At 40.1% G+C, this 72,089-nt stretch overlaps 1 protein-coding gene across 2 annotated transcripts; it reads right to left on the reverse strand.

The window, feature by feature from the left end:
* Positions 1–2,025: 2,025 nt before the first annotated feature.
* Positions 2,026–57,714, reverse strand: pcdh17 (protocadherin 17). 2 transcript variants are annotated; one of them, XM_034219238.1, is made up of 5 exons: positions 56,989–57,714; positions 53,435–56,234; positions 34,539–34,597; positions 33,959–34,128; positions 2,026–3,028 (listed from the first exon to the last, which is right to left on the reverse strand). In XM_034219238.1, the coding sequence occupies exons 2-5, from the start codon at positions 55,925–55,927 to the stop codon at positions 2,331–2,333; spliced, it is 3,420 nt and encodes a 1,139-aa protein (XP_034075129.1). In that variant the 5' UTR covers positions 55,928–56,234; positions 56,989–57,714; the 3' UTR covers positions 2,026–2,330. The 2 variants fall into 2 exon arrangements, with proteins under 2 accessions (XP_034075129.1, XP_034075120.1); XM_034219229.1 differs by having other exon boundaries at positions 33,959–34,131; positions 56,989–57,712.
* Positions 57,715–72,089: the final 14,375 nt, after the last annotated feature.

Below are 72,089 nucleotides of genomic sequence, written 5' to 3' on the forward strand. Positions count from 1 at the left end.
TACATAGATTTGGTGAAGGTGGTCATATTTTCCAAAACACATATAGTCTAATAGCCTACTGTTCTGCTTATTCTACTATCAGAGTATATTAGAAAAAGCACCTCCCTTATTTCAGAGAGTGGCCGAAATGTGCCAACATTTTCAAAAATAAATGTCTGTATCATTTTTTTAAGAAAGCCTGAATGTAAAGACACTTGGTTATATAAACCGTGTACCTAAACAGCTAAGACATCAAATCCAAAGTAACTTCAGATAGAATTTCAGATGTCGAGTTTCTCTGCAAAGTATGAGAATTCTAACATATATCGAGAAGGAGTACATACATAAACAACACAGACTGCTGAAAAAGAACCTCTTTTGGTCCTTTATAGAAAATGCACATTCTGGTTGACCAGGGCTTTATAAGCAGTCACAAGCTCCACAGATACAACAAGCTCTCCGCAGAGACAGTAAGGCAGTTTTATGATCACCAAGGAAACCACTCCACTTTCCATATGGCAGGTTTCTTTTTTGGAAAGAAAGTAAAAACATAATGAACACAAGATACGCATACTAGTTATTGTTAAAGAAAATAGCTGCCCTGTAAAAATTTGCTCAGTAAAAATATTTAAACTGTTATCTTGTGGTTGTTGCTTTTTGTTGTTGGTTTGAATTGTATTCTTTATCAGCTGGCTCATTAAGCTTTCAACAGTTATTCATTTTGATCCAATTGGACCGTCGGGTAAAAAGAGGCGACATCTCAAAAGCACTGAAGCCAGCCTGCAAAGACGCAGAATAGAGAGGAAACAAAACATCAACGAAAAACCCAAACTAAAGCAAACTCACAGAGTTCGACAGCTACTAAGGCAACGTTTGCCAAATACAATATAAGCCCATGTATATTGCAACACAACTATATATTAATTTAATAAAATACACAATATAGCTTTTGTACACATAACAATTTGGCTCAAATGCACAGAAATTGCAGGAAAATCAATAAAAATATGTTTTGATGTAAACACATCTAAATTGGGTACATTTACACATATAATGATATTATGTATAGTGATAATGTGAAGGGACATTTTCTTGTTTATTTTTATTTTTGGATATTTGTCTTCGAAACAATGGCAGTGTCCTTTGCAGTTCTTTGAGTTGATACCCCTCACTTGACCCTAACTCAAGGACACTTTTTGCTGAGATTCCTCATTTCCTTATTTTTCTTATAAAATGTATAAATATGTTGTTAATATTTGGACACTATACATGGATTCATACATTTAGTTATCTATATGATCATATAGATATCATCTTTTCACAGTTAAGGAAAAAATGTCCCTTTTTATACAACTTGTGATTGCCTTAAGGCATAGTCACACACATGATAAATCACTGTACACAAGGGACAGAAAGCTGATGATGTTCATGTATAAGACAATTACACAGATGGCCAGTTGTGTGTAAGCATTAGTGTGTATGTGTGTGTGTTTGTAGGGTCATCATCAGTGCATGTGTATGTGCATAGTGTGGTGTACATGTGTAAGATGTGTGTAAATTGGTGCATGCAACTACACCAGTGAGCAACATGAATGTTTAAATAGAGGCGTGAGACAGACACAGCTTACACATGTGGCTACAAATGACAGGTGAAACATGGTTACACTGTTAATAATTCTCCTTCAGCGTAGCAATTAAGCCCCTCGTCCCCAAGTCCTTAACTGACCCCTGTGATCACACACCTGATTAACCAATATCTTCATGTTCAAATACAGGATCCATCAGACACTAAACACCTATATTAAAGTCAAGAAAGATAAGGTTGTTTTGTGTATTTCGGCCTTTCACTGTCCCAAATGGATCAGAATTTCTTTCACTGTTTCCGCATCGATTGTCATGTCTGACCATAAATAGTCCTTTTTTTTCATTCCGTTTCTATGGCCAATATACATAACAGAAATCCACCTACACACACTTAGATATGTAGGATTTCACAAGAGACCATGAACAACACACATATGAGCTGGTGGGCACTTAGATAATAAGTCTCTGCAATTTGCTTAAGAATCCAAAACAAAAAGAGTTTATAAATTCATCAGAATTCAGATGTTACCCAGTTCCTTTTTGTTGATAGCGATCTTAGCCCCAAAACGGGTGCCAAATGAATAAATGTTCCCATTGTCTGTTAAGTGTCAGTATTTTCAACAACCAATACAGAGAAAAGAGCTCCTATGATAAGAGCCCATTAACCTTTTTGATTTGTTTTGGTGACAGTTTTGGCATGAGAGTTTTTGAAATAGCAGTATATTCCTCTCTCTACCTTCATACATATTTTGTTGCAGTCCTTTGTGTCACTTCCTGAGTGTGGCTGTGGCCTCACTTCCTCTGCAGTCCTGCAATAGTTTGTCGATGTCTCTGACCACCTGGTCAGCGTCCATTCTGTCACGGCTTGCGTCGGGCTCCACCTGCTCCAGCACACACTCCATTTCCCCTGTTGCCTCTTGGCTGATCCTAGAGCGGGCTTCTGCAAGCACCTTGGCCACTGGGTCCATGGGAGGCAATGGTGGGTAGACCCCCTGGTCTCTGCTTTGTTTGGTTGGTGACAGGTACTGACCATCAGGAGGCCCATAGTGGCCTGAGCAGGTGGCAGGGGGAGGGTTGCCTTCAGCTCCGTCAGCTGGGCTTTTGACTGAATTGCAGGGAGACATGGTTGAGCAGCTCTTGGTAGGACTACCAGAGGCTGAGGGTACCTCTTGGAGCAGTGGACTTAGGGCACGTTTTGCCTTCAAGTAGGGCTTAACGTTGGCCACTAGGATTGTGTGGTCACGCCTTTCTTTTCCAAATGTACAGAACGTCTTCTTGCCATTGGGGTTGACAGTCTCGTAGGTCTCTGCCTCAGGCACAGTCTCCATCCCTGCCGGCACGAACATATTGTTGCGGTAGTCGACTCCCTCGGCCTGGTTTCCTCCAGCGGGGAACTGGGGCATCCAGCAACGGTCCGAATGGCCCAGTACCCGGCACTCTTCTGTACAATTCACACAGTCCTCATCTGCAGACAGAAGAAAGGGAAGAGGATGGAAGAAGAACAAATTGATGTTTATGTTAGAAGTGTGCTTAGAAATCAAGAAAAACATTAGGGTAATATAATCATAGAACGATCATGAGACCAAACTTTACAAAGAGCCAAAGTTAAGAGGAATAGAGTCAAACCAAATATAATGAGGAAAGAGTCAGCTAAGGATGTCCTATTCCAAACACACATGTTTGCGTGCTCATGTGCACACACCTTTCCAAGGGACAGGGGGACACCTGCTAGCATTTTCCAAAGCTCTGATCAAGGGGATGGCAGAGCATATAGAAGGGTTGGGGAGGGAGCGAGAGAAAAACAACAACAGTTGAGGTTTGGCAAAGGCATAGTGCCGTTATCATAAATTCATGTCAGTGGGCTTTGAAGCCCTCCCTAGACAGAGAGGCTGTGCCAAATGGCTTGTGCTTCCTGCCTGTGTGTTTGTGCCTGTTTATTTGTGTGCTCCTTGTTGTTGTTATGTGCATGCACTGGAGTGTATAAGTGTGAGTGTGTTCTCTCCTCTTTCATCTCTATTCAGAGGGATGCACACTCTGGCTGATTATGGGAGTGTTCATGCCTGAGTCAAACAGATCCAGAACTTGGTTAAAAAAATAATAATAATAAAAGACGAGCCCATTTTTTTCCCCTCTTGGGCGTGAAGTGAAAAATAGAGAAAATAAATGGAGCATCTGTTGTCCCATAAATGGAATTTTTCCATTGGCCGGGTGTGATGAAACCAACAGAACACAAAGAAATGTGGTCTTAACAGTTGGGACGGTACAAATGAAAATGGTGTGACTAGTCACTTGTTTCATTGACACATTAGATATTGTTATGTACAGTGAGTAGTCAGTTACATGAACTAACTGGTGTACAGTTATTAAACACTGTGTATAATGTTTTGCAATGCTGTGGCCATGCAAACAGATGATTTGCAAATGATACTTGACACATTTCAGTATGCTGCCTTTACAAACTCCACAATCCTTATATAGGTTAAAGAAGAGTGGCCTTAACACATTACAGGTTTTTAAAACCCAAGACTGCAAAGTAAAATCTCCAGTAAAATCTGAATGTTGCTTGAACAGATTTCTAAAGAAATGCAACATCAATTTGCATATTGGTTTTGAGATATGTGCATCTCTGTTTGTGGAGCCAAACCAGAAGACTGCAGACAGAAACCACACTACCGATTTCTCTTTGCATTGCAACAATTGTTTGTTTGCTAAAATAAACTTTTTGGAACAAAACAAACTGCAATAGAACTGAGGCAGTTTTCTTTGTTATGAGGAATTAGGGAAGTCTATTATTTGGAGCTTCATTTTGGCATTGTTGATGTTTGTATAGCCCAATGGTCCATAGCACAAGTGGGAAATAACAATATGTGAGCTAAAACGTCGCCTTGAATTTAGCAATTAGATCCATTCCATTTCAGCAAGTCACGTTTCACCTCCCCTACTACATGTTGATGATTTACCTTGAATACCTATGATGAGTCTTTGTCCACATATATTGAATGTGGGTTTTTTATATGTGTAATGTGTCTTCCTGTAAGAAGTCTGAAACCAAAGTCAAGAGGTGGACTTCTATAGGATATGTTAATGCTAGCTTGAAAATATCCCATTAGGATTCATATGAAGGTAACGTCTAAGAGTCGTTAGGCTTAGTAATCCTTAGTGATCCACTGTCATTCTCCACTAAATGAGAAAAAACAACATCATGACTGTTTAGAGCTGTAAAGCCACCCCATCAACCCCATTATGTGATGCATGGATCTTTACAGTATGGTGAGTGCGCTGCCGTGAATATCATAAACCTCGGACTAATACAATCTTTCATTGATGCAAATGAGCAGGCAGAGTGGATGTGCTTGAGTGCATTTTGGTGGGCTGTCTTTGCTGTGTTGCGGGTCAGCAGCCCAGATTCCTAGGAGACTGCCACACTAAGCTGAAGCGATGAGCTTAACACTTCACAAATGTTTGAAGAAGCCACAGTGCTGGCAATGAGAGCCTGACATTTCCCATGTCGAGGCAGTCATCTGAAGAGGAAATAAGGTGAGCTGGAAAGCGGAGGCCAGACCACTTTGAGATGGACTCCATTTAAGTGGTGTGGGATGAAAGAATTCATCTGCACGAAGTGAGAAGCATTTGCGTGTGTGTGCCTGCGTTGGCACACAAGTGGCTCAAGATTTAAGAGAGAAAATACAAACAACATGTCAAAGCACAAAAAATCGATGATACGGACAAAAGCTTGTACATAAATAAAACAAACCTGAATACACTTTGCAACAGTAACATGCCGTTATTGTAATCCATCATCAAGCCACACAATATAGACCCTTTGTGTAACCAAGCTTAACAGCTCGACTACCACTGCCTTTCACAGACCTAGCTTGCATGCATTTCCAGACACACACAATTAACTTGGCCCCTACAATGTCTTCATGCTCTCAGAGGTGATTGTCCATTCACCGAGTGCATATTAAGCCATAAATAATCCATGCAGACATATTTCCCTCTATTTCGTTGGAGGAAACCTCTGATAGAATATTTATGTCTCAGCTGCACGTTCAACCTTGAGGCGTTCTCCTCATATCTATGGTTAACAATATGACATATGAGAGCAAGGGTGACATCCATCTCCCTTCCTCTCTCTCTTTCTCCCTCCCTCTATTTTTGTCATGGCTCTACCAGCTCTCTGGAAATGGCAATGGGAGCCTCCACCAAGGACACATTTGCATGTAGTGATTTGGCTACCAGGAGCGTGCTCGGTCTCCAGTTTCTTTCCCAGCTCTTTACATGGTCCAAGATAAATTACACTGATGGATACCCTCAGACGTGCAATCATTTGTCACAATTCAATTCACCTCTCAGTCAATGATTTGATATGATACAAAGATAAAGCACACAAATAATCAGCTTTATTATATGCAATAAATCACTTAATATAATAATAATAATAATGATATTATCATATCAACTAACTTTATTAGCTCCACTATCTGTAAAGGACTTACTCTCACCTACTCACTTTTACATTATCTTAGTATCCAGTTTGTGTATTTTTTTTCTTTGCAACATCATTGCTTTCATATCAGACTAAATTAGTATTCCTATTTGTTTACTTGGACCTCAATATATTAATCTGTGTTTACAACAGGCATACCATTTTTTTTTTTTTTTTTTTTTCATTGTTCGCAAATCTCATCTAACAGAGAAGGCTTGAAGAGGACACAACATCTTCTCTAGACTGGCACTGAACCAAACTTGAACAAAGGAGGACAAAAGGGGGTTACCGCATTGATATGCAGCAAGAATTATATGATTACTCGGTATAAAGCGTGCACAAATATCTATATCTAAGAGACAAGAGGAGAAACAAGATTCAGCTTAAGTTACACAGAAAGTGTCACTGAAACGCTCATCAATGCCCGGTCAGGATAGAGACACAGTCAATGTATGTATCTTTGCAGCTCTATTGTAGACACTTGACCTGAATCCCTGATTGAGATCAGATATTTATTACACCTCTATTGGAAACCAAAAAGTTTAATTAACTCCACACACTCTTTTGTACTTGTGATTTCTTTCCTAACCGCGAGCAGCCGGAGATATCTTAGTACCCTTGGCAGGGTTAATTGCCTTGCTTTAGGGCAAAAAAGCAAGACTGGGTAACAATGAGTTAAGATAGGACAGCTACGTAGCTGCCAGTTATCCTTAATGCTAAGAACACATGAAACACATATTAAAATAGCAACGCTGCTCTAAGAAATATGTGAGATTTGCAAAAGGACACAAAGTGTCAAAGGAATCTTTACTAAGTCAGAAAACCCTTTAATTTAGCAACATTGCAAAACAAGTGGAAGAACAACATGATCCGTCTACACTGTGTTATTTCAGGGTATATGCAGGAATCCTGAAGTCAAATGTAATACCTTTTAAGACCTTTTTTAAGACTCTTTCCATACATTTTAAGACCTCATCGCCACTTCCAGTTTTAACCGGTTACATTGGCGACACATTTGCTATATACAGTATTGATTGTCCAAATGTTTGCGTCCAAATGGTTGGAAGATAAGGAGGAACCTTATCTTCCAACCATTTGGACGCAAACTTGCATTTCCCCATAATGATGTTGTTTAACAACCAGCGGACACCCTGTATTTGTCAACATCAGATACTGCTGTGCCACGCAACAGCAACTGTGGTGCGATAGGCCAGTGAGAGCGAATAGAACGATTTGTTCATTACGATCTGAACCAATCAGGTGCCTTATATAAAATGCAGAAATCTGTCCCTTACATGTTTCTCTTGAAAGTGACTAGGACACTTTAAGAGGCACTTCTTGCAGAAAAAAATTGAATAATTTGAATGAATAAATTTAATAAAGCATTCCATTAAAAAACAGATTGGAGCATCTTACTTTTAGTGTGTAATGGCTGCCCACTGTTTTCAAAACAGAAGAAGGCGAGGATGAAAGAACATAAAACTGCATTTGTCGTGCTTTGAAATTGCATATGTATGTCCTGTTTAGAATCTGAAACCATGGCAGTAAATGTCTATATATTAGTTATTGTACAGCTATATCCTTTCTTTTTTTTGTTTTGTGTACAAATTCAGATTCACTAACTTTTCCTCTCTGATTTCTGTTAGTTGAATGGTCTGATCTTTAGAATCCAGATCACGGAGCACATGTTGTGTACATGAAGTTGATGGATTTATTATTGGTAATTTAAGTTTTCAAGCTACCTTTTTCCAATACTCCTTGAAAAGACCCATGCAAATGCACACAAACACACAATATCCACCATCACAACTCCACTAGATATGATGTGCAACCTATTGTCCACTGTAAAATGTCAAGTTGGAATGAGGTTGATATTAAAAAACTCCAATAACCCAAGGGGGTTGAAGAGGAGTGCCAAAGGAAATACAGTCAAGCCCAGGCTACCACTAGACAATGTGTGTTGCTGTGATTTAAGTATAGTTACCATATATAAGCAGCCACATTTGTATCAATGTTATATATCATGAGTTATTGGTACCATTATATAAAATAAAACAATCGATCAGCAAGAAGGACTTCTCTCAGATAATTAGAAACAAACTGGTCACCATTTCTGGATCCTGACTTGTTCTTTTCCTCCTCCTCGACTAACATTTTCAAACTTTAAGGGTTGAAGCTTTCAGTATGATGTGTGACGGATGTGCACCTAAACCTGCGAGTGTAACAATTTGCAGGTGTATCAGTGTGTATCATAAAGCAGAGTGTGATTTCCCTAAACAGCCTTTTCTCCCCCCAGACACCTGCCCCCCTGGCCCTACATGCCCATCCCTCCTTGCTTTATTACCCAGCCCTGTGATTAATGTCCCTCTGTCACACACTGTAGTTCCTGTGGTGGAAGGGAGAGAGAAACCAAGAGAGAGTTGTACTCACACCGAGGCTACTGCTAGAAAACCGCGAGCTGGACACAGAACTTGCTGCTTTACTAGTGAGTGTTCAGTAAGTCCAAAAAAACAAAAGATTGTGCAGGAACGTACAAACACATAATGATTTAGCATCCATTGCAGTGTTGGTAAATAATGTTACCATCATGCACACCTGGCTAGTCATTAGACAGACCTATGAGCTCCTAAAGTAGTCTACTGTAGGTGAATAGGTAGAATGATCTGAGATAATGTGTGTGTGCACTTGTGTGTCGATATTGTGTTGTGATTAATATCCCCAACCCACCCAAGGTGGACAGGAGGAAAGGCAGCTGACGAATTGCGCAGAGCATCTGTGACAGACCATGACTGCACCTGTTCACCTGAGGGAGCTCACAGTGTGTGTTTGTGTGTGCATGCGAGTGTGTTATTGTGTTTTTAATCTCCTCGCCTACTGCATTCTAGCCCAGCTGATACATGCAACCCCCCTCTCCCTGCATTCTCAGCCAATCAAGTTGACTAAATATTTGAACTACAGAGATGAGATAAGCTTTACTCTGACTGGGCCTAATGTTTAGTAAATATATGACTTCTCAGGTTGCCAGTCTGACAAAGAAACGTCTTGTCCGAGTGAAAAGGCTATTTTCTAAGAAATCAGTTTCAGAAATTGACTTATTTTAAGTTCTGGGAATTACTTCAAAATAACTGCTATTTAATCATGAAACTCTGCTCTCTTATTCTACTGGAAATTAGATGTTACCCTGACACAGACTAAAATAAATCCATGGAAATTAGATGTTACCCTGACACAGACTAAAATAAATCCACATGCTATATTGTGATCACTTCAGCTATAGAGCAAGCTTTTTTTATATACATTTATTTTTACGCAGCATTGCTGTTGTGAAAATGAGAACATTACTCCAGTGTGTTACTGAATCTGATATTGTTATGATTCTCGAGCAGAGCGCGGCTGGGAAGCAGGTTCTTCTCCACAGTTAGCAAGTCTCTTTTGTCAACATTATATCAAGAGGTGGCAATGAAATAGTATTTCCATGCTAATGCTGTTTGGGGTTTTCAACATAATTTGATCTGTAATCTTCATGTTATGCTGGCCTACTGCTCTGCTGGAAATCTATAAACAACAGTACATATTGTGATGGTCATGGTGTGATTTCAAGTGATAATTGAAATAAAGTGCGTTTTTAAATACATTTTAAAATACATTTGAACCTTATTTTCACTTTTAGCTTATCCACGGCACTATATCGCACAAACAATATAATTAACTGGAATATTTTATATGTTTCCAAATTAAAACTGTTCTGTTTAGCGTTAAATTATAGATTTTAAGTTATATTATGACTGTGCTGTGTGTTGAGGGAATAGGTGTGGATTGCTTTTTGCAGTAGGTGGCTCAGCACTATGAGAAGGATACTCCTCTCCAGTGTAATAGCTTTTATCACAGTGGGAGGCAAGAGAATACTGATGCATAGCAGGGAAAGCTTTGCAGGAGCAGTGGGGGTGCCCGGTGGCTTGCACTGCCGGGCCTGAATCAAGGACATGTATCTCAGGATCAAACACGTCCTCTCTTCAGGCGTTCCCTCACAAACTGCAGGCCTCTCCGTCAGCTAATGCAGAGCTAAGTTGTTCAAAAGAACACCCCGAGGAGAGAGTATTTAAGCATTGGAGAGAGAGGGATAAAAACCCAAGAGGAGGAGGAAGAGGAGCATAAGCTTATATTCAAACAAAAATAAACACACAAAGCCTAATCAATGATGAGCAATCAGAGCTGTGTGCTGTGGAGGACACACAGGGTCTGTGGGCTGAGAGATGAGGGGCATCTGGGCAGCCTTGTTGATGTTCTCAAACTACACTTCACCTTTCAGACAAAGCAGCTATGAGGGCCCTACAACGCACAATGTGGTCATTATAAACACAAATTAGATTCCAAGTGACCTATCAGGTTTTATAAAGGCTGTTACATGTTTGTTTGTGGGTTTGCCTGTGTGCGTCTGAAGAGCACAGAATATATAGTGCACTTAGACTTTGCCATTGTCTATGTGTCATGCATCTTGAGGGAATATGGATGGTTTTTAATGAAGAATATGTAAAACATGTTTCCCCTACATACTGTATCTGTTTGATGCCTGCTATAATCTCAATAAGCAAAAGTTGTGGATGCTTTTATTAAGTGAAGGTTTGTGATGAGAAGTATCTAAACAAAAAAAAAGGAGGGGTTGTGGGGGATTATCATCGTTTTATCTGTTGACAATCAGACCTCGGACTAGAAAATCCAGCAACCTAAACAAACAGTTTGAACGGCCATGGGATGGGAACCTATCCAAGGCCAAAAAGCGCTGAGAACAGGCAAACCTAATGTTTATCTATAACCACATCTGTGACGTGTGATAGCGCTTTCAGAAAATTCCCACTGCTGTGTTGGTGCAGCCTCTTCAACACAAGTTTTAAGTGTTCTTTATTGAGCTGCTTGCATTGCTGGAGACAGCATACACAACTAACATGGAGATTATTTTTGGAGTTTTATGCATTTAGCAGCTCAGATAATTCACTATTCACAGCGGTCAGAGGCACTCAATAAATATTGCAAGGTCAGTCAAGGAACTACTTGCTTCAGCCAATCATATAACCTGAGCATCTTTCCCAACCTGCCACCGAAGACCTTGTATAATTCACATTTCCTCTGGCTACAGCTTGCTCTTCAAGCCCTTTTTCTCTCACTCCTTAAGTGTTCTAATGGTGGAGCAATTGCAGCAGAGCAGCCACAGGCAACCCATTAGATATAGATGTCTGAGAGGACCAGGCCTTACATCATTCCTGTTCAAATCAATCTATTTATACCTATCAGACACTTAACATGGAAAAGCTATAACATGGAAGAAAAATGTATATGTATATAGTTTAGCAATGTATACATACAATAACTGTATGAGTGCCATGTATAATTGTCAGCTACAATGCACTCTTACCATATATATGTCTGCAAAATTAATGTTTGTCCTTGTAGCCAAGTGTTAAAGTATGCTACAAGGAAGCCAGGATACAAACATAAGACACAGGCACAATTTAAACCAGAGGTGTCAAACTCAATTTCAACTCGGGCCACATGGTTGCACTCAAAGGGCCAGTTTTATATATAAGACTATCTAAGAATAAATATATAAATATTTAATATATATAACATAATGTATTATATGACATTATTGCCTCTGCATTAGATTATTATCGGATAGGGTAATAACTTCATAATTAACTACGTCTGGAAGCAGAAGTCTAGGGCAAACAATTGCAAGTCTCTTCAGTGTGTATGTCACAAAATGATTTAAAAAGAAAAGCCAAATTCTGAAAGAATTTTTTTTAAAGTGACATTTTTAAAAAAAAGGTAACATTTTGAAAAAAAAAGTCAAATTCCGAGAAAAAAGTCAAATTTGAGATGCATTGTGGGACATGTAGTTTATGGGCAATTTGCCTATGTAAAGCGGCATGTAACCGTATAATAAAGATATTATATTCTTTGCAAGCTCTTGTGGGGCCACATAAAATGAAGTCGCGGGCCGGATTTGGCCCCCGGGCCTTGAGTTTGACACCCCTGATTTAAACCCTTACTAATTATTTTTAGATGATCTCTCAACATATTGTTATAGAAGGCTTCAATGTTAGAAGACATTGTTTATTTGACTATGTATTTACATAAATAGGCCACACACAATTATTAAAAAGATGTTGTCCCAACCCCTTTACATCAGAAGTATGTATGCAATTGAAGTGACATAACAAATATGGTGAGATACTGTGTGAAAGCAGAATTTAGGCAAATTATAGTGTTCTCCAGTTGTGAGTGCATGATTAAAAAGAAAAAGTGATTGTCCTGAAAAACAATATGTACTTACTGTATTCACCAAAATAAAGACGTATTGCAGATTGTACATTTAGCTTAAAGCATGTACAAATGAGAATATGATCCTATTACTGATGTAAACAATGCCCGATGTCCAAGTTTTAAGCATAAAGCAAAACAAGCCTGCCACACAGCCTACTCTAAAATGGGATTAAATGTTTTTGGTTTAGGCAGACAGGTTAGCAAGAAAGAACAAAGGGACACAGGAAGCCACAAGTCAATAGTATCGTGCTCCTTTTACCTGAAGAAAGACATGTATGGGTGGCACAAAGGGTGGCCAGGAGACAAGGAGGGGACTTATTAGAAGATGAGGCGAGCAGCGTGGTGAATCAGTGGCTAATCCTCCGTTCCCTCTAAGCCTGTGTAATTAGGACATGGGGGATTGCACTGTGACAGGGGATGCTTCTGGACCGCCTTACTTCTTTTCCCTCTTTCTTTGTTTATTGCTTCCCTCTTTAGCCTGGTTTTATAGCAGTTCATCATCTAAATATAGCATGCATGTGTGTCTTGGCTTTATTGTGTGTGCATCGCAGCATGTTCACTAATAAGCAACATAAACAGACATAGCATGCCTGCACCATGCTTTGTTTATACTCACTACTACTTACTGTTTGCAGATGTGAATGGAAATTCATTCTTTTATTTGTGCTGCTTGGTCCGGCTGCGTGACACCCTTAAAGGGTATTTGGGACTTGCAGAAATAAAATGAGCTGTTTCAGTCAAACAACACTTCCACACACATATACACACCTAGAATACAAAAACGCCATGTTTAAAGGATGTTGTTAACCCGAGCACAGTAATGGACTAAGACATGAGACAGAGATTAGAAAGGATGATCAGCATCCTTCTATGTGTTAATAGCCTTAATCTACTTCCTTCCCCGGTAGACGGCAACAAAAGTTGCCTTGGCCCATTTAGGGAGACAGTGAGCGCAATAATGAGGATGAGAAAGGGAAAGAAAAGAGGGAGGGAAGGAGAAAGAGAGAGTGAGAGTAAAGAGAAAGAGAGAAAGAAAGGGGCAGGAAATCTGATAAAAAAAATTCAGCCGAGAAAGTCTATGACTCACTGGCTCATTACAGAAATCCTGTTTCTATCCAAGGAGAAAACAGGTTTAAAACACCCTATTAAGAGAAGAATGAAGGGAAACCTTTTGTTGCTAATTCACAGAGGGTCTTTTGAAGTGCTTCACTCCAACACATTTATTTCACATTCCAACCATACTACTTCTGTTGCTATTCTCAACACTATACATTTGAGCAACTCAAACCTTATTGTCTTCTCTAACCGACTTAGTGCAAAAGAGACGCGGTGGCCCTGTCCTGATAACTGGCCTAAAACAACAAGGATTAACACTGTCAGGATTGTGGAGACGTCAATCAGACGATCCATACAATAACAAGATCCACAAGACATCACACAATCCTGTCACATTTGCTGCATTAAATCACTTTCTTTTATTGTCTTTCTCCCTCTCCGTCTGCGGCTCTGTTTGTCACTCTCTTTTGAACAAAAGGGATTTATACAACTCAGGGTGTCATGGCTTTGTGCAAGTAATCATTCCCATGTGCACTGCTTTAGCAGGATTAGGGAAACTGCTTCTGCTTTTCTCTCTTAACAGAACCATCACTCTGATACCCAGCCCTCACAGTATACAGTAGTTAATATTGCTATAGATGTATGTGGTATCAAATGGCCGTGATTATTTTTAGCGATCAGCTTTTGTACATGGAATTCAGTTAATCTCTGACTGAGAATATATAACTCCATCAAGAACATGCAAAACATAGTAAGAAATGTTTATTTGACAAATAGCTGCCACTAGCGGTACTCTTGGCTGTAGCAGGTCAAACTCAATAAACACAGGGTAGGTAGGTGAAAAATGTCATGAGGCTTGACACTTGAGTCTAATGATTGGCCAAGGCTGGTGCTGACTTGGGGTAACGTAAACTGTTTCAGACAAAGTGACAGAAAATATCCGGAATCATGTTTTCAACAGACATATCTACGTTTGTGTGTTGACACCATTATATCTTAAGTTTTCTGTTTTCAACAGACTTATCTGATAGACTAAGCCTGTTTACTATTGTGTGCAAATATTTTCCTAAACATCTTCTACTCACGGAGCTAAATGTCAGGCATTTTGAATATGTGTATTATCTGTGTGTAAATCCACACAATACAAAATATGCAGTATTTGCATGTTGTTGGGAAATAAAGGGGTATGTTAATTGTTTTCTTGGCTGAATTAAAGATATACACTGTCTTCTACTAATAATATACAGTGGGACAAAAAAGTATTTAGTCAGCCACCAATTGTGCAAGTTCTCCCACTTAAAAAGATGAGAGAGGCCTGTAATTGTCATCCTAGGTACACCTCAACTATGAGAGACAAAATGAGAAAAAAAAAATCCAGAAAATCACATTGTCTGATTTTTAAAGAATTTATTTGCAAATTATGGTGGAAAATAAGTATTTGGTCAATAACAAAAGTTCATCTCAATACTTTGTTATATACCCTTTGTTGGCAATGACAGAGGTCAAACGTTTTCTGTAAGTCCTTCACAAGGTTTTCACACACTGTTGCTGGTATTTTGGCCCATTCCTCCATGCAGATCTCCTCTAGAGCAGTGATGTTTTGGGGCTGTCGCTGGACAACACGGACTTTCAACTCCCTCCAAGATTTTCTATGGGGTTGAGATCTGGAGGACTGGCTAGGCCACTCCAGGACCTTGAAATGTTTATTACGAAGCCACTCCTTCATTGCCCGGGCGGTGTGTTTGGGATCATTGTCATGCTGAAAGACCCAGCCACGTTTCATCTTGGTTGTCACTCAAAATCTCACGATACATGGCCCCATTCATTATTTCCTTTACACGGATCAGTCGTCCTGGTCCCTTTGCAGAAAAACAGCCCCAAAGCATGATGTTTCCACCCCCATGTTTCACAGTAGGTATGGTGTTCTTTGGATGCAACTCAGCATTCTTTCTCCTCCAAACACGTCTATTTGAGGTTTTACCAAAAAGTTCTATTTTGGTTTCATCTGACCATATGACATTCTCCCAATCCTCTTCTGGATCATCTAAATGCTCTCTAGCAAACTTCAGACGGGCCTGGACATGTACCGGCTTAAGCAGGGGGACACGTCTGGCACTGCAGGATTTGAGTCCCTGGCGGCATAGTGTGTTACTGATGGTAGCCTTTGTTACTTTGGTCCCAGCTCTCTGCAGGTCATTGACTAGGTCCCCCCGTGTGGTTCTGGGATTTTTGCTCATCTTTCTTGTGATCATTTCGACCCCACAGGGTGAGATCTTGCGTGGAGCTCCAGATCGAGGGAGATTATAAGTGGTCTTGTATATCTTCCATTTTCTAATAATTGCTCCCACAGTTGATTTCTTCACACCAAGCTGCTTACCTATTGCAGATTCAGTCTTCCCAGCCTGGTGCAGATCTACAATTTTGTTTCTGGTGTCCTTTGACAGCTCTTTGGTCTTGGCCATAGTGGAGTTTGGAGTGTGACTGTTTGAGGTTATGGACAGGTGTCTTTTATACTGATAACGAGTTCAAACAAGTACCATTAATACAGTTAACGAGTGGAGGACAGAGGAGGCTCTTAAAGAAGAAGTTACAGGTCTGTGAGAGCCAGAAATCTTGTTTGTTTGTAGGTGACCAAATATAATATTATATATTTTACCGAGGAATTTACCAAATAATTCATTACAAATCCTACAATGTGATTTCCTGGATTCTTTCCCCCCATTCTGTCTCTCATAGTTGAAGTGTACCTGGGATGAAAATTACAGGCCTCTCATCTTTTTAAGTGGGAGAACTTGCACAATTGGTGGCTGACTAAATACTTTTTTGCCCCACTGTATAAGCATAGTTAAGTTCAAATCACTGAACCCTCTTCTTTGTACGATACCTGGCACCAATACTGTGTGAAGTATCAAACTAAGTCACAGTATCATTACCTCAAATGGGATTGCTGCCTTAGTGCTTCATCTGCCGAGTTTGGAAATGAAGTGTGAATGCACACCTCCTGTAAATGTACCATCCATGCTGCATAGCAAAACACTACTCTATATTAATCATTCAGCATGTGTACTCATGAGACTAATATGTGCAATAAGAAAACGGTACACTTTAACATGTAGGCATTTGATCAATCGTGCCAATGAACAGCAGTGTAGCTCCCCTAAGGATATTGGCGGGTGTTGAACAGAGGCTAAGTGGAAAGGTGGAGAAAGGTAGGTTGAGTCGATGGTGTTGGCTTTCTCAGCCCCGGGGCCTAACACATTTAGAGAGAGCTAACTGACACACTTTGGATGTATTAGCCACAGTGAGCTCTGCCAACCTCTCGTCTATTTCTGCTCTACCTCCTCCTCCTATTGCAGTCTGTCTGTCACTACCATCTCCTCTCCATGAAAGACTGAGGAACATGCTTAGTGTTTCAGCAACATTGCTTTAGCATTGATGTTCCCCTGCGCCCCAGCCAAATTGGTGTTTGCCGTCTAGACACTGGTTGCTTGTGTCTCTAAATGGATAAACATGCACACACACCAACACTCTAACTCGTTGTTTATAAGTATGATTAAATTAAAAGAAACCTGAAGGAAATGCAAATAACGGTCTATTAGTCTGGCCGTCAGGGGGGATAATCATTTCAAATAGAAATGCGTTTTCCATCTCACTATCTAATTTATACTTTATTTGGCTCTCCATCAGTTTCACTCATGAGACTGGTTGGGTATGAGCACAAGGCTTTAACATAGGCAGGGTCAAGACCCGGCCACTGCAATAAAACACAAATAAATAGAAATGCATAACAATAAATGCCTTCAGTATCGGCTTGTGAAAAAATAAAACCCAATGGGTCGAGGACCCCCGCTCGCTCTGACAAATGTATGCATTGAATTTGAAGGTGAGAAAAACAACTCTTCTCAATCCACGCCACCCCCATTCTATGTGGTGGTTTAAGATTAGGGTCAAAGATTAGAAGGCTTACACAAAATAAGAATAGGATTAAAAGGGCTCAGAGATGTAAAATTACAGATTAGATCAGAGAACTGGTAAAAACACACCTGAATATTGTAAACAAACTCATAACACAGCAACCACCTGTCGTGGTGGAAAATCCTGTATCATGGGGGGAAAAAAAACACAACATCATATTCCTGATGAGAGAAAGGGAAGGTTAATATTATGGAAGCAGAATCCAATATTCCAGAGAGAGAGATTCAGCACACATCACAGGATGCCTCCGCAGTAAGTATGTTAGATTTGGGATTAATGGACTCCAGAGGGGCTTGGACACACGCATGCAGGCACACACACTCTTTATTTGTTTGTCAAATTACAAAGCACATTCCCAGACACACACTAACGTGCCTGCATGCTTACGTGCACAAGCAACCGTAAATTGCCTCCGAGCTCCAATGAGTTCATGCAATTACAAAATGCAAATTTTGGAGGTAAGGCTCAGCTTGTCCTCTGATGCATTTTGAGGATAGGAAAACACGACAAAATGGGGGAGAACTCACAATGAAATCTATTTCCTTTAATCTCCACAGACAGAAAGAACAGCCTAATCCCAACCCCCGACTGCCTTTCCACCCCAATGCCAGCCTCTCCCCATTCTTCCACCCCCCCTCCTGCCTCCTCTGCCCTCTGGGCTAAAACCACAGGTGCAGGCAAATGCAAACCACTGGGTGGAAATGCTCGTTGACAGCATTCTGGTGTGTTTGCGATTGGTCAGTGAACAATGAGGGAGTTTCCTGAACCACTTGTCGTGTGACGGAACCAGCTGGACACCAACACCAGACACGGATCAGGGTGGGAAGAGGACCATGCGGAACAACAGGGAACTTAAAACTAAATGAGATTCAGCAGGAGCTTAAGCTCCACTGTCATTCACAAACTGTTTGTGAGTTGCAAGAAAAAGAAAAAAACAATCAAGGCTTAGTCTTGCAGTTATTTAGGGAAAGTTCACTCAATATAAATGTTTTGACTACATTTCACACTGCAAATGGTTATCAAATTGGACAAATAAAATAGGCTTCTGTGCAGAGTATAATTTGGCTTATTCTATGTCCACTTGAAATAGTTGTATTTTAACCCATATTTGAGAGTACAGGTGCTCCTAATTTAGCCAGCTCTTAACTGAAAAAATCAAAAATATTGGCAATCACCTGTTCAATATGTCCTGAATCCTGATGTGGTTGCCTGGATACGGAAACAGAAAGAGTGTTGTATTTTCCATTGTTTATGTGTTTTGTCTAATTCACTGACTCCCACTTGTTCTATTGTCTGTCTCTTCTCTTTTGAGCACCCAGCATGCAGGCACACAGTACGTAAGCACAGACACACAGCCATGTGCACAACCAAGGACCAGCTTTCATCCACATGATCATCCTGAGCAGCATTATCACAATCTAGGGAACTAGATTATCCCTAGGCTCAAACTTCATTCCTCTTGATCCCCACTTGGGAGGGGATGAGAGGAGGCACAGGGCGGACCATCAACCAGATTCCTACTTGTTAATCAAGGCAGATTTTGATCACCTTCAAGGACAGATGGGCAACTGTTTTCAACATATCTCCCAGAATGGGCACTATGCTATCGAGGATACTTCCTTTGGCAATAAAAACCTCTCAATGTTTCTAAGATCTCATGATAATCTCAGTAATGCTTATTTTTCTCAAACTAAATGATATATAGCTGCCGACATACTGTATCATGCATGTGTGGTGCTTTGGAAAGTATGTATATAGGTGGAAAACAAATCAGCTTGAATAATGTATTGCTTCACTTCAGGACACTATTATACATATTTGAATTCCTGAAATAAAAACAAGAGTGAATCTGGTGCTATCGTTTGAGAGCTAAATACATAGGTTTAGTGTTTTTCTCTTCAAAACCCTGTATCAGAAAAAACCTAGACATCACCAGCAACACCAACCGTCTAACCCACCGTGGTCTGAATTTCAATGAAGTGTATGTGTGAGTAAACCAAAAGCGGAGGTGCAAATAACCATAAGCTCTGTATGAAGATCCATCACACTTAGTTGTTACACTGCAAGCCTTCTAAATCTCCATAATAGATCTTTGTTGTGGATTGAGGTTGGGATGGTGAGGTCAGCTGTTAATTGGCTGCTGGTAATTACAGATGCATCCCTAAGCTTGCTGACATTGTCCGTGGGGCTTTGGAGACCTGCCTTTGCAACTAATGCACCCACAGAGATGACTGCAATGTACAGACAATTACACAACTAATATTTTTGCATAATGAAGCAGCAATTAAAAACTTCTTATCCTAAGTCTAACCCCTGTTTTCACCCTGTCATTGTGCCGCCATAGGCATCACGTGTTTTGGTTTTAAAATGTATTATGTGTCTTACATTTTATTTGGTTTGAAAGGGTCCTTCGTTTTTTACACATTTAAGCTGAGATCCACCCTGTCTTTGCCCCACCTCTCTTCATTTAAATGTTTCAAGCTCATCACCTCTTTTAACTCTTCCATCCTTTGCACAGTAGCCACGGGGTGAAGCTGTTTCCCCTCTATGGGGCTGCTTCCCAGGGATGGGAGGGTAGTGCAGGGACAATGGCAGCCACCCAATTAAAGTTGTGTTGGCCTCGCAATTCCTCAAGGTATTGCCATGTGACAGTTTAATTAACCAAGCCCCTTATCTTAATTTAGCAGGATCAAAAAGTAACAAACTGAGGTTATCTGAGAAAAACACTCCAGTCTCTATCCTCACATACTCACTTAAGACGCACACATTCTCTTCTCTCAATCTCTGTCATTATGAGACAGTGTATGGTACAGTCCACACAGAGATATTTTATTAATGTATACAGCTAGCTTGTATTACCATCCACACAGATAAAGCAGAGTACTATTTATGGTGCAAATGCTTTTAACGCATATTTAGTGCAGCTGCAGTGGTCGGCCGTAATGACAGGAACATACTGGAACAAACACTGTGGTGAGTCTGTATATTTGACTAAGTTCAAGCTTGTCCAAGCAGGGCATGTGTTGAGGTTGACAGGTTTCTCTTTTGAATTTGAAACTGGTGGCTCAGTGACTGCAGGGAGACCGGAACCATGCAAACTTAAGCCAATCTCCCATGGAGCCCGCCTGCTGTCCTGCCCTTCTTCCTCCATCCATCCATCCATCCATGAGCTCTCTTTCTTCTCATCATCTGATTTATCATGGTCCCTCTTTTTAGATTTGTATTTGTTCCATTCCCTTAATTACATTTTAATTTACTGAATGAATGTAAGCCCTACTACTATTCCTCTATATCAAATAAATTATAAATCAAATGTGTCTTTTTTTCTGATCATCCCATCCACTTTAATTGTATAACCACATCCCCTATCTTTGTTTTTGCATTTCCTCTTCTTCAAATAATTCATTATCTTTAGCACTGCAGGCAGCGGCTGAAAGGCCATTACTAGTTATGGTTGAGCAGAGAAGGCCTGAGGCCTTGGACAGGCCAGGCCCATTTATCACTCTGGTTCCTGATGCAGTGTAACATGGAGAAACAATTCCCCAGGGCACAACAAATATTCATTCACATGAGCAAAGGAAACAGCCTGGACAAAGTGTCCCTTCACTTGTATCTTACAGATTCAATAGGAGTTCTGCTCAATTCATTGTCTAGGAGACTTACAGTATACCAGGCATTGCATTTTCAGATATTCAAAGCAGAACAATTTCCATTGTTTGTAAATGGCCAAATTGTAAAATTGATGAAGCAATCTGCCACTTTGCTGTTTCCATTTTAGCCACCATGGGTGCAATATTTATCAAACCACAGCAATACGTAATACAAACCTTAGAAGAGGAATCATCTGACTGTGGGTGTCCTTGTTAGTTCATATGAAAACATATTAATGCAACTACATGTTTTACAGATGGCCCTTCTCCACTGGATCAAGGTTAGCAAATTATACATTGTCAGTAGCAAGATGCCATTTATACTGAGCATATAAGACAGTAAATGAAATAGAATTATATTGAGTTCCAGAAAATATGCAGTGCATTTTGCTAATTCATAGTAATTATTAAAATACTGGAAAATGGCAGTGACATGTAAAGATAAAAAACAAAAAATGTAAAGGTGTAAGTTATTTGATATCACATCGTTGTCTGCCAGGTCAGTAAAGCTGCTACTTATTCAACAGTTTGACAGTTTTCTTTCCTAACATTTATCAACTAATATTTTGCATATTAAACATTGAAAACAAAGACAAATACTAATCAACCAAGACATTCATTTAAATGAGTGCATCTGTCCATTGGGCATCTTATAAGTTGTCATTTTTATAAAGTATTTTTAAAAAACAACTATCAAATTTGAGATGAAAATGGTGATGTACGTTGGAAACATAAAAGGCTTAAAAACATATGTGCTAGAGTGTGGTTAATGTCTAGAAACACACATAAACACACGCACACACATACACATACACGCCCTGCTGTCCATGGAAAGAGGACAGATGGCCTCAGAGTGGCTCTGGTCCAGGAAGTGACGATGTTCTGTATCATTATAATCTGCTCCGTAGTATCCTCCCTACTTCTGTGCTGGACAACATGTTTCACCCACTGAGAGCAGACACTGGAACAGCTCTTCTGCTGCTCTGTCACACATACTCTTCGAGAGGTGCTAGGACAACAAACTAAATGAAGCTTAGCGCAAGTTCAGGCAGGAAGACCTATCACTCCGTATTGCACGTCATGGCAATACTCGCTCCCTTCACTAGATGACAGGGAGCTCAAATGCGGCTCTTCCGGCTTCACGCGGAACGGGTCCTCATCGCATGCGAAGCTTTACCCATTCTGGCTTCAACCACAACCCCTCATGCAGGCAGGCAGGGCTTAAGCTATATCCCATTGAAGCTACTTCCTCCTACGCCTCACCTCTAAAACAGGCGGCAGGGTAGCGCTGGCAAGAGGCAGTTGCAACAAATTCACGAGATGTTTCGGTATATTGTTATGAAATTTGGGTCATGCAGAGTGAGATCGCTACCCCTTTAAGAGAGGGGTGTGGCGCGTGCGTGGGCATGGTATGGTAGAGCGAGCGGGATACATGTTTTCCAGAAATAAACGAGGCAGCAGAAAAAGGAAGGTCTGTGATCTTGCGAAACAGAAGAGCTAAATACATGCAACGACCTCCCAAGAAGAGCTCGCCTCTCTCCAGTCTTTCCGATAAAATGGGTTATTGAACCCGAAGCGTGTTGCTTCTGCCCTTGGGGACGACAGAGAGTCATCCCCCCGTTTCCTCGACTACGGTCTGGGAGCCGACAGGAAGTTCAACACTAGCTATGCATTGCTACCTTTAATTCAGGGTTAAGAAATATTCTGTTTCTCGGTGCACCAACGGCTGGATCTGTGACAACAACATCTCCTCGGCAGTAGGGGTGCAACAACTAATCGATTTAATCGATCAAAAATCGATTACCAAATTAGTTGCCAACTAATTCAGTCGATTCATTGGTGACGTCATCACGTGTTTTTTACGCGCCTTTAAGCTCCAACGTATTGGTCTTTTTATCGGTACCGGAGACATTTATAAAATATATGTCATGTATTATTGCTACAAAAACATTATATTGCAGTCTTAGTGTCGCCAACTCGTTTCTAATATGCAAAAGACAAACAAATGCGTCTATGATGTATTTTCGATCAGACGAGATCTCTCTCCCCAGTCTGCGTTGCGAGGGGGCGGGGGCAGTTTACACACACGCAGCTTGCTACATGCAGCGGAGCACACTGCGGAGGTGGCGGAGAGAACGCGCTCCGAGGTGTGGTTACACTTTACCCGTCTCGATGTGGAGAATGCTCGTTGCCAAAAGTGCAATAAGTGTTTAGCATGTAAGGGCGGTAACACGAGCAATTTGTATAAACATTTAGCAAAAGTGCACCACATTCAGGCGGAGGAATGCACCGGGTTCGACTGTCTAGTAGCTCCGTAGCCCCGTCCACGAGTAACGTTTCCACGTCAGGTGTTATGTATACTAGCAGCAACACACGGAGTTAACTAAATTATACAAACATGGGTTAATGATTAGAGGTAACTGTGTTATTTATTTTTGTTACATTTTCAGCTATTCTGTTTTATAGTCTGTCATCAGATTATTTAATACGATTTGTTAAATGCTCAGGGCAATCTCGATGACAAAGGTCAATGTTACCCCTTTCTACGCACGGAGATAATGTAATCTTAATAATGTGCAGGCCAAGGCTGGCTCTTCAAAGCAGATATTAACGACGCACTTTAAGTTCCCATCATCCGTTCAGCGGAACTCTTTCAGCCTTAAGCGGCAGTCAAGTAAGGAGAAACTACGTGTGCACCGGCTATTCGGGTAAATAATATTAATAGCTGTCTCTCCCCAGTTCAAATCACCCACTGCTCAGGGAGATCTCCTCATGCGTTGCCTTTACGCCATCTAGTGTTCAAATACAACACTACTAACCTATAACTCCGCTCAACTGGGAAAAGAGAAGAAGAAAGAAGAAGAGAATCCTCCAGGAGCACAGCGTTCCTAATCATGAGGAACTATAGGCCCAGTCACACACCTGGAGTTCCTAGCCATCACATCAAGCTCATGGTATTAACGTTCCTCTAACCAAACTGCGTGCATCCACATAAACGTCTTCAACGACAGTTGCTCTTCCTCACCTGGCAACCATACTTTGCATGCGGATATTCTTCGGCACGCCATCATCTCCCGTTCCTGGACGTGGCATCCGCCGGCCTCACGACGACTGCGTTTTCCCCGACTTAATTAAGGACGTGCACTGCACATCCTCCGTTTTGGGGGGGATATCTGCATGAGATCATCCGCATAGCGGCACACTCAGATTTCCACTATTGCTACACATTTATTATCACACTCGCTGGATCTAACACTAGCGTCCCTCCATCATCCTTACTTCAGATGATGGAAGACAGTCTTAATCACTCAATCAGTTATCAGCATCTATGACTCATCGCTTTATTTCTCCTAGCTTTTTATGCTTTCCTCAGACCAGGTGAATTTACCACAGCTTCTCTTACGTTCGATTTCAATCGAGACGTCAGCTTTTCCGACATATCCTTTCACGCCAGCCATTTTAGCTTATATCTTAAGCACTCCAAATGCGGCGGCGCCTGCTCCGTCATCGCCGCCCGCAACGACTCCCAGTCCCAAATCCATAATCAAATTCCTACAGCTTAGACCTACCTCTAATCCTCTCTAATCATTATTTCTTATCTCAGGGAATTTTCCCTTAACTCAACGAAAGTTCAATCACTATTTTTAAAGCAAGTTCTCATTAAATCCGGGTTATCACCCCTTCTATACACGGGGCATTCATTTAGAATAGGTGCAGCTACTTCCGCTGCTAATCAATGTGTCTCATCCTCATCCCTGCAACAACTCGGACGGTGGTCCTCCTCCGCTTTCTCATCCTACAATCGTCCGGACCTCAGTGCCGTGCTGGCTATCCAAAGGTCTCTCCAACCTTAAAAATTGGTACGTATGCATATAACTGGTGGTGGTTCTTAGCACGTCAGCACGTATGTTCGCCCCGCGGCTCATGTTTATTCTTGCCATGTCTAACCCTGTATGTCCAGGTCGTAAACCTTCGGGTCTGTATAAATGTGTCCCTGCTAAGTCAGGTTGCCCCGCACGTCCGGGACGCCCCGCTCGTCCGGGACGCCCCGTACGTCCGGGACGCCCCGTGCGTCCGGGACGCCCCGTGCGTCCGGGACGCCCCGTGCGTCCGGGATGCCCCGTGCGTCCGGGATGCCCCGTGCGTCCGGGACGCCCCGTACGTCCGGGGCGCCCTGTATGTCCGGGATGCCCCGTACGTCCGGTACGTCCAGGAAGCCCTGTATGTCCAGGAAGGATGCCTGGGAGGCATCAGTACGTCTAAATTCCCACATGTATTAACCTCTCATTTTCATCCATAGATTTCCACTGCATCCCACAAGGTAAGATTTCTTTACGTTCAGTACTTCACACTTCACTTCTTTTGGGGGTTCATCGGAAACGGTTCTTTCCCTTCCCGAATGATGTCCTACAAAACCTGGGCCTAATCGCAATAACACCATTTAATTCACTTGTTATAAACTGTCATCATTATTTTTCATTTATATAATGTGACCGATAATAAACATGTATTCCATACATCACGTCTCTCCTGATTGAAATGAAGCTTAGCGCAAGTTCAGGCAGGAAGACCTATCACTCTGTATTGCACGTCATGGCAATACTCGCTCCCTTCACTAGATGACAGGGAGCGCCACTCCTGAGCTAACCTATCACTCCCCTCCATTTACAAGCCTAATTATCGCACCTGTTAATCCCTCTATATATGCTCTCCCCTTTTCTATCATTTGTCTTCCAGGTGTCAACGCGCAACCCTCCTCCACCCCTTCGCCTCCTGCTTCCAACTCAGGGCCAAGCTTAACCTTCTCCCTTCCAACCGGACCTAACCACTTATCACCACCACCAGTGTCTAGACCCAGGGGGGTTCATCGGAAACGGTTCTTTCCCTTCCCGAATGATATCCTACAAAACATGGGCCTAATCGCCAAAACACCATTTCATTCACTTGTTATAAACTGTCATCATTATGTTTCATTTATATAATGTGACCGGTAATAAACATGTATTCCATACATCACGTCTCTCCTGATTGAACTTAAATTAGGAGTGCTCCTTCATTTAACCTTTAAGAAACATTGTCACTAAACACCCCACAATCACCTTTCTTGAAGCGGCAACAAAACAACAATACACAAGTACAGTGTAAATGCACTGTAGCAGCTATGTCACACATCCGCTCAGCCTTTTACAAACCAGCCTTGGATCGCTCATAGGAGTTATTTATGTCAGTCAGTGTGTGTATTTAACAGAAACAAAGGCACAAGCATGAGGCTGCACAACCCTGATTCTGAGCCAGTTTCTTGTTTTCAGTAAAAGCTTACTTGGTACCACTCAAGCATAAAAACAGCGTAAACATCTCCACTCTCTGAATATGGTCAAGGGGAAGCATCATACTGTAAGGGAGTGTGCTGTAATCACAAATGTAATGAAGCTTTTCAATGAGAGGTTCAACAAAAACATGCAGGAAGAACAGCCATGGGGCTCAGCCACACAAAGTTATTAATTAGATTTCTAGCACAGACACCACATCTACAAGATTGTTGTTCATGTGATTTAAAAGAGAACAACTGGGAGAATAGACATGTCTGTCATGATGATGAAACTGATTAACTGATGTTGCTTTGGGGAATCTCTCTTACATGTGTGTTAGAACACGTTTCACAGTTTTTTTCACTTTGGCAGTTAACGGTCACCGGTGTGAAAACATAAACTCTGGCGTGTAATGTAGGTTACTAGGGTGTTTACAGCAAGCAAGTCTGTGTGCATGTTTAAACTGTAAACATGAGATATGCAAAATCGGCAAACCGCCTGGATTTACTTACTGAATTCTATTACACACAAATGAGGCATTAAAGCAAACACATTCAAATTCATCTGCAGGTGAGTCTCCTGATTACAACAACGACACAAAATTATCTCCAGCTTGATCTACAGTTCAGCATAAAAAGTGTGTTTAAAAATGTGCATGTAACATCTGTTTTTCAAAGAGCTGGAACAAAAAAAAAATCAAGAAACAATAATAATGTCACTGAGGGTTTCCCTGGAGCATCAGTTGATGAAACTTTAACATTACGGATGAAGAGTGATTAATTTGAATCACCATGACTATGGACTAATACTCTGTGAGACAAAACATTTTTTTAATGGGCCTTGAATAACATTTCCACAGCATTTAATGACTGTGTGTTTTTTCATTGTCTAATATGAGTGAACGCACACTTGAATTAATACCCTCTAATGTTCTCATTACAGAGCGGTGAGAGGAAAAGATCTGGGCAGCTTGCATTTAGGGACGGAAGCCCTTATTGGAAGGTGCATGAGAAGAGCCCTCTCAATGGTATCTAATGCTATTTATTGTAAAAGATGAGGAGTTCAATCATGCTATGATGAGAGTTTATAATGGCTCTTAGAGTGAAATAAGACATATTTGTACTCATTGCTTCTATAAACATGCCATAATTATTCACTGCCGCTACCAGGCTGAAGGTATAATGCCAGAGATGTATAGCCCAATTGTTAGAGTCCGAGATATTCATCAATCCTCTCCAAAGCCGTGGTGCCACAGTGCTCGAGATAGGCTCCAACGGCTGAATGGGGATCAGGGGGTGAGCCTCTATGCATTGGGGCTGAGGTTTAGAAATCACACCCCACAGCCAGCCAGCCCAGCCCAATAAACACACCGAGTACAAGACTGGACATTACCCTTCATGAACCATAATCATAACAATGGAATTTAATATCACTTCGTGTATTAAAGAAAATACACTAATCCCTATAAATCTTCCGTAATGAGAGAGAAGAAATCCTAAGACTGTGATATTTCCCCTCCCTTCACCCCCCAAGATTTTAGGCTTTCAACAGGATTCCACTAGCTTAGCCGCAAATCGCCTCACTGCTGTGCGATACCGCCATATCCGCTAAGAATGGGGTGAACACACAATCTGGCACACATCTATAGGCACATAAACACAACTCACAAATCTTATTTGACTTTGAGTGATGCTTCCTGGAAATGTCCTGGTTGCTGATGGTTCTCACTTCTCAACCAGGAGAGCAGCTGGTGATGGTGCCATGAATCAGGCTGAATCAGCCCGGCCAGAGACAGGCCAAGGAGGACTGAGAAGATGAGCAGCAGGGGAAGATGAATGGCCCGGAGAGAAAACCCTCTCTGTTCAATGGCTCGCACAAAGCGTTAAAAGAAACATGAGCATATGGCTGCTGTTCTCAGATCTTAAATGTTTTGTTAGTAAACTACCCAGGTCAAGGTCTTCAAAAATTATAATGAACATATAATGACACGCAGGAGCTATGTAACATTATTCTCATGCTGCTCTAAGAGAGTCCAACTGAAATGAGGCAGGTACATGTTTTCACTGAAACAACGGTTGTAAACACAATCCGATGGCCTTAATTAATCATGTTTAATCAGACAGATGTGATAGCATCACATGAAACCATGACTCCTCCATATGCTACTTGTTTGGAGCAAAGTTTGTAAACTAACTAATTACAATGCTCTCACAATGAAGCCACTCTCTCGACAGATGTTTGTCCATTAACCTGCGGAACAATTACTTTAACATCGTGTGAAAAATCACACATTAATGATGCCCTCTTTGCCACGGAGAGTACCCCCTGATGGAGTCTTCCGTTTTTTGCACTAACTTGTATTTAGGAGACATTATATAATAGATGCAATTTGAGCTTTTTTGAAAAACAAATGTGTTGCTGTAATGATTAATGGGGAAGTAAATGTACATTTGTCAACCGGCTTTTATGTAAGAATAAAACAATGAAATATGATGTTTGTCGTTATAAATAAACATTCACTAAGGACTGGGATTTTCTTATGCAATATTGCGTAAAAGCCTCTTGATCATATGAACAAAGTGTATAAAATGTATGAATATCATTCATTGTAATACCAGAACAAATCTAAGACAAATGGGAACCCACTTTTTCTAGCCATAATTCTTTTTTTTAAGTTTTCATTTGATGAATTATTGTTTATAAGTCTGTTTGATAAGTGAGTCACTTTCTGGCTGTGTATCTATCAATGCTCACTGGACATTGTTCAGAAGATGCGTGTCTTCAAGCAGCTAGTCTGTCAGCAGCCAGATTGTGTGTTGCTTTGTTCAATTGTTTTTTGAGATTCAATTGTGTCTGAACTCAGTGTTTCTCTCTTTCTCTCTATCGGTTTATTGTCCTTTCTTTGCTCACATTTGCATAAACACAAAATAATTTCACATTAAAAGCAATATAAAGTCTAAAACAAAGATAGGTGCAAATAGTCAGCCATAATAAAAAAACAAAACATAAGCTTATCAACAGAAGGCATACAGATGTAACCAGAATTATAATATGTATCAACTAGACTGGGCTATGTGAATTATTTGTAAAAATAATGACATGCATGTAAACAGTGAACTTGAGTGATCGTGCTGCCTTTTGAATACAAATTCAGAATAATTTAAATCATAGGTGAAATATACAACGACCCACGCTCTGAAAACGTTGTCTGCATTAATCTGTCCATGAAATATGAATGATGTTGAATGGTATGCCCTTTTCCAACAGTCAGATAAAGGTTTATTGAAGGCCAAACTGAGCAGGATAGAGGTTGCCATGGCTGCAAGTGTGAAAAGGGCATCTGATCTGACTTCTGACCAGTCAATTCATCTTGGAATTGCAATTTTCTTTTATCAAAGGTTCAGTACTGATTCAAAATTAATTGCTGCATATAAAAAGAAGAAAGGAAAGACTGATATTGTGGGGAGTTGAAACGATTTGGAAAAGTACAGTAATGCTAGAGTCTTAAGCTTAAGACTGCCACAGTGGATGATGGGTGAATATTAAAGATGGATTAAAGTCTGAATATTAAGTTTGCTTGGTTGGAGAGAACAACTATTATTAAACAAAACAACATATAAAGACTTAATTTCTCCATGATTTCACAGATGATTAAATGTAAGGCCACGCCCTCTTCCTGCTTGGAATGCACATTTCAACAATGAGGATTCAAAAACCTATTAAATGATTTGTTTTAAAAGATAAATTGTGCTTATTGTTTTGGGAACTATATTTAATAGAACATCCAAATGATAAGATAAAAAAAAATGAATAGTGGGGAAATTCATCATCCCTAGAACAAAATAATAAATCTTGTGGACACTTGTTTTACCCAGCTACAGTGAGATAGCTGGTATGTTGTTGAAATTCGGTAGGATGAACGATGGCAATATTATGCAATACTTAATTGCTCAGTTAGCAACTCTAATACATAAGCTTGATTTTGTATTTTGAAACATGTGTAATCTGGTGATACTAATTGACAAAATAAAAGACATTCAATTGTTATAGGATAACAATTAAAAATACAACATCATCCTTTATTTGTGTACAGTATCTGCGTCTGCATACATTTTACATATTTTTGGGGGTGTTTATGTTCCATAGCTTGCGTGTTTGAGAGTAACTGACAAAGCAGGACACTTCCCTTATTTAAGCTTACTACAGGGATGATGTGGGTGTGGGGATTTATTTCACATTGCAACAAACAATGGTAAAAAGTCAATATCAATGCCATTTTAATAGAAACACATTTCCTGCTGCCTTTCCTCACTGTATCCAACCTATCTTTGAAGTATCATATCCCCCTCGAACCTCCCCCCTATTATTTCCCACATATGCCTCTCTTTTAAAACAAGGCAGGCGGTTTCACACTCTAATCGCAACTAATTAGGACAGGTCGGCTGGTACATTTGAACAGTATCCCGAACAGTGTCCCTCCATGCTCTTCCTCCTCCTCTCCCATCAACCCTCTCTCTCTCTCCATTTCCTCGGACAGCCCTATCAGTGGGTAACATCTCCCCACACCACTGCTGCCTGTCTGTTTGTGATAGCGACCGTGGCAGTCTTCTCCACAGAGGCGAGCGATGTGCTGCCAGCCTCTCCGCTGGAGCCAGACAAGCCAGTACCAACGTCTGCTACAGGCGCGTTAGAGCATCAATTAATCGCCATTTAGAAGTGGTGAAAAAATGCATTTGATATACTTAAGGTTAATTAATACGTTGCTACTGATTTTGCAGGGCTAATTAATCAATTTAAGACTGGTCCCTAGTGCAAAGATGTCCAGATTAGGATGTCTAGAAGGAAACATACTGCAAATAATGGAAGAACATCAATTACAAGCATGGACATGGGGAGCTTAATGGTTGTTCTACCAATTATCATTAACACAGGAGAGCATAAATAGAGAAATTGATGGGAAATACGTAGAAGTAAGAAAAAACCATGGGAAAATTAAATACATAAAAAGGTGAAAGAAGTGTACACTGACTGTAGGATAATAACCAATTGACTTTAAAAACGTAGGACCAAGAAAGGTTCTGGGAATCTTTGGGACTTGAATTACATGCTTTGTGCACTTGTAGTTTTGTTTATACTGAGCCAGAGAATGAGGCTGCAGAGTACTGGTAGGCAAGCACAAAGAGCTACATAGAGTAATTGGGAGGGTGATGCTTGGAGAGGAAAGAGAGGACTTAAAATGGGATGAAGGAGGGAAGGGTGGGGTGATAGAAAGAGACATATAAAGTAGATGTTAAGTGCTGAGATGTGTAGAAAATAAACCCTGCAGGAAAACTACCCCAGGAACAGTGACAAATGACAAGCTCACTTTTCCTTTTCTTTGTCAACTGATAATGGACATACTTTTGTGCTACTGGTGTATAGTAAATGTGTATTCAAATGGGGAGCTACATTAAATCAGAGATATCAATACCTGAAAGTAGAGCAGCACATTACTGCATATTTTGTGTTTCAGTTTTCATCTATTTTTCTTTTTAAAAAGCCGAATTAATTAGCTTTAAAATGACTATGATCAATTACATGGCTGTACATGATCTTAGCAAGTAGCAGATGGGACTACTCTGGAGCTTACCACGCACAAGGTGACCATCTTTTTATTCATCTTCAACTGCAGGAGATCATACAACATCTGAAACAGATGAAATTATAATCTGAGAGCAGAAAATCTAATCCTAATAATGTTTTCTCTTGTAAATATGGACTCATAGTGAGGCATATCTGTTGCTTTGGAGCATTCAACTGGTATCTTTGCAACTTAATAAAGATGAACTGGAACACTGCCAAAGCGATGTTCAACACCTCTCACTCCTCATCACTGCTCTTGCACCATGCCTTGGCCTTCTGCCCCTGCCCTCCCCCACATTTTAGCTAAACCCACATGTTATTGGCTAAACATGCTGCAGCCAGTTAACTGTCTAATCTCACATCAATTGATTTCCCCAAACAGGGAGAGGTGGAGAAGTAGAACGAAAGTTGTGTGAGAATAAATGAGAGGGCAGTAGTGAGTGAAAAACAGGCTGAGGCAGGTTGCAGCCTAAGTTTCTAGCACCATCGGCCTTGTGTGTGTGTGTGTGTGTGTGTGTGTGTGTGTGTGTGTGTGTGTGTGTGTGTGTGTGTGTGTGTGTGTGTGTGTCTTTATTTGTACTTGTGCAACAAACTTTGGTTTGTGGGAGACCATCAAAAGAAAGCTGATCGAAGATAACACACAGGAAACAGAAAGGTAGATGGACAGGTTGGAGTTGGCACTATCAGGCAGTTTTAGTAAACACCAACCAACAATGTAGTATTGGACAGGTTTTACAGACTACTGACCAAAACATTCCTAGCTCAGTTTGTCATGTATTTTGTTTGTATAAATGTGATTATTTCAGTCCCTCACGGACAATTAAATAGTAACATCTTCAAAATGAGAAACATATGGAGCTTTTAATTGGCCAATTGCTCTTGCCAACGTGTGTGGCTTTTTTTATGCTAAAAAATGCTATCTAGTCAGACATGCATATTGCAGCACAGAGTGTGCAGTACAAATTGTCATTGTCCCTCCGCAAAGACTTAAACAGCCCTTCTGTTCCCTAGATGAATAGCACCATTACACAGAATCCATGTTCAGTATAGCACACTATACTTCTCGATCCAGTCAGTGAGATACATACTTCCTCCTGAGACTTTAAATCTTTATTTCTGTGGGAATATCTGTTTTGCCCAGCAGGTAATGGCCCACACCAAGGAACATGAGTGGATGAAGCTGCAGTGAGAAATGTACCATACCTCCTCCTGTTCTGTTACTTATTTCTGTACCTATGTATAATCTTGGCTTTCTTGCTCCTGTGAACCTGCACTAATCATGTGAGGCAGCTGGGGTGAGTAGGACTGTAACAACCCATATCTGGGGAGTTATTGTTCTACACATGTCATGTGTAATCTGCCCGACCCATAGTGCTTAGAATAATTATTCATATTTAATCACCACACTACGAAGCTACATCTCCTGCCGCTCACTAAGTCATTTTCCATGTTCCATTATCAAAGTTTCAGAGACGGGTGCTCAGGGAAGGGGGACTAAATGGAGAGGTTGAAGAAGTTGGGCTTATAAAAACATAATGGGCTTGTCTGCTTTGATAAACTGAGGACGTGTATATAATGCACACACACACACACACACACACACACACACACACACACACACACACACACACACACACACACACACACACACAACACACACACACACACACACACACACACACACACACACACACACACACACACACACACACACACACACACACACACACACACACACACACACACACACACACACACTAAATGAGAAAAGTGCAAAGAACAAAGTAGAGGACAAGAAGTAGCCCAGTATAAGTTGAGATTGTGAGCGCTGCGATGTGTTCAGGCAAGTCTGGAGCTCAATCGTTCAAACAAATAACCTCAAAAAAGGATTGATAGTCATTTGGTTGAAGTTTGTCTGGCTGGCACATCATCTTTCATTTGTCATATAGTCATATATAAGGATGAGAGCTCACCTTGCTCCAAAGGCGGTGGTTTCACTCCTGTAGCCTTCAACTTGAGGGCTTCTTTTGCAGACATGTCACAGCAGGAGCCTTTGTTGGTGTCCTGGTCACTGTCAGCCTGGTCACTGTCACCATGACCACTGTCTCTGAGGCTTGCTCGCTCTGGGTCTTTAAAGGTTGAACTGCTAAACACATTACGAAAAAAGGGAGAACAAAAAAAGAGATTTGTGAATTTGCTCTTTCCTTTTTTACAACTCAGAGAAAATGTAGAGACAGTATGAAACATTGATGAAAATCCCTGAAGGCTTAGGTAAAACAAGAAAAAATTATATTGATGGGATTTGGAGATAATAAAAACATTGTACCAGCCAGATGAAGATGAAATAAAAAGCAACACATCTTCTGTGTGATTATATTGTATGTATTATAGAGAATACCTAAATAAATGTACATGCTCTTTGTCTCCATGCTATGAAAACATCTTTTTAATAATCTAATGTAGTTGCTGATGCTATAGTACTCTGTTTGGAGTATTGAAGAAAATAAAACAAAGGTCTGAGATGTAGTGATTGGTATAGATCTCAACCCTTACCTTTGAACAAACTGTTGTCTGCTACCCATATAATTAGGCTCAGTGGGGAAATTGTCCGTCTGTGGAGAAGAAAGAGAGAAAAAAAAAGTATGTAACAGGCTCTACAGGAATTATTCCTGCTGTGAAACAAGATCTCCCAGTGACATATGATTAATTATGCAGAAAGAAATGTGGTAGAGACAGAGTAAGGGTAAATACAATACTGGGGATGTGAGCTCTATACCGTTTAAGTTTGAGCATTTCATTAACCACATAAAGAAATCCAATTAGGCTTTCCAGAGTAAACCGCAGAGCTGACCACCAAATCTGGCAGAAATGATCAATAACTGACAGTAGTCTTGATGAGTATAGAAAACTTGTCAGCCAACCATCTCCAGACCAGATATTTTATTGCAATTTTCTAGTTCCTTTCACAACAATTCTGTGAGAATCTGTTGACTGTGACCCTCGACATTCTTGTTTTTCTCCATAAACTAAGATATTGTTGGTTGGAACTGGGGCTTTTATATGAACCATGTGGCGTTTATTCCATATGGGGGGCTACCTTATCACACACAGGGAGCTTCATGCTATGTGAATACTGTCCATGCTTGTGCACACAAAGACACGCTAATACCCTAATACTGAAGTCTTACAGTACTTAGACAGCCTCACAAATAAACAGTATGCTGTGTATGACAAAATGCATCAGCAGGGTTTCCCACACATAGACTTTACTTGGGCGGGTCCGCCCAGGTATATTAACGGCCGCCCAAGTATATTTCGCAACCCATTTAGTTTTGTTTTTTGTTATTTAATTTTTTTTTTCTCGTCCGCGACCACAACTCCATCTGCGATCGATTAACCTGTGGACAATGATCCCTCGCTCTACGCCTCTTGTACCCAGTCATGGACTGATAATCGGGAGGACCGGGGGGTTTCATGACAGTGGCCATGATAGTAAAATATGCATGAATAAAAAAAAAAAAGTTATCTAGGGAAAAAAAGGTAAGATACACTTTTAAAACTTGTTGAGAGCTAAAACGAGTCTTAGCCGCTGCCTCAAAGAGGAGCAGGGGGAAAGGAGCAGGGGGGAGAGGAGGGAGACAGGAGAGGCTGATTCAGGGGCCCAGACACACTCACAACTATAAATGAACCAAAAATAAATAAATAAACAAGTTTCAGTGTTTTTTCCATATTGGGTATGGTATGTTATTGGTTATGGCCATGTTCTTATGATTTTATGATTATTGAAATGTACACAGTTCTGTTTCATATAGGTGTTCCCATAGATCTAGTCTCTTTATTTTCCCCTGATGCATTTAACTCCAAAATAAAATAAAAAATCTTACCCGGACCCCCCTAGAGGATTTGAGGTCCACCCCTGCTTAAAATCACATCGATAGGTTCCTAAATACATTTACAATTGTTTTTAAATAGTAACCCATGTCCATATGTTTATTTGTGGGTGGTAGATTTAAACTAAAGGGCTAGCTGTTCACTCTGCCATGGCATGAAGGGTCTGCTAACAAGCGACCAACAGAAAGGTTAATGTTGTTGCACGTCACAAAGTCACCTCAAACCCCTCTCCCCCCCCGCCACCAGCACCCCCCCAAGTATACTTCAGGTCTGTGGGAAACACTGATCAGTTTAATGGAACACTGGTACAAAACCTAAAATGCATAAACGGCACAAACACTCCTCAGCACTGTACGCAGTAGTGCATTACAGAATGGATCAATTACATGGGCGCTGGAAGTATTGTCTCTCTCTTCTTAATTATTTCAATAAGATATATGAGGGGTTTGTAATCTTGTCATTTGATCTAAAAGGTCACTAAGATCCCTGTTTCTTTCTGGCATTTACAAAAGTGGCTGTCAACATTGCTAATAATGAGAATGCAAACATGTAAAGACACAGAGAACATACGTACGGATAGTATGAAACTAATGTGCTTACATTTTTACTCACAAACCTATAGGAATAATAAAGTATGTTTTGGGTAAAGTCAGGAATTGTGGTAACTATTGGCTTCTAGAAATATAGCTTTCATTCTGTTGTTGTGGTTTTCATCACAGTAACACAAATAATATCCCTATGTAGTGCAACACTCTGTTCTGAATTGATAGCAGTAAAATGTCATGTTTAGTGAGTAATGTGTCCTTCTGCCAGGCTTTTTCACACACACAGCTTGACTCACAGTCGATAGAGTATTTCAATGTCATCCGTGCTCTGCAGTGGCACAGTATGAAAAAAGGGTGTGTGAAGGTCAGACAGGCCACCCCAGTCTTTTGACCTTCCATGTTTTTGCCAACACCTTTATCTCTACCTAAACACTCTTTTCAACTTTAGCCTTCGCCAAGATTAAAAGAAAACACCCACAGAATGTATCAAAGGCTGAAACTTGACCATGGGGTAAGAGAAGAATAGATGTTAGAAATTGTTTGGCATTGAAATTATAACAGCCTGAGTTTCTCAAAAAGAAGGGTTGGAGGTCTTTATATTAATGTCCTTGGATATGCTTGAACTCAGCTGTTGGAACTGAATTTGATCAGAATGAAAGTGCAAAAAATAGCCCAAAAAGTTTTGCTTGATTGTTATAGGATTCAATTTACTTTATGCACCTGTGCACATAGAGCAAATAACACATTGAGAGAATGTGCACGGAATTTGTGTTATATAACAATAGACTGAAGGTATCTTTTTTATGGTTTACCATTAAGGAAATAAACTTAAAATAGTAAAAGGTAGACTGTTCTTTGATAGTGTGTAAAATAGAAATACAGCAATGAATCCCGTAGCTTGGTATTCATGAGTTTTGTCTTACCATAAAGAATTAACATGCATGTCGCTCAGTTCTACAACAATCTACTGCCCCCACCCCCTACATGCCAATAAAAAGCACATTACACCACTTCATAGAAACCTCTTTCCTGCCAATTAGAGTCCAGGCTGATCTTAAGCTTCCATCTCTTCCTGTCTGTCTATAACTGCCCAGCCCTTTCACTACAATGGGCCACTTTCCAATTAATGGATCGATAATGGCCAGTATGAGCTGCTTTGTACTCAGCCAGTCAGAGCCCACAATGGATACAGGATAATTTGAGGGGGAATGATGCATACAATCTAGATGTCCAGTCGTTTCATTATCATTATTAGACACTGAATTATACAGTTCATACATTCATTTAGCAGTGCAAGTTTCATTGAGTTTTTTAATGTTGCATGCTTGCAATTCTTGCCTTCTAATTTCCTGTTGTGGGGCATCTTGAAATGAACTGAATTGAACTGAAGTTAATTGAGCGTAACTAAACTAACCTAAATTCAAATGCATCATCTTTATATTTAAGCCAAAATAATATCCTGAAATATGACATTTGGAATACAAAGGTTGACAAAAGTACCAAACCTTTTAAACAAAAGGTACATTAATCAGTTCGTGGTCACTGAACTGCTTAAATATCAGCAAAGGTTAATTTCATTAGCAGTCTTGTGAATGAGAATTGCAAAAGCTCATTGATGAATTGTACTGAATGATTGGTAATTGTATCAAGTCCACCTAGCAAGTCCACAAAGGTCAGAGAGATACTGAGTACGATGAGCTGAGTAAGTGTAAAAAGCTGCACTCTATTCTGTATTCCCATTGAGACCCTAAGACTGACCGAGCAGACAGCAGGACGATTGAGACAAATGGGACGAGCATATTGGTTTGCTATTCTACTCTCAGGCCTTGGTGTATTTTGGGGCAGCGCTGGTGTCTAAGGGGCTTTGTTGGTGTGTATTAGTCTATTGTGTACCTGATGTACTTATATGATTCAGTTTTCTTCAAGGTTGTGTCTTCCTGGTCGAATGTACTTATTGTAAGTCTCTTTGGATAGAAGCGTCAGATAAATGCAATGTAATGTGTACATGTGTGTTTGAATTGTAGGTAGGGGTTGGGGAAAAGGACAATTTGCAGCTTCTCTTTTACACATCATTGGACAGCTCTCTTTTATTTACAGGAATGCAAGTACACCCCCCCCCCCCCCCCCCCCCCCCCACCTACATGCATTTGTCCTTTACTGTCTCCCAAAAACACCTACACTCACTTTGTATGTATGCTTGTGAGTGGTTCCAAATGCACCATAACATTGTCAGTAAGCCAACAAGAAATATAAATGCTTTTTTAACTATTTTGTGCGTGTGTGTGCCGTTACCACCAAGGGAACTGTAGTTTATTCCTCTTGGAAAACTGTCACAGTAGCACAGCAACAGCCAAATAGGAACGAAGGGTAGGTAAAGGATAAAACTGAGGAATTGACCTTATAAGAAAGAAGACAGATTGGTATAGTTGAATGCAGCAAAAGCAGGAAATGAAAGAGGAAAACAAAAAAAAGGTGAGTAATACGGCAAAGTGAAAGGATGATAAAGGAAGCAAGGGAAAATGGGTGGAGAAACTGGACAATAATTAGACTGCATTGATTACCTCGTGGCTGAGGAGCAATTGTAAGTGATCAAATCTAATTAGATGGTCCTATACATCTTCCTGGAGATAACCGAGCAATCAATCAATGGGCTTAAGTGAACTTAAAGCCATGGCAGTCTGCTGCCTACTAAATATCTTCCACTATCTTCCAAATAACTTACAAGAGGTCAGGTCCAATGGCATTTCTGAGAAATAAGGAAGTGCCATTGTTGCCGGTAAATGGTGACTTCAACATAGAGATTTCAACACAGCAAGGACTTACCAGCCTTGGTGAACTTGCTATATATTCTGTACCAATCAAACATGAGACTTAAATAACAAAGATTTGCAATTTAAAGTGGACCTATCATGCTATATTTGAATAATATATTGTAGGGCCATACCTATATAAAACATGTCTGTGAAGTTTTTTTTTCAAAATACCAAACAGATCATGCATTTTAGCCATGCCTCATTTTGCTCTATTTGCTGTATTCCAGCCCTGTTTTTGCAAGGGCTGATTCTGTGGCAAATGAGCTGCAGCTGACCACGCCCCCCTGCAAAGGAGGGGGGCGAGGCACGAGCATCATGTTACCATGCTGTTACCATGCTGTTACCATGCTGTTACCATGCTGTTACCATGCCACGGCAACCTCTCATTCCCCTGATAGGTGGAGAGTTGCCCATATAGGCGGAGCTCCTCGTTCCTGCCGTCAGAGATATTTCAAATCTGTATCAGTCTGTATCAGATCCGTTGCAGCCCCGTTTTTAGAGATTTGGGTATGGAGGAAAAGAGAGAGGGTTGTGTTTTTTGACACTTGGTGAGTTCCCTGACACACTGGGGACACATATTCCTGTATAAAAGACGTACAAAAGTGCATTTTGCATGATAGGTCCCCTTTAAGGTGACGTGATTATTTGGACGTTGTTAATGCCATAGTGATCAGTCATTTAAAGTATCTATCTTACTGAAAAGGCTTTGCTCTATTCCCCATATTTTAAGTCGCCTACATCTGCATGTGTAAGAGTTGTTGCTGGAAATATTGACACCGTTTTTTTTTTTGTAGAACTACTATGTGGCATTCTGTTGGAATAACAAGCTGGTGACTCAGGCATCTCTGATAGGATAGTCTCATCATACTCTATAGTTTCATCTTGTTAATCACAGTTTGCCATAATTCATCATTTATAAAAAAAAACACATTACTTCTTTATGTGTTGTGTTCTTGTTCATTTTTTAGGGAATAGGGCTATGTTTCATTAAACAGTGCTAAGTAACAAAACTTGTACATACGGTTGTATAAACCGCATGACCTCTACATTGCATTTTCAATGCTCACCAGCAGAGACACAATATTCATAATTAATTTGCATCCCCTCAAATTGATTGTCTATTATTTTGGTTGACCATATATATATATATTTGAGGTGCCCAGTGGAGCATCAATACCTTAGTGGCACAACTTTCCATTTGTACTATCAACCATGATAAAACCTGATTCATAAAGTGAGAAAAAAAAGGCACAATAGTTAACTTAATCTAACCACACACTGCGTAGGATACTTAATTCATCGATAGGTGAAAAGCAAAAAGTAAAAGACAGAAAAGAAAGAGTGCACAGGGCAGAGGGAGGGCTGAGGTTGTACTTGCCTCTTTTAATAAAAAGAGACGAGACACTACTTCAAAGCTGATTTCCTTCAACCTGCTCGGTTACTGATACTTTAATATTCCTTTTGAGAAAGCACATGAGCAAGCATGGATATCGTTTTTTCTTTGTTCTACAAATTACTTCGTTGGTCAAAATTCTAAGGCAGTTACCTTATGTACAATTGGGATAGCTGGATTTGCATTGAAGAGTCTATCAGTGTGTATTGAGTTTTTGAGGTTTGCAAAGAGACACTTTTGTAGAGTACATCCTTTGTAATTGAAAGTAATTTAGTCACCAAAATTCATTGACACAAAGTGCACAAAGTGCCTGAAAATAAGACTCGATGAACCATCACCACCACCCATCAAGTCAGAGAGGTGGTCAATAAAGCGTTGGTAAATTATGTTCTTAAGCCTTTCATTATCCCCTTGAGATTGAACGGCGTAAAAAATCTTAAAATGCATTCCTCTTAAGAGTGTGTATTTTTCCTCTATCACTATTCACACACACACACACACACACACACACACACACACACACACACACACACACACACACACACACACACACACACACACACACACACACACACACACACACACACACACACACACACACACACACACACACAATTACAGGTGCTAGAGATCTTGCAGTCTAGCCTATTTTATGATGCATGAAAAATCAAATGATGGGCTAAACTAAATCTGGCATAAAGAAAATGGCTCAGGAGGTTTGTCCTAATAAGCATATAGTATTACAGAATCATCTGTTTACCAGAAAATAAATATCTCCTATGCATGTAATTGATGTATTAATGGGCTGATTAAGCTATTATTGAATGAATCATGCTTATCAGACAAAAAAGGACAACATTACCCATAAAACGTTATAATGTTGACCAACATGCCCTCGGGTAAAGATTACAATAAGCTGCCAACTTGGAAACAGACAACTGTCGCTCGATGCTAGCACACTGGCAAACTGGATTGTTTTGCACTACATGTAAATAATAAAAAGGAATCTGACTGTGACCCATTTTACAATGGACCTGCAGTTTCAGATACATATCATTTAAGTGGTTTAGTTGAGGAACTCATACCTTTGAGATGGAATACATGAGTTTCTGTTTTCCCATATTTACCAAAGTTTTAACAAGATGTAATGATAGTTTCAGCTGGATAGAGAAATTCAAATCATCTGATGGGTTTATGCTACAATCCTTAAAAAATGAGGTACTTAAGAAGTTTGTTTTCTAGTTTTGGATTTGCAACACATAGGGATGTGGTGCCCGTGGACTTGTGAGTTTCAGTTTTCTGATAGTTTACATTAGTATATACATTATAATGGAATACAGGGTGAGAGTAGACAACTTTTATTTTTTCAATCCTTTTCTCTTCCAGCTTCTGCCCAAATTAATGTTTTTAAGTCCCCAGGTAAATGGCAAAAAGCACACTCATTCGAATTTTACTCAAGTAATGCAGGGCCGGGTACATTTGCTATTATCTTCTGCAATATTATGTATGTATGTCTGCAGTTTCTAACAGCATTATTAAAAAAGAAGAAAATAAAACAACACTGACAACAATTCAGCAGCAAGACTCAGCTGCCATTTCAGAGGGAACCTTTCTACTCAGAAGAGGAAGCACAAAACACAAGAAGGCACGTTTGTTCTCCTATCAACACAATCTACATCTGTGGCAGTTTAGCCCCAGGAGTAAATGATAAATGTGTCTTTTGGCATGTACTCTAACACAAAAAAAACCCAATAGAGCAGTTTGTCGGTTCTCTTGAAATAGGAGTGTTGTTTTCCATACCTACGTTTTTTGTAGACACATTTAACCAGCTGGAGTGGGTATCTTACTGCTGGGACCAGTCTTGTGATTATTTATAAAGGAAATATTAGGGAAAAAGACAATTGGATTTGGAGTCAGAGAGGACTTAACTTGATTTTACATGTTTACATGTTGAAACTCTGAAGAAAGCAGTAAAAAAGGAGGTAAAAGATCACGTATGTGATCTTGGTTTGTAAGCTTCTAATCATTCAGTACTTGCTCATCAAAAGTTACAATGGCTTTGCCGGTAACTGAAGTCTTGAGTCAGCACTGACCTCCCTTCACCCTCATTAATCCAAAGCCAACTCAGCCCAAAAGTCCAAAGCTGTTACAGAGCTAACAGACCTGTCGTACTGTGCAGACAAGACATGCATGTGTACATTTAAACAAACTACCTATTGGGCAAAGTGCCTATAACCATAGCTCAAAACAATAACTTCCATAAAAAAAAAAGATATATATGTCATTTTGAAAGTGGTATTAATCAAGGAGAAATCTAAGTCTCAGCAAGAAAGTTAATATATTTACAAAATGTAAAATATGTTTTCCTTTAAGATCTATATTTCTTCTTTTCAGTGGAATGTATACTAATAATTAGAGATTTCCTCAGAATTAACATTAAATTGTCGACTGGCAATCATTACAAAATGCAATTGAACCAAAGTCAAATAGGCAAGCAAATTATTCAGCATATTTGTTTGCAGCCCTTTTAATGTAAAGATTAGTGCCATTAACTTGTTAAAAGACACCGTTATTAAGCTTTCAAACTGATATTTGTATGCCCTCTTATGCAGTATTTTTTATCAAATTCAATCAAAGAAGGACACATTTTATAATTTTGTTTTTAAACAAACAATCCACAAGATGTTGTCTATTTGCAGATTAACAAGCGAGAAACTAAGGGTGAACAAAAACATTAAAGGACGCAATTATTCCATTTGAATGGATGGAGAAATAACTGTTCCGTGGATGAAAGGATTTGGGATATTTCCCTAATGCCAAGAACCGAGGAAAGACGCGTATATATAAACACAGAAACACGCAGAATGCATGCACACATACAGCATGTTTAATATCAATACATGCACTAGTGAACACACACACACACACCTGGGTTCTTCTTCTCTGTGTCTGTATGCACACACACACACACACACACACACACACACACACACACACACACACACACATTACCCCTCTCATTCACACTCTCTCACACACACACACACACACAGACACACACACACACACACACATTACCCCTCTCATTCACACTCTCTCACACACACACAGACACACACACACGAAGCTGCGTATTTTTACTTCAAGGTGACCTATCTGCTGTATATGTTTCAGGTCAGAGGTATCTGAGCAAAGGATGGGCCAGAAGAAAGAGGAATACAATAAGTCGGTATACTGTATATACACCTGGGTAAAAACTGACAGAAAAGGCTTTGGGATAATGCTCTGTTGTCAAAGTGTTGGACGCCAGTTCTTCTGGCTCTCTTTTAAGTGCGTCTATAGTGCATTAAGTATCTGTCAGACCAGCTTTACCATTAATCAGCTAGCCCACAGAAGAAACAATCGCACATAATCTCAAGCTCTAAACCCAGCTGACCTTCTCTTCAAATGCACAGATAAATCCCCCTTCAAACCTCAGTAATTTAAAAAAAAAACACACACACACTAGGCCAGAGCGCTAGTAATTTCTTCTTCCCTGCTATCCCTCCCCTGCAGTCCATCTGATTGTTTTTTCCCACAGCAGCACCCATGTCTCTCCAACTGGGAGTACATTGACTCAGCATGTCAACATGACCTCAAAGAGGACGCAATTTCAGACAATCTGTGTTGGGAGAGGGGTTGTTTTGTCCCATCAATCTGTTAATAGGAAAGGAGAGGAGGAAAGAGGAAAAGAGGAGAAGGGCAGAATATATGGGTTCCATTCGTCATCCCAGCAGTGTTGAGTGTATACTGTAAATAGCAAGATCTGTTCAGAGTTATCAGTGAGCCAACGCTTCCATCGTGGTACTTCATTTAAGACTGTGCTCAGATCAATATGGCAGACATATACACTCTGTACTGTTGACAAGATAATCTCATCATTATGAATTTGGCTTGGGTCGTCAGTAACATGAGGAATTGCATGGCTTATCTAAGATGACAAGAGCAGAGAGACAGAAAGGGAATCCTAAAAGGAAAAGAGTTAGAGCAGGAGCGGGGGGAAGAGAGAGAGCGAGCACAATTATTTTTCTTTTTTTTAATAAACAATGCTCAGAGCGATAGATAATGAAATACAGTATTTTAGTACCAACAGAGGAAAAATCAATATGAAACGGAGCAAACCGGCAATTGATCTCAATGCTAAAGGCCCCAAAAAGATTTCTCTCCAAGACATAAACCCAGTGAGGGGCCAATTGAGTACATCTGTGTAGTGCAATAGAAAAAGATGAGACCGGCCAAATATACAATTTTCAATACAGCATTAGCACTCAACATGGCCACTGCTTCCCTGAAGAGCAGACACAGTAAAAGCATTTGATGACAAATGTTTTGTGCCCGCATTGCCCGTCACTTGGTGGGCCTTTTTGTTTAGGCAATAACATCCAAGAGTGCCGACTCATTCACCTCTGTTGCCACAAACACATAACAGCCACTACAAAACACAGTGGCTTTCAATTCTCTTGAGAAACACATAGGGCTTTAGACATGGGAGTCAGATTTCAAACTGTGCTGCAGGAATAAGCAGGGGCAGAAGTGACGGTGAGATCTCTTATGGACCCATTTCTCAAATTGCAATGCAAATGTGATTTCTGGAATAAGAAGGGACAATGAACTGAAGTGGTTGTATGTGGTAGAAGAAACCTGTTCTATAACGCCTCGTTTTGGCATGTAGTTAGGTGACATTAGAGTAAATTAGATGGTATTCATGGTATATCCCTCCAATCAATTAATCACATTACTGATGAAGCTGAAGAAGTGCTGAACTGTAGAAGGCAAGGACGAAGAGAGAGAGAGAGAGAGAGAGAGAGAGAGAGAGAGAGAGAGAGAGAGAGAGAGAGAGAGAGAGAGAGAGATTCTCAGGGAGCAAGGGATAAATCATTTCTCTTATACTAATGAGATAGAAGGTGAGAACAGATTCACATAACTCATTCTTTGAGCTGCGTGTTGTTTCTACATTACATGCCTGGGGGGCACAGTGAAGGAAGATGCGGCAGAAATAAAAGCTCTCTCACGTTGGACTGGTGCCAAGACACAACAGAGCCAGTTCCACTTTGTTTGACTTTGAAAGTGTTTGATTTACAGCAAGGAGACCCAGCTGCTAGGAGTTCAAAGAATACATTGCCGTGCCATGTACGCCAATGTAGCCCTCTGTGCGCTGTGTATCTCAGCGCACATTACCATGGGGTCACTCCTATATATATATATACACCTATTTACTGCTGCAGCTTCCTGCTCAAAATGCTAAGTCTAGAGACCCCAGGAGGGATCTAAGAGCCCTCAGGGGGCAGGCGGCCCCTACAGGGAAGCCCATTCCAATCTGAGGGAACCAGCAAGACCTGTGCTTCAGAGCACAGCTGGTGGTAGCACAGGTGCATCAGTGCGAGTGCAAGTACACACGCACACACATGGCAGCTACATCTTAGATTCCTCCACTGTGAAGGTTATGTTTTGTTCTCTTGTTTTTGTGACCTCTGTTGATCCTAGGTTCCTTGTGCTTGAGTTGTTTCAGCACAATGAATACCAGCAGCACCAAGGTAAATGCTTTAAAATCTCCTGGGGGCATGCACAGACTGTTTTGTCACTCTCTTCTTTTTCCTCTATAGTACAGCGTGTATCGGAGGAGTTTATATCAAAAAGAAAACACCTTACAGTTAAGGACTGATCCATCTTGTGTAGGCGTTCACTTGAAATGCAACATACATATGGGCACTCACAGGATCGGCCAAGGTCAAGAAAACAAGACACACTGTCAAATAGGAAAAATAAGACACAACAAACACAAATGAATAGCGGAAAACATAAGTCACAAGGCTCACGGTAGCAGAATAGAAAAATAATATGGTAAGTCTTATAGGACCTGATCTGTAGGCCACATCAAACCAAGCTAAATAATGGCCTTTGCTACTTAACAAAAAGACATGACAGTGTGACATGATATTTAGAAGTTCAGTGTCATTGAATTAGGGGAGTTCTGATCGTTCACTTCCACTCCATCGCAAACACACTCATGCGCTCACAAATGCACTATTACTCCAAAGCAAATGTCCACTGACAATCCGGTCTTATTATCGTGCCCATGTCATCTCCAATAGGCTGCTTCCTATTCAACCAAGTAAATTGGTTTAATGTGTCCGGGCAATCTGGCTATCACAGAGGTCAACTCATGTTCTCATATCCTGTCTCTTTCTCTAAACTCGAAAAAATAAAAAACCCTTTGTTTCCCTGCTTTGCCAGGTCGAGAGGTCTGTTGAAATAACGAAATTATGCAGCTCAGATAAGTGCTGTGTCAAAATGAATGAATGAAAAACAGCTGGTTGAAAGGATTTGTAGTGGCTGATCAATAAGACCAATATAATGCATACATATATGTTGTCTTCAGTTGCCTAACATCTATCCATCCCTCTATCTCTACAGTTTTTCATCGATTTAAGTTTGTCAGAACTTACATGGGGAACCGTTTTTAGTGGTAGGCATCGTCAGGGGCCTTTATTCAATTATTTAGCAGGGTTACTTGGAATTTTCCCATTAATAAAATATGTACTACTACCACAGCTATGTCGATCTGAAAAAAAATGTCTTGTGTACTTCCACAAGAAAATGAATAACTAATTGTGTAAATCTTTGAAGAATCTGTATCGTTAGTCCGTTTCAGGGAAAAAGTGTTCAGGGAAAACATCAAAAGTGAGGGTAAAGATGGAGACATTAGTGTTGTTCATTAATTCAGTTTTTCTTTTCAAAACCTAAAACATGGCATTACCATATACTGTAGGTGTTGAAAGAGAAGATGAAGATTAGTCTGCACTTTCACTCATGCTGCCACTTATTGCAAACAGAGTGAGGTAAATTAAATGCTCAAATTATATTTTAATCATAACGTTACTAGTAGTTTCACACTTACGGCCCGTCCACACACAGGCATGAAAAAAATATTTCAAAGCTTCGCCCATTCACTTGAATGGGGTGACGTAGAAGATTTTGAATCTTCGCCGAACTGCATTGTGGGGAGCGGAGCATGGCTGAGCATCAAAAGTTGAGCAATGTTCAACTTTTGATGCTCCCGATGCTTTCGAAGCTGGCATCAGCCAATCAAATCCCGTTTATGCAAATCCCGCCAGTACAAGCGCTAGCCAATCAAACCGCGTGCAAGCTGGGAGAGCCAGACCGCAGTTCATTTCCTCATATTCCAAACGAGAAAGTAGCGGTAGCAAATCACCCGGTTCTTTCCGACCAGAACTATTTACCGGGATAAAAACCTGAGGAACCAGGCATGGAGGGAGGTGGCAGAGACAGTGGGTAGGTTTTCGCCTGTTTGGGGATTTTATATCCAGTTTACTTCGTTTTAACATTGCTATTGCTTTGTATGTCGGGGGCGGGAGATTCATGTGATTGGTTGTTGGTCGCGTTGCTCGCAAAAAATCGCCAAGCTTCAGACACGCCCAGCATCAAGATTTTTCAAGATTTTTTTCATGCCTGTGTGTGGACGGGCCGTTACTCTGTGTTGCCTCTGATGTTTATCGTGACATATTCTGCTTCCCTCTGATTTGTCAAACATTATGACTTATTAATGAAAGAGGGTGCAAATATAGCTGCAGTTTTCTGCTGTGTGTTAGTCTTTGCTACAGCTTCAAGGCATTCTGATGCCTCTGTAATAAAACAAGCCTCTCTGCAAACTGAAATACAACTAATGGCAGATAATAAACTATTACAACATTCAATGACAACATTTCTATATTTTAGCTGTAGTAGATACAGACATAATTTACTGTTCCTTCCCCAGAGCAACACTCTGTGGTCTAAATACACTTCTTCTCAGTTGCATATATCATTTGAGCTTGGGGGAGATGAAGAAAATAAAACGTCCTATTAATAATTCAGAATTTCAGCATGTAGTGTTATGTACAGTAGCCGCAGGTTTATTTGTGGAAATATGTAGATACACCCTCGGGAGAGACCATTTTTTTTTTTAAACTGGCATGACCAAATAAAATAAATCTGGCCTTGTGACTGAGAAGAGATCAACTGGGGGACAAAATAACACAAATTACAAACAGCTTCTTAAACTGTCTCTCATTCCTGTAAATGAGTGTTAAGACTGACTGCATCTAGTTGCTGAGCTGCTCAATCCTGTCAGCAAGAGGGCTTCAGTACATACAGGTTTACCAAACTCATTCCATAGAAAGCTTCAGAGGAAAGCAGTTATCTAAAGATGAAGGGAGAGGGGAAGAAATGAAATAAAGAGCGCTTTTCTATTCATTGCCTCAGTGGCCACTGAAGTGTGGGAGCAATTTCAATACAATATATAGCGGAGGCTTTGATAAGACTTTTTCAGTAGAATCCTTAAAAACAGCCAAAACCTGGTTACATGTGCATCTGTGTGTGTTTATGTGCAAGAGTGTGTGTGGGTTTGTGTGTGTGTGTTTCTTGGAGGAAGGGTGTTTCAAGGTTCGGACAAATGCAAGATTGTCCTGCTCATAAAAGAGAGGGGCTCTGTCACGGTGCCTGCCAGCTAAAGGCTTAAATCACATGCCGGGAATACACAATGACGTTATACCCCCACACACACACACAGCCACCCACACACGCATTTCCACACACACACACACACACACACAATATACCTAAATTATACAGAGTAAGACCATTCCTGGAAGCACCCATTTTCAACATCTGCTCTAGCTAAATTGTTGGCATGCACAAGCTCAACGTAAACAGATCAAAAGGAGTGAACATTTTATCTCCTATATTGCCTACCCACCATTTAAATGATCACAGTCACACCTCTTAACTTCTTTTTTTTAGCACTCAAAAAACAAAATGCATTCAATACGTTTATGGCTGCCAGTCATTTAAAGAATCTTTTCCGAGACCTTTGTTTAGTATGAATTCAAGAAAAGATAAATCAGCATAGCTTTTTCTAAAAAATGTGTGCATATTTTACATTTGATAAATTCAGTTTCTGTATTGTACATTTAAAGATTTTTATATAAAGCACTTGTAACAAAATAGTGTCATGTATACTACTACAGAATAAATATATTTATTTATATTCCATGCGTTGGTATTAATTGATGTCTGACATATTTGTCATTATAAGCAGCAAGAGCCTCACTACCAGATGACAAGAAACAGTGTTAAGTCAGCAGAGGTGTGCACATAACTTTTTTGCCCTGGTTCTCAAAGGAGCACCTGGAGATGTTGCTTAGTGCTCATCCTTAAAATGAAATAAACCGTAACTTTTGAGGGGGTCTTGACTTTATTTGCCAGACACACGGCACTGAACACACATGCAGAGGTGAACACAGACCACACATGCAGAGGTGAACACAGAACACACATGCAGAGGTGAACACAAGACAACATTAGCACGACCAGTAATCCTACAAACTGTCATCACTACCCTCCTGACTGTTCTCCTCTCTGTCTTCCTCTCTGTTCTCCTCATTGTTCTCCTGACTGTTCTCCTCACTGTTCTCCTCTCTGTCAGACATGGTAGCTGATGATGTAGGCGTACTACTTCCTCTCTGGTTGAGTCTGCGATTAGCTGCTTGCATCCACAAGTCAACAGTTGGTTTTGGGTCGAAAGTCTCTGTTGTCATCTTAGACAAGTGGATGTAATCAAATAAGTATGGGAACATAATCAATAACCTACCATAGCCAATAACAATTGAATGTAACTTATTTTATTTGTGTTGTTCATTCATATCTTATTTTACCTTAACATTTATTTATTTAAGCATTTTTTGTATCTCTCCAGTTCTAGGATGTTTTTGGTTACTGTCCTATAGTATACATTGGAATGATTTCAAACCTGTTTATCCCAATAATTATAAAGGAGTGCCTTGGAAATATGTGTTTACATAAATTGTGACCAAACAGTTTGAACTTAGACTAAAGTGAACTATTTAAACACTCAAGAGTCCTTTACCTCACTGAGCTGTAGTATCAGCCTCTCAGTCTGACTGGAGAGGACTCTCCCTCCATATCATTGTAGAAACATCTTCTTCTTACATCCATTAGAGCAGCTAGCACCAGATTCTAATAACAACAGCGCCGGTACCGGGCGGTGCGCCCTTCTCTCTCTCTCTCTCTCTCCCTCTCTCCCTCGCTCACACTCGCATTTTGGCTGTGAGCTGTGGGCGCCAGATAAGCCGCATGCGCACCTGCGCCCCAGTTATGTGCAGCCCTGACTATAGAGCCCCTTTTCTCCTTGACACCCTGATCTCAATGCTACCCGACACAAGGCAGAATGTCGCCACCTAAAGGCAACTTTTATAGCCTTTCAGACTCTTTGCCTCTGTACCACCTGCACCTTATTAACACGGATGGTCTCCTACCGAGACAGGATTCAGTTTAATTATAGTTTCATGGTGAATCAAATTACTACTCAAAACAAATCAATATGATAAATTATGGGCCATTTAAAAGTAATGACACAGGAGTCTTAGAATGTTTGCTGACAATGAGTGCAGCTTCTTGAAAAGATGGGAAGGAAGCAGCAGAGAAACTTATAAAACAAGTCAGTGGGCCACAGCCTGGCACAGCTGGTAACTCTAAAGTATTCAAGGGAGAGTGGGTGCAGAACAATTGACTGAAATCCCTTTTTCCTTCATATTGAAGAATTTGAGGCAGATTGGTTTTAACCTTGATTCTACACTAAGTAATTCCCTTCTACGCCTTAAGCAGAATTAGGCATCATTACGTATCATCTATCTCCTTATCCAAGGAATTCTCTTTAGAAATGAAATGAAGCTTTCCACTGGGCCGGGTGCTGGCACGGTGGTGACAATGATAAGGCCAGCAGAGCTCTGCTGATATGTTTATATTATTCCCCTCTACCACATAGAGACCAAGTCCAGCCTGTCTGCGAGTGCACCACTATAAAACATCATTAGAGTCCCGCAGCAGTGTGGAGAAAGACTGGGAGTTGCAGGCAGCTACAGTAGCCCTACTAGGTATGGATGAAGACAGTACACTAAGGTGCCCTTGTGAAACTGACTGAGCAGGCAATACACTCTCCTGCTTTATCCATGCCTTTATTTATTTTTCCTATTTAGCTTCTCCTCTCGTGGCAACCGTAGTGACAGATGGGCTGAGAGGCCTTGGGATCGATGGAAGGGGAATTCTGTCTTTGTTTCCTGACATTTTTCCCATAGCCACTCTCCTGTGACTCAGGTTACTTACTGTCCACACAAACGGAGTGAGAAGGCAGAAGCAGGGGAGGAAGGGAGGAAAGTGATACGCTTCTGTACAGATTCTGAAGAAACTTAATGCCTCAGGCCATCTCCCTCTACACAGGTTTCTGTTGAATAATACAACAGAGCACCCTGCACGTCTGATGCGTTGAGGGGACCCTCTGTAAACAAGACACTAAGGAATTCATTGTTTCCACACATTTGTTTCCCTTTGAAAGTGGGAGAAAAGTAAGTGCACAAAAAGGATATGCAACAGTCTCAGACAGTCTAATTCATCATCACTACTTTTATCAGAGAATGGAACAGAAATGATTCTGTTCCTTTGATTAGAAAGCCTTAACGGTCTTTGTGCTGACCCTTGCCCTATGCAGCTGGGCCATAATAGAAGCAGGGCTGAGACTGAGAGTGGGAACAACAGACAGTGGCCTTCCTCCCTGGTGGGAAAACGTCACATCTGATCACATTCCTCGTCACATCCACATCCAGCACAAATAGTGGGAGAGAAAAGACAGCATAATAGAGAGACGAATAGTTGCAGTTCAAAAGGGTTTAAGGGAGGAATGTCAATCATTCAACGTGCCAATTAGTATAATGCCATACGCGGAACATTATAAAAGTAAGGGATGTTTAATATTTCTGTTAAATTACACAAGGATCATTTCTTGTTTGAATATCTGAACAATAGGTAGGGGTAAGTAAAACGGTTTGCTACACCTGCCCATTGTCCCTAGTGTTGCACACCACTGTCTTAAGCAGGCACTAATCTTTGTCTGACATGACAGACTTTTAATTGGCTTAAGGCTGAAGAGACAGAGAACTTATCACATTAGAGGCTTATACACCCAAGTCCAATGCACAAAGTCCTACAATGTAGCCATTAAAGTAAGTATAATCTGTTAATCTCTAGGAATTAGAGAATTAAATACGCTATATTTAACCATGAAGTGCTATAGAATTTGATGACTGATGTGATGTTAAACAACGGCATGAAACCGTGAACGCCTATTTGTCACTGCTGGAGATAATTTACTGTCGTGGTAGAGCATTATAGAATTGACTGCCTGTGTGTACAAGTTTATTTATAGAGTACGTTATAGAGTATATTAAAAAAATAATAATAGTAATTGGATTTTGACATTAACGTGTCTGTGGGATAAATATATAGTTTCAAATGGAATTGAAAAAAAAACTGATTAGAACTCAGCAACAGGCTAAACTCTTTATTCCACAGGAATGAAATGACAGTGATTGAGTGATTAAAGAAACATTTCTACATGAAAATTGATTTCAAAAGCCTGGCGTGACATATTTCAGGCACAACTGATTTGTTTCTATGTCGCAGGCTCTGTTCTATGAGAACACCGGAGTGACTGTTTAATCCTTCTAATGCTCACCCCTCCCTTCCTTGTTTTCTCTATGCTCTTGGGCCTCTCTGCCTCTGCCTGTCCTTATCCCTCTTTATTTAGATTTTACAAAACAAGGGACAAATGTTGATATAGGAAATTGGAGCTTTCTGAGGGTTGTGACGTGAAAATTGTGGCATAACAGTGAACGAGAGGAGTGCAATGTCCCTTACCTGTATGATGGACATGCGGTTAGTAGGTGTATCTGTAGTGCTGGTGACTGGGCCTGTGAAGCTGGTGTGGCATCCCACGTGGCCTTGGGGCACGCTGAGGCTATTGGCAGTGGGCTTGAGGTACATGACCTCTGACCTTGGTGAGCTGAGTGGCAGTCGTGTCTGGTAGTCAAAGTACATAGGAGAGGTGGCCAAGGAAGGGCTGCTTACCACATTCATCACATTCATGGCATCCCGCTCCTCCACCTCGCTCTGCACCAGCATGATGTCGTTCTTGTTAATCTTCTTCTTCTTGCCTTTCCCCAGCTGAGGGTGCGAGTACTCTGCAATGCGACAATTATATGTACGGATCTCCTTGTTTTCTCGCTTGCACTTGATTGCTATGGTCACCATTGCAGCCAGAAGCATGATGGATATGATGCTTAGAGTTACAATAAGAGGCAGGGACATGTCCCAGTTCTGATTGTCCTTTGTGCGTGGCAATCCATCAGGGGGACGTCCGTTAGAGGCCTTGACGATGAGCCTGGCGGCAGCAGTCAGGGTCGGCTTGCCATGGTCTGATACTCGAATGATCAGCTCCACAATGGGGTTCACATCGTCCCAGAATGGGTGGGCTGTTCGAACCTCCCCAGTCACTGGATCAATCTCAAAGAGGTGCTCCTCATTGCCATCCGAGATCTCATAAGTGAGCCTCCCGCTCTCACCATAGTCATTATCCACGGCCCTTACTGTGGTGACAATGTAGCCCACACCAACATTACGCGGCACATGGATTTCAGCCGTATCATTTAGAAGTAGGGGCAGAACAATGACAGGGATGTTGTCATTGACATCGAGAACACTGATGCGGACTGTAGCATTGCTCTCCAGGTGTGGGGATCCTGCATCTCTAGCAAGAACCTTAAAGTCAAAATACTTGATTTGCTCATAGTTAAAGGATCTCACAGCATATATGGCTCCATTAGCAGCATTCACATTAACATAGGTGTTGACATCACCCCCACTCACATTGGAGTTCATTATGCTGTAGTATACTGTGCCATTTTGGCCAAGGTCCGGGTCATGCGCCAAAACTGAACCTAGGTACTCCCCAGGAATGTTGTTCTCGGGTATTTGAAGAAGGTAAACTGACTTCGTAAAGCGAGGAACATTGTCATTCTCATCCAGAATCTTTACGGTGAAGGATTTTGTGGAGTTTAGAGGAGGAATGCCGTTGTCTTTGGCCACAATGGTGACATTATACTCATCTTGCGCCTCTCTGTCCAAGGGCCTGTCTGTTACTACAGTATAGAAGTTATCATAGTTCTCTTCAAGTTTAAAAGGGACATTACCCAGCACTCTGCACTGAAGCTGCCCATTCCTGCCTGAGTCCTTGTCTGTGACACGGACCAGAGCAATGACAGTGGCTGGAGGTGCTGCCTCACTGATGGCTCCCTGTCTCACAGACACAAAGCCTATAGATGGCCAGTTATCATTCCTGTCAAGCACTTTAACTGTGACTTTACAATGGCCTGGGATTGGATTGGGACCTAGATCCTTTGCCTGGACGTCAATCTCAATGACTGGGCTCTCTTCATAGTCAATTTCGCCCTGAATCTTTATGACCCCTGTTCTTGAATCTATGGAAAAGAGCTCCCGGATTCTCTCTGGGGCATAGCCACTAAAAGAATAGACTACTTGTCCATTGTTGCCCTCATCAGGATCAGTGGCATTTAAATCGATCAGCACTTTACCAGGAGGAGAATTTTCAGGAATTTCCACAATATACGATGGTTGATCAAACACAGGGCTGTTATCATTGGAATCAATAACTTTAACATTTATCTGCATGTTACCTGACCTAGGATATTCCCCCCCATCCGTGGCTGACAAAATGAGGGTGTGATGGCTTCGTTCTTCGCGGTCCAATGGTCGTTGAATAACTAATTCTGGAAATTTAGTCCCGTCGCCACGGGATTTTACCTCTAAGGAAAATAGATTGTAGTCATCGCGTGTTATTTGATAGGTTTTCAGGCCGTTCTCCCCTGCATCTGGGTCATGCGCGCTGGTCAGGGGAAAACGTGTCCCTGGCATTGCATTTTCAGAAATTTCAATATCAATCTGATCCGAGGGGAAAGCGGGTGAGTTGTCGTTAATGTCCTGGATATCTATTTTGATCATGCAGATCTCCTTGTCATTGGCAAACACCTCCATGGAGAGCTGGCACTTGGGGTTTCTCTTACACAAGGTTTCCCTGTCAATGCGTTGCTTTGTGTACAGCAGTCCGCTTTGAGGGTCCACGTCGATGAGATGCGGTGCTGAGTTTTCAAGAACCCTGAAGTTGGCTTTCTTACCCTGTCCCGGCCCAACCTGTTCGAGTCCGAGTCTGGCATCTTTGGCTATGTTCCCAATCACTGTCCCTGGACCCTGTTCCTCCGGGACAGAGTAATTTAAGTTCTTCAATGTCAGGGCTTGAGCCCATAGGAGGAGGAAAAAGAAAATAGAAAGATACATCCCCACTCCGTAAAAGCAGCTATAAACTGTCTTGTGTCTATGCTTCCTTTGACCTGTTGATATTTTGTTCAAATGTGATTTTTCTATTATTCAGGATTAAAAAAAAGAGTTCTGTTCATCATGTGAGGCCTTGGCATCTGTCTTTGTGGATTGTCTTTGCTATGTCTCTCTCTTCCTCTGCCTCTTCCAGCAATCTGTGGCGCTGAACACCTAATTTATATTCAGCTGAGCGCCCAGACTCATCTGAGCAATAATCGCGATCCAGTCTCCGAACAAAATAGTCATTGTCAGTGTTTCTTCATACAACCTAAAAAGAAAAACAGAAAAAAAAATATTTGTTATATGTGTCAATTATTCAGCCAAATAAAATCTGACTACAATACAATAGCAATTCTGCCAGTTAGAAATCACATCCACCGCGGAGCCAAAAATGAAACAGGGCTCATGTGTAATTCATCTCCACAATTATAGGGAAGCTTGTCAATTAGTTAACCTTGGGAAGACACGGCGCAGCCCATACACAGGGAAATACTGATTTTCTTTCTTGTTTATTTACGACATGTATCATTAGAAACAAAATACAGTTCTTAATTCATCCTAATGTAAGACCTGACACTAGCATAATGTTTGCACATTTCCACATTATGAGAAAGCCGAATGAAACTGTAAAAGGACAACTTTAATAATATACTCCTGCAGGCGTACAACTGAAGATGGCCTATTGTAGCGGCTATTTGAATAAGTGTGGATAAAATGAGCCTCTTACACGCATTAACAAATCCGCATAATCCGGATATTTACAATGAGCCTTATAAAAATTCGGAAATTAGCTGCCAACATCTCAGCACTGCCGTGTAATTCTCTCCACTAATGCCCTCTGTCTCTCTCTTTATCTCTCTCTCTCTGTGAGATTCAACGGTCCTTGGAAGAAGCTGTTGCATCTGCATGCATAAGGATGGTTGTGAAATAACAACCATTTAGAAATGAACAACTGACAGGGCTTTCAATGGGAAATTGCATGAATTTACATGGAGCACATTATAGACCAAACGTAAACTTACCCAAAAAAGTGCTGTAATAGTCCAAATAATATAAATGTAAAAACCAAAACAGTCAGTTCCAGCAGGGTTTAGGGAGAGTTTCATTCTCTAACCACTTTCGTGTTAGCCCACCACCCGTATCCTCTTTCCGTCCTCTGTGCTGGGAGAAAAGCCACAAGCCTCCGCTGCACGCGCAGGCTACAGTGCAGCGCAGTGGAAATAAAAAAAAAGTGCTCCAGAAAAGTATGACTGTAATGTCAATGAGCTGAAGTCCTCTCCGCTGTCTGATTAGGATGCAGCGACTCGCCTTCTGCCCGCAGTGAGTCACCGTTCTTCAGGAAAAACAACTGTTCGGAGAGAAAACTATATGGGGAGATAAAAAAATCCAAATGTATAGTAAGGTAGATCCAAAGCAGATTTTTAAAGGGCGATTATTGTTTTTTCCCCCGTCCGAAACAGAGCTGAGTGACTGATTCCCGTAGTGGCATTTTGTCCTTGTCCGTCCTCTTCAAAGTCCACACAGAGAGACAGCTGCTGAGGAGGTGGTCAGCGACAGCCCCGCATTCTGCCACAAGTCTGTCTGTTGCTGTCTGAAAAGCGGATGATTTGTCTTTAATATATACGCACAATCGTTAGTTAGTATTGTCTGCACGTAACACAGCCCTAAGCACATAGAACGCTTCCTCTCACTGACTGAAGTCCGGACACCGCATGGTGCATTAAACATTGTCGCTACTCCTCTGGCAGCCAATGAATTTGAAGAGGTGGGAAGAGAAGGAGGGATTCAAAAGCCGCTCTGGGTACAGACTACAAATGATTGGTGGCTCGTAGTTCACCGGTGGTGCATCTGTGTTTTTTCAAATTTCACACTTCATTGTTGTTTACAATAAAGGAAACCGTGCGTTGGACAACTTGCAAGGGACTAACAGGGCAGGATGCAGCGGTTTGAAATGTCAGTTGGATCATTTATCATCAACAGACAGCAATATTTGGATTTAGTGTTAATACAAGTATTGTAATTGATTCCATTTACGGTATTGGTTCTTTATGTTTTATTTTGGAATTGATTTCAATGTTTTGAGAGAAGAGATGAATTGTTGAGTTTTTTTTATAAAATGGGAACAACAATACAATAGTATTAATTAGATAGGCACTCTTAAACATGTTCATTTAATGACCTTGACTTATATGTTTAAGTATAATTTCTTCATATAGTTTTTGGTATAATGCAGCAACCTACTTTAGAGACTTGTGTTTTAACTCAAATGTAAAAGTGTTATAGTAACAATGTATTTATTACCTGCTAGGGTGCCTCTTTAGAGTATCTATGCCACAATCCTATGATATTATGCAGATTATGTATGCCCCCCTTAGAAGCAGCAGTGGTTTTTATAAAATACTAATAATAATTTCCAAACACTGGAAATTAAACTGAAGTATCTTTTGGTAATAAGTTAATTGATTTTATTTTATTTTTTTCAGCTAAAAAAGACAACAATACTAATTTCTAGCTGTTAAGAGTTGCGGATTTTAAGCTTTTCTTTCTTCTTATGTCATGGTGAATTAATTAATAGTGCATCATTGTGCAGAGAGTAATCAAAGCTTTCTTACAATCTTTCTGTGTGGACATATTGTGACTGAGGCTCCATGCCCACTATTGGTTTGATTTACCATTTAAAATACATCACAAGTTATTACATATCCATATAACCTTCACTTCACTGCCCTGATAACTTTTAGTTGCTTTATCCTTGACTGTTGTCACGAGCTGCAGTTTTGTCCATATTCAACCATACCCTTAATTTGGTATTGCTATTTCAACGTCAGCGTTGTTGTGTAATCTTGTGGTCGATCAATGTATACACATGGATCTCAACCTCTTTGACTTTCCCACTGACCTTTCTCTCTGACAGGAGGGAATGACATAAGTGTCAGAATCATTCGTTAGTCAGGAGGCGACCAAAGCTCATTACTAAACAGCAGGTTTGATGTACTAATGTCAAGATGCTGATAACCGATGAAGGTAAATGTCACATCACTGTCTCTTTCTGCATATAATGTGTGATTTGTTGCATGTGTGTGTGTGTGTGTGATTATTTTTTTAATGTGATGCATATTTTGTGTGAGTGTACCTTCCTCTGAAGTCTTCAGTCGGCAACAAGACAGATGTTTTTTGAAAATATGATTAACAGCATGTGGATAATAACGACAAAACATTCCAATCTGCTATTGAATGAAGTGAAATCATCAGATTTACTCAAGACTTCAGTATTGCCAAAACATGTTTTTTTCATAATTTCCCCAAATAACAGGGTATCTTTTGTTGTTGTAAACAATGCAATGCACAGTGAGTTTAAACAATGCCTCCAAAACCACCTGCCTTGATGAAATGTCACAGTGTTTCCAGAGATAAACCCAGCCATTAGCAGCTTTCTTCATTAGCCCAATTAAATGGCCCTCAGGAAACACACTGACAGAAAGTGTATTTGGAATGGGCTTCTGGTGAACAGCTGCATTAAAACACTATTTCCTAAATTAAATTTCAATCTAATGGCAATGGCCTTTCTTCAAGTGGTAATAAGAGAGAGAAGGCCTCGTCCTGACTACGCCATGCATTTAACCCATTTTTGATTTTTTTTTTCCTTTTCCTACACTCTGATTTCTCTTCTTCTTCTTCCCCTTGAGAAATACAAATGTGTTACACTTTTAGAAGACATTTGAGCCATGAAGAAAGACCATGAGGAGTCTGAATGAGCTTTTTTTCCATACCTCTTTCAGGAGAGAAAATGAAGAAAAAAAAAAAATCTGTTCTCACTTAAAGGTAGGGTAGGTAAGAATGGAGAAACCAGCTCGAGTGCGCTAGAATTTGAAAGTACGCAGCCGAAAAAAATCTGCCCCTTCCTTCAGACTTCCTTACAGAGCCTCTCCTCCAACACACACGAACGCGCACATGACCAATGAGGGCAAGAGATAATTTTGTGCACAAGATGGAAGGCTGACAGGCAGGTAGGCCATCCAATTATCTGACCCGGGCCGGCTCAGATGATTGGTCGTGCTTTTTACAGTGCCATGGCTTCCACAGATGACATTTTTGTATGTATTGTTAAAGCATTTAATGTATTCATTGCTATCGGGATGTTAAGAGCATTCCATGGAATATAACAAAAAGTGTTTCTGAAGTGAATTACCTACCCTACCTTTAATACACAGGATTTTTTTCCAGCAGCAAACAGTCACCTCTTTCACCGTTACTTTTACCTGCCTGTTGTTTGTCTCCCACATCATTTGTTCCATGTTGCCGTCAGAATTGGTGTTTTTTTTTCTTCTTTAAAAAGTTTAACACTTTGCTGTTTCAGAGAAAGGGGGAGAGTAGCACTTCACTTTGGATCATTGTTCAAAGACAGCCCTCTATACTTTACATTTGTTACAGCACCCATGTATAATGCAGTCTGACTGCAAGTTTTTATTTATTAATGCTTGTTCCCACAGGTGACCTGCATATGTCACGCCTTCCTGAAAGTTAGTTCATCCAGCATATGACCCCATTACAGGATAATCTCTGAGAATTCATAAGAGACTGTTGAAGCTTGTATTACATTACATGTTACTTGTTAGACGCTTTTATCTAAAGCAACTTACACATACATCAATACTGTGGGCATTCCCCACAGGAGCAATTTGTGGTGAAGTATCTTGCCCAGAGACACAACGACATGCTGACTGCAGTGGGGTTTGAACCTGTGACCCCCTGATTTGAACACCAGCGCACAACACACTGCGCCACACACCGCCTTGTATCTGTCTAATTTTACAGCAGCAATATCATTTTACTGCCAAATACAAAGAAAACGTTTTTGTCCTACAAAGCTATTTTTCCTGTCCATGACTTTGACATTTTTAACAATTTACCTGTATCAATTTTATTAGGCTCAAAGTAATGCATAAATAAGGGTGTGGCTGCTTTTTGGTGTCAGGTGGGCACCATTGAAGGTTTCTAGCCCACATTCATGAAAGCTGAGTAGGGTCCAACTGCCATTACAACAAGCAGGTCAGGCGGTTGGTTAGAATGTCAAGCCAGATGTAAATGCATTGATCCACTCAGATGGGCCACCAAGGTCGGTCTGACCAACTTCACTGTGTTTGATAGATGTAAAGGTAAGTATGAGCACTGTCATGGTTTGCAGTTTTAGCCGTGGAATCTATCTATATGTTATGCAACCTCTCCTTATTTCGTTTTTCTCCAGCTCTAATGCTGTCTTTGTAACAGAGCAGCTTAAATCCTTGACCCAGCTTAGCATTGTCATCAAGCCTCAAGAAAAACAATGGTTTATTCAGAAAGGTTGATAGATAAAACCTGTCCTGTGCGTGGTGAGAGATAGTATGTGTGTATTTGTACACTTTGTGTAAACATGTCTGTATGTTGATTTTATCATTTATCTCTACGTGGATGCAGGTACTGAGTGCGTATTTCGCAGAGTGTATTGGACAGGATGAATGTGTGTAATGGTCAAACACAACTTGCATCTGTTAGTGTGACTGTTTCTGTTGTTCAACCAAATGTTCACTGTTTGTAGATTCCAAGAAATATTTCCTAAAAAAAGGATGACTGTGTAACTGACTCTGCCGCATCACATTCCTTACTGTGGAATTGTGGCCAGTGTTTGGCTTCAATAGGCAGAGGGCTGAGTTCACAGGTAACTACAGTTGTGAATGACTTGTTTTATTTTTGTGATATGTGATATTATTGTGAAATGTGATATCCTGTGAGAGAAAAATAGATCTACTGTAAAACAGAGATTAATTCTCATCAGATTGATTTTTTTCAAAGGCACATTTCTGGACATCCTTTGGTTCTACACTGACCCTCTGAAGGAAGTCAATGAGTCGGATGCATACATTAATCCTCTCAACATGCTCTTAGTGGAATAACACTCTCCTTGGAAAGAACATCAGATAGATTCATTGTAATCATATTCTATAGCCTTATTAGCATCACCTATAGTGCTCCAAAAGAGCCACACCCCATTTGGCCAGCCAGACTGGACACAGGAAATTGGTGCAGTAATGCTCAAAGTTATGCCTTTAGTAAGCAGTTCATTCACCCTAAGGTGCAAATAATTACCTCTCCTCTCCCCAACCTCGCCAAGTATCGTGCTGAGACAAGGAGATGAGACCAACTGCCTCCTTTAGCTTAGCATCAAAGATACACCAACTCACATAATTTCATAAAGATTCAAAACACTGTTTATACAACCCTTTGATAGACATAAGGCTGGGTAGTCATTTGTATTAGAAACATTTACTTACATCTTTCCATGCAATGCTTTTGTATAGCTTATTGATATTAGAGAGATTAATTAAAGCAACACACAGCAGTGTTTATTAGACAACATAAAGGGCTTACGTAAGTGACACATGAATCCCCCTGAGAAACAAATATTGCTCTTTAACAGTTATTACAAGGATAGGATTCAATGTTCTATGCCTGCTAGACTTCACACTTAAATAAAGCTGTCATGTTTATTTATTCATTTGAGTCATGCATATTATTAGGTTATTGATTTCCAAAAATGTTTGAGGAATTGAATAAGGATGGACCATTGGAGGAAAACACCAACAAAAGAGTGTTATAGGGAGAGCATACTGGAAAGGTAAAGCTACAAAATAACTGTTGAAAACATCTGAAATATAATGTTTGACACTGAAAACCTTGCTGATGAACAATGAAACATGTGTAGGCAGGATTCCATGCAAAATGGTGTCTTTTATTTCCAAAAATGACGAGGAGTTTACAAAGAAAAAGTTGAGCTAAAATGACATACTAATGAAACCCACAGCCTCAAAGTGAACTGCCACCTTGTCCCTCCATACAATGACTGGCATTATCTTCTCAATCTGGAACCTACCATCTGCTCAGGTAAACACAGGGGTGCAAGCATTCCAAGAATATGTAATAGAAAAAGGATGTTAAGGTGCACTTAAGTGCGATACTATCAACATCTTAATTGACCAATATGCATGCATAAAAGCTTTATTGTGAAATTGGCGACTAATTCAGATTTGTTTTGCCTTACTTCAATTGCTTGTGAAAGCCCCATGAGTGATAAAGCAGGTGATGCAACAACACAAACACAACTGAAACAAGTGTATGCTCTGTTGTTTATAGAACTTGACTTATAAATTGTAGTGAAACAAATGACTAAACTGGTGATTTTTTTCTAAAACTTAGAGCACCACCTAACCACCAACTATTTTATTTGGAATGGCACAGACTAATGTACAGAGTACTGTCTAATGTATTATGTAAATATGTTCTCTTGTTTTAACAATTTGTTTTGTTATGGTCAAAAGCAGACATAAGAACAGTGTCTACAATACATCAAAATAGGTCAAAGTAATTTTCTACAGATGAGATAGAATCATATGGGTCACTGCATTATTTCTGGAAATTCAAACAGAACAAGTGTTAAAGGATTGTGAAATTACCAACCAATGTTATATAGGTGACCTAGTAGAGTGTCTATATTTGTCTTACATCAGGCTTACTGTATGTGGAGGTTGTGGATTTGCTTCCCTCTCATTTTTACATCTCATTTAATTGTATCTGGACTTTGTAATAGTAGCTATTTTTCTCCACATGGCTGCCAGTCTGTGTTAGCTGCCTATGTCTGTCAAGGCTAGCACTATAACACCACTTCAAATTTGCATTTTGAAAGCCCTTCACTTGTCTCATATTTTCACAAAATATCTCAAGGTCTTTTTTTAAATAGAGAATTGGATATAATAACTCTCACAATCATGCCTGATATCAAACAACTAATCTTGAAAGAATCCCAAGATGAACTCTTAATTGTTCTATTTCACTCAACAACACTTCTGAGTAACATTGTCATTTTGATTTGAAGAGATTGGGGATTTAAAAACAGGATTTGATATCTCCCCTTGGTGTTTTCTTTGTATTGGACTCAACTAGGCTACTTCAGTTTGTCTTGTCTGAGGCAATTTTGATAGGGATGGTCAACCCTCTGCAGCTGTGCGTCCCTGTCTCTTCGCCTTTATTTCCCCCCTTATTCAACAGCTATCTCCTTCTTTCTGTCTGTGCCCTTTACCAACCATTCATCCTTCTATCTTCCTCGTCTCCTTCACTCTCTGTGCCCTCTGTCTCAGTCACCCTGTAGCGAACAGGTGTATCTGTCTCTCCCCTGATGAGTTTATTACTCCGAAGTGTCTCGATAGTCCCCGTGGACCCCCTGCTTCCTAATATGCTTAGCCCTCACAGCTTATGTCAGCCAGAGTGGGTGGTCTGATAACGCTCCACTTGATCAAGCCATCCACATCAGGGTCCATCTGGTCCACAGTCACTTTGGTCAGCTTGTATGTCAGGGGGAAGACACACAGACAGACAGACACCCACACAGAGTAACCATCCCCCACCCATTCAAGGTGATGGGAGTGACACTGCAGTGTGGTACGACGGGGATCGTCTTTCCACTCGTGGGGAAAATGTTTAGACATCTTCATTTTTTCTAAAGGAACATATATGGAGATTAATCCAGAGTGACTCAGCCTGGTTCCTTCAATACATCAAACTTGCAGGCTCTCAAGAGGAATCAGGAGGAAGTCCATTATGTATACAGCAGCTAAATTAATTATCAGTTCAGTCAAAGTATAAACCATTATGTTCCAAGTTTAAAAGACTAAGGTAATCATTAGGAAACTCTTTTTTTCAGCACCTCAAATTATTAGTGGAGAATATATAGCCTCTGAACAGAGATATACCCATCAACAATGGAGAAGGTAGCCAGTGGACTTTGAGACGATCACTAGACTAGACCCGCCTGACCAAACGCCACCGAGAATGGAGTGGCCGCCAATCGAGAAGATGTAGATGTGTTTCTGGCCATCAGATAATTGTAAGTCGAACTTTCTCTCTCCTTCTTGATCTCGTTTTTACTTATTGTAAGTCGCTTTGGATAAAAGCGTCAGCTAAATGTAATGTAATGTTTTGGTCAGCCCCAACTCCTTGGGGAACGTTCTGCCTCTTAGGCCGCTACTGTAAACCCTTTTTTTTTTACAGACTATCTGCCATCCTTGGTCTATCAGAGCTTTTCACCTGTATCAACAGTTATTTCATCCATTGTCAAAATAAAAGTAATATAAAATAAGTAGCAGATTTAAATAGATATCATATATTCCATGATGTGCAATACATGCCCAACATCATTAAAATGTACCCAATGGCATACTGTAAATTAAAGTTAAAAAGAGAGTTAACAATATGACACAGGACATACAGGGATCGTCGTCACATGCAATAAAATGTTATTCCAAAGTCTCAAGGTGCATCATGTGGTGTCACTGGCACAGTGTTATGTCTTTAAAAAAACATTACAGCAACAGGGAAATGCGAGAGATTATCTTTTTTTCATACATGATGTTACCCACTACTGTTTGTTTTTCACAGTGCAGTATATTAATAACAGCAAGCTAGCACACTATGTACTGAGTAATCCATGGTGGCTCCATGATTCTTGGAAACACAGGCGAAACAGAAGGTAAATGTTTTGCTTACCATCAACGGAGAAATGATCCCACCTGCCACCTGCCTGTCTACTTCGCTCTCTCATATTCTTTTCTCTGGTCTTTCACTTGCAAATGCCTTCCCCCTGTACCCAGCCCCACCTTCCCACCAGGAGATATCAAAGCGGTAGAAAGAAAGACAAAGACTCCTACCACATCCCCATGGAGCGGTACGGTGCCTGCGCTTAGATGTGCAACATGCTGAAGTGAGAGTGCAGCACCTGATTCCCTCAGAGCTGCTGCAAGTCTTTGTAAACTATAGGCCTTGAAGTATGCATATGGGTGGTGTTCATCATCAGTAGATGTACACATCAGCAGGAGACAACCTTTTGACACCATGAAGTGCCTACAGATGTTACTTACAATGATGTTTCACATGCAAAATAACACGGTCTATGGCACTTACATTCAGCACATTTCCCCACAAGCATGAGAGTTATTTACGGTGTGGTATTTGTTAGAGCCAAAGCTGCTTTGCACTCACATACGATGAATTGGCTGAGAAGTAATAGCTTACTTACAGTGATATGTTGTATTCAATTTACACAGTTTCCATTATCCATTTTCCAGTTTGTTCTGCATCCCCACAGTCCTCATCAATTGTAAAGGGGAAACAAGTACTCTCCACACTTTAATGTCTGGTTGTCCATGGCAACCACATGCTCTTGTTTTCTCCCTCCTTATGTGGTAACAGAAGACACATACAGATCACAGTAAGCTCTGACTCTGCCAAACTCTTTCTGTTATTTTTTTTACCGCATAGGAAATTCATCTAACAAATATATTTATTTATGTGTTTAACCTTCAAAATGTCAAGCATTGAAAAAGAACATTCATCTGCTGATGGGAATGGGGTGGGAAACACATTACCACCATCTAGTGGTGAGTTCAGAGGAGCCTTTTGTCAATAACTTGATTTCAAATTGATTTTGTGAATTTTTTTGTTTAAAATTAGCAAAGCATATATGTTTGTTTGTATGTATGTATGTATGTATGTATGTATGTATGTAGGTAGGTAGGTAGGTAGGTATGTATGTATGTATGTATGTATGTATGTATGTATGTATGTATGTATGTATGTATGTATGTATGTATGTATGTATGTATGTATGTGTGTATGTATGTGTGTGTGTGTGTGTGTGTGTATGTATGTATGTGTGTATGTATGTATGTGTGTGTGTATGTATGTATGTGTGTATGTGTGTATGTATGTATGTATGTATGTGTGTGTGTGTGTGTGTGTGTGTGTGTGTGTGTGTGTGTGTGTGTGTGTGTGTGTGTGTGTGTGTGTGTGTGTGTGTGTGTGTGTGTGTGTGTGTGTGTGTGTGTGTGTGTGTGTATGTATGTATGTATGTATGTATGTATGTATGTATGTCTGTCTGTCTGTCTGTCTGTCTGTCTGTCTGTCTGTCTGTCTGTCTTTCTATCTCTCTATCTATCTTTGTGTTTAAATCCTGGAAAATTCAGTAAATTGCATATACTGACACACTGTCGTCATGCCTTGCAGATCAAGTGTTCTGATTATGAGAAATCTCAAACCAGAGCTAATTAACTAGATAATAAAGAATTCTGAATGTCAAGTAAATTATGAATTCCCTTCCAGCATGTTCGTGTAATTATCTCCAAATGTGTCCTTTTTCAAATCCCCATTTACCTGTTTGAAAGCGCCAGTGCTTCATGCTGTATATAATAGATCAGCCCATTTGCAGAGCATTTAGAGACTGCTATTAAGCCTTGCTTATGAAAGTCACGATCCCCTCTCCAAACCATCTAAATCAAAGACGTCAATGCACATAGCCAGCCTTTCTGCACGCATTACACCGATTTCTCAACATGTGATTTGAAGGTACATATTGAACGGCTAATGTTAAATCACTGTCTCACTCCTGTTTGGTTTTGGAGGATCCCCCTTTAATTATATATAAAGTCTACCTGTTAATACATGTAGAACATCTGATGTCATACCTAAATTATGTGAAGTTTAAATTGCAAGAATATGTTTTGCCTATTTATGTCTTTAGGAAAGTTGGTCAGGGAGTTGTTGTGATTACACGTACATTCATTACAGTCTGTCAGAATGAGAGATTTGCATTTGTGGTATGTATAATGAAATGTAAAGGTATGATGCTACATGTTCCTTAATATAGATTATTTAACAATATAGCTATAACTTTAAGGGTGAAATGTGTCAGCACTCAGATCTACAAGAAGAAGCCATTGTTTCTTATATCAATCAGGATATCAGGTAAATATTGCTTATCAGATTACATTGAATTAGCATCCCAGTGCTTCAACAGTTAGTTTGTTGTTGTAAGCAGTTTTGTGTGACTTGGATTAACTAATATTTTAGTGAGAAATGATCTGTATCTTCACAGTATATTTTATTCCAACTGCAGCAGGACCATACAGACAAAGCAAAAAAAACTACAACCATTAATTCTATAATTCTGTTAACATTTGATTTATAATGAAACTACAATTGTTATCATGAGGCCAGAAACTCCAAATTAATTTTTTGTAAAATCTAATTGGAACTCTAATTAATTTTTGGGGAAATGAATGAGATTATCCTGACACTTTTGTGGCTCTTATATTTGCGGTAAAGTTGGCACGGCGTCACAGCTGCCTTCCATTTTTCCAGAGGAACATTAAAAATGCCTTTCTGACACATATTTCCTTCTTACATAGACCTGAGGTGTTGTTGATGTACGTGTTAGTGGTCTTAGTCATGTTGCTTAATAAATCAAAAATAGCTAAGTAACTATGTTTATCTACAAGGCTGACTAAAGTTGACTTGTTTAGCAGACTAGTAAACCGACTCTTTCTGACTTCTGTATCAATAAGAGGTTGACTAATGGGGCTTATACTGAATGATACCTACTGTACCTATACTCAACTAAAACATCTACTTTAATAAGGACACAAAGTGCCATAATACTCCATGCATGTATATCATTGTAGCTAGTTATTGAAGGTGGTGATGCATTGGCATACACTAAATATATTTTCTGCTGCATCATGGTCACGTATGATGACACCATTTGTGTTTCTTTATGTATCCGTCTTTACTTTTATAACATACAAAATGAAAATAAACATATTGTTACTGCAAGATGAGAAGCAGAGGAGGATCCAGAAACATATCAATTATCTGAGAGGCTGATAATGCATTACAAAACCATCAATACTGTAAAGTCAGTAGGAGCAAAGGTTTCACTGTTATTATATAAATAATAATAATAATTCATTTATTTTATATAGGCGCCTTTCAAGGCTCTCAAGATCGCCATACAAACACATATAAAACAAGATACACAATACATAACACCAGCATAAGAAACATAAACAAGACAATGCAGTAAATACATCAATCAAATAAATAAAACAGAGGATGTGTGATGGATAATGATCAGGGTGGATATGCGAGTGTGAAGAGATGTGTTTTGAGACGTATTAAATATATTCAAAAAATGTAATCACTGGCCTTAGACTCAGGCCAGTGAGTTAGATTTGTAATTCACATGAAATGGCCTTTATTTAAAAACCCAATTAAGTAACAGTTATTATCAAAGCAATATGATCTTCAGTCATCAAATGTACCGGGATACACATGTTTGCTGTAGATGTGTCTTTTTCTCTGTTATCTCTCTTTGAGTCTCCCCTGTTTCCACCCTTAGTGTTGTGAAGGCAAGCTTAAGGCATGAGTAAACATAGTCATTTATGGACACTGTGTGTAGTTGTAGTGTTCTGCTAGGACACAAGGAAGAAGGAGGCATCAAATCACAACGTGATATCTTTTGGGGTCATATTATCGACACATGTAGAGGCAGTATGAACACTAAAAGAAAGAAAGAGAGTGTCTATAAGAACTATATCTAGATCAAACATAGTTAACATCCAATAAAATGTGAAGGCTAAAAACACAAAATAATATTGAATTAGTAGTACATGTAAACAACAGTTTCTTATTTTCTTTTTAAATCATTTAAGTAGTGTTTGTTAGAGTATGGGTTGCAATTCAAGATTTAATTGTTTTATTTAATGTCAAGAAATGTTTTATTGGACAGGTGTAGTATCAGCTGAACATCAATTATAGCTCATGTCTTTATCTTTCTTTTCGTTTCGCCTGCCATACATCAACATGAAGCAGAAGGAATACATCACAGTTTTGTTCTGAATTAGAACAAAAACAACCTTCAAATGTTTTTTCAACAACCAGCGCCTTTGAAGTAGCTCCAAGTGCATTAAAACAAGTCAGTATTAGCCAATGTAATGTCATTAAGTTGTATGAATTGATCTGGTTATGAATACATCTGGTTTACAGCTTTACATTTGGTGGATGGCAACATCATGTCAAGACTGTCCGCTGTAGCACTCTCCATGGTGCTGATCTTACGGCTGGGAGAAGCTACAGTGCTATCCCTCTCTCTTTGCCGCCCACACCAGCTGGAGGTTTCAGCCAATAGCATACAATGTTTGACTTGACCTATGGCCAATCAGAGATAACCCACTGTTTCCTAGTTGTTGGATCTGGAGTTCACCTCTCTTGCACACATTTATTTATTGTTGTATGGGGTCTTATTACTAAATTAAGTCATCAAGTGGTAGCTGTCCAAATGGTTGAAAAGTGTTTCACTCATTACGATAATAAATATACAACATCTGATACGATTCCAACTTAATTTGTCTTTTTACTTTAAGCTAACCATAGAGCAATGTGTTTATATGTGGGTTCCCTTTTCAAGTGTGCTGACAAAGACACACAAGAACACACATACATGTTCAGTGATGCGCCAGCTAAGGCAGGGAAGAAGAAAAGAACAAGGAAAGTGGATGTGAACAATTGAGGTTTCAAACCTTTTCAGACAAATCTGGTTGGCAAATGTTCTGAGGCGGAAAACACATTCAACATGTTTGTTAGTCCTCAAGGTTTATAGTTTTCAGTTTAGGCTATTTCATAATACTATAGCAGAGCCCTCTCGTGTTGATCACTCTCATGTTGAGCACTCTCGTGTTGATCACTCTCGTGTTGAGCACAGTTTCAAATACATCCAACATTTTTGGAAAATGTTAACATGTTGAAAACATAAACACTTTTTTCATTTTATTTTCAGTTCTCTGTCTGTTCAATTAAGCTCGGAGTCATGATGAATATTAATAGGAGGAAATTAATAAGGTAAGCTGTTAATTAAAATGGTGCTAGTTCTGGAGAGGAAGAAGGAAACTTGTAGGAAGACAACATAGAAAAGGAGGATTTGCGCTTTCTTAAATGGCCCAGAGCTGTAATACCTACATGTAGATCTTAAGGTTTAACCCTTTATTATAAACATTGAAGCATCAACAAAGGCTCTCACATAAGCATTTGCACTTACACTTCAACCAACGGCAAAGCTTTGAGTTCGAAAAGACCATTATTCTGAGTCGCAATTTAAAAAAAAAGAAATCCTACTGGGGTTTTCTGGGTCCTCTGCTGCTGTTAGCTCCTTGAATTGTTACAACCTGTTATCATGCTCGGAACAGCACTGTTAAGGGTAGCAATACATTTGTATAAGCAGGGTGGGAATTCCACAGCACAAAGCAAGGTTGCGTCAAAAACAAACAAACTAAAATGGTTTACCTTCATATTGACACAAATGTAGTCCAGATCTTCATTTCTAAAAGGAAAGATTCAACTTTGAGTTATCTCTGGTACATATATTCACTTTTGTCAGTGATTGTTCTTGTGTTGCTCTTCCTTCTTCCTCTTCAAAATTAAACCATGTGGCACTCTGAGCAGAATGAGACAAATCCAACATTCCCGCCAGAAGGAATGTTTATGATAAACGTAATCCTGCCGAAATGTGAACATATTAGGGGGACCCTTTATATTTGGTCTATTTGCAGATCACATGCTGTATAATAGCCATTTTATGAATTATATTATGATTTCTTTAAAATCTCTACATTTTTGCTAATTGAATTATGTTGTCTGGCTGTAGTAGCCTTACTGAACATCACACACACACACACACACACACACACACACACACACACACACACACACACACACACACACACACACACACACACACACACACACACACACACACACACACACACACACACACACACACACACACACACACACACACACACACACAGTCCACTAAACTGTGCTATATTGGCATTCATTACTTACAACATGTTAAATAGGGATCATGTGCTAACACATATACATAGAATAATAACAATGAAAAGCTTGAAAAGATTGAACATTTCAAAGATTAATTTGAATATATGTATATATAAGAGATATCATATTTTACTCCTCTTTAGTTATTGAATGAATTATTAATCTGTGATAGTATTCATGTTCCAAGTGAGTATATTGTCATTGTTTTACAGATTGTATTCATTGCCTATCCTAATGTGGTCAAATTAAAAGAGTGTACATTATCACTCTGTTATTTCATGTTCCACTGGTTTCCTCTGGAAAGATATTTAAGAATCCTTTTTGACTTTGTAAAGATTGTTAATCTTTCTCCCTGCTTCTGTCTATTATG

This window comes from Gymnodraco acuticeps, unplaced genomic scaffold (assembly GCF_902827175.1).
Source record: "Gymnodraco acuticeps unplaced genomic scaffold, fGymAcu1.1, whole genome shotgun sequence".
NCBI lineage: Eukaryota > Metazoa > Chordata > Actinopteri > Perciformes > Bathydraconidae > Gymnodraco > Gymnodraco acuticeps.

What these genes read in the sequence shown, in the direction of transcription:
- pcdh17 (XM_034219229.1), bottom strand. Translation starts at nt 55,927, where the DNA reads ATGTATCTTTCTATTTTCTTTTTCCTCCTCCTATGGGCTCAAGCCCTG. An exon ending in ACCGCATGTCCATCATACAG is followed by an intron (nt 34,598 to 53,434) that starts GTAAGGGACATT and finishes TCTTCTCCACAG; the next exon opens with ACGGACAATTTCCCCACTGA. An exon ending in AGACAACAGTTTGTTCAAAG is followed by an intron (nt 34,132 to 34,538) that starts GTAAGGGTTGAG and finishes TAATGTGTTTAG; the next exon opens with CAGTTCAACCTTTAAAGACC.